Raw genomic sequence first — 72,089 nt, 5'->3', positions numbered from 1 at the left:
AACTTACTTTTGATATTCAAATAAAGATATTACATTCGTATAAGTATATCTTTGATTATTTACTATTCATTTCAAGTATAAGTTTTCCAACTTCTACTTCAATTATTTTTATAAAGATTATTCTTCATGGAAATATTATTTAAATAATAATATCCAGATATTTCTTTTTGTTGAGACTGATTTACTTTATTAAATCAGCATTATTCCAAACACTCTTTAAAGTATTTTCGAGTCTTTAAAATGATTTTTAAAAGTTAGAACGGATCCCAAAACTCATTTTTATATTTAAGATCCTCCTTTCGAAGGGGATTTAAATACTCGCTCAAAACCTGAAGGATCCGGCTCTGTGCTGTGTTTTATATTCGCAACAAGGTTGATGTCTTGATAAAAGAGTTTTTGATTACTTACCCAATATTCGGGAAGTAAAATTCTTGGAACAAGTTAATCCATTAACAGGCATCGCCTGGGAAATATCGGTGAGTTTTCCTTTCCAACTAGATACGACTTCTTGGTGGAGCCGTATCAACAAGTTTCTACTTGGGGAAAGGGAGAACGAGCTTTACGTTTCAGAGTCATGGATTTCATCTGAACTAGGAGTGGCGTAAGTGGTCGAGTGGCGCCGGCCCAGCCTTATTATATTGGCCCAAATGGCCTGGAAGTTCCGCTAAGGCGGTCCATTCCTTAGGAGTTCAGTGTTCGGTTGACAAGTAAATCCGACATGTTCTCCTCTACATGTAGAAAATGGTGGGGTTGTACTACTACGACTGATCATCGTAAGTGGTCTTCCTGGCGCGGCAAACTCCCGTAATGAGTTCATCATCCATTTGGATAATTCTGCAACACTACCCGTAGCATTTCGATCGAAAGGCTACTAATGGGTGGTTGCCGAAGCATTGACAAGGTCAAACAGTTTTATTGGTGTATCCATTGAATGAAGTATCTCGTAACTTCATTTCTTTTCAAAATATTTCAAAGATCAAATATTTTCAAGTTTTATTTGTGGTCTCATCTATGGGATGACCTCGTGAATCTTATTATACTTTGAACAGTAGTAGTTCAAGTAGATTTCTAAAAATGGTATAAGTATAGTGAAGTAATTGGTAACTTCATCTTCTTTTAAAACTTATACCCAGTAAGTAATTACCTTACTCATGATAAAGAATTCTAGTACGTATCCATTTAGATACTTGTATTATTGTTATCACTATATATTATCTTGCGATCTGTAAGGCTCACTCTTGCTTTATTTCTTCATCACACAACAACAGTTAGGAAAGATGGCCAGACTCCAGCAGACCCAGCGCAAGCGCGTGGGAAGCGTCCCGCGTCTTTCCGTTAATGTTGTAGCTGCTATAGCTGCAGAGGTAGATCTATTGGTAGATCAGGCATTCTACTTTTGAGAATCAAATTATGTATAATTATAACTTGTGGCAGATAATGGCAATTAACTGTAAATTTATCAAGTAATCATTTTGGGTTGTAATAACTTTTAATTGTGGATTCAAGGATTTGTACTTATTTCAATTTCATCTCTGAGACTATAACGGGTTGTGGTGTGTGTTAGTGTGGGGTCACAGCATAGGGTTATTTATTATTAATTAAGTGAAGTGATATTGTGGAAAGAAAGACCGTGACGACCCGGATCCCTGACCCCGGATCTGGGGTTGTTACAGTTTTTGATGAGGATGACTCTCCCTTGATCCAAGGCCATGAGTGCATAGTTTCCAAACTTTTCATCTTCGTCATTATCAGAATCATCCCAACTCTTTCGTTCTGCAATGTATGCTTTTTCAGACTATTTCTTCAAGAGAGCTTTATACTTAGCCTCCAACTCTAAATATACCTTGTCCTTTTTCACTTTCTTTGGCTTTCTATATTCTGTGGCAAAGTGGCCCAATTTATCATAATTAAAGCATCTTATTTTTGATTTGTCAATAGATCCAGTTTTGTTGCCACTTTTCCCACCAGAGTTGTACTGAGCTTTTTCTTTCCAGCTGCTATCCTTGTTGAATGTTTGTCCTTTGTTCTTGAAGAACATTGGTTTCTTTACTCTAATATTAGATAATTTCCGTACTAGGTAAGCCATGGATTGATCCAACTCATCCAGTTCATCCAAGGTATAGAACTCATCTTCTTCAAGTTCCAGAATAACTTGCTTAGGTGGCTCCTTGTTCTTTTGCTCAACACTTGAGACGATTGGAGTCTGGATTTCTTGTTCATCATCACATGAATTGCAATCATTAACAACTAGTGCACTTGGACCATCAATAATGTGCCCTTGATCAGCTCCTAAAGATTTTCTTTGAATCATTTCTAGTTCATAGGTTTTTAAAATACCATATAAAACTTCCAATATCATCCTGCTCAAGTCTCTCCCTTCTTTTATAGATGAAATTTTCTGTTCTAGATGTTCTGGAAGGGTGAGCAAAAAATTTAACCTCCTCAGCTTCATAGTATTTGTCATGAAGCTGCAAGTCATTTATCAGCTTATTGAATCTTTCAAAGACATCAGTTATACTCTCTTTTGGTTTAGCCATGAAACCCTCATACTGAGACACCAGTATTCTTCTTTGGTTGGATCCAACTTTCTCTATAACTTCACACAAGATTTTTATTTTCTCCCAGATCTGTTTAATTGTGTCACAATTGACATTATTGTTGTACATGACATTGTCAGGTGACTCTATCAGAATTAATTGTAGATCATTGTCAAAAGAGAGTTTTTCTTCTCAGTTTCTGTTTATTTTGAAGGATCTTTATGTTGAGTGGCATTTATGACACTTTATAACGCTCCATAAAGTTTTGAATTGATGATTTTTACTCAAGTTCTTAGTGTTTTTAACGTGTTTTTGTAGTGTTTTGCATTTCAGACATTTATCAGGAATTCAGGTGAATTGGCATTGTTTTGATTCTAATATGGTGCTAGGAATGTGTCGGGAAGATTGCTCGTGAAAAGACAAGCTCAAACCAACAAGAAAAGAAGAAGTCAAAAATTTCTCCAGTAAGAGGGCGCGCCCGCGCTGTAGTAGCGCGCGACAGTGCCAAATAGCAGAATGTCAGCGCGGCCGCGCTAGGTCGGGAAAATTAAATCATGTTTCTTCTGGAATTTTGATCCGTATGACTTCTAATCTGCATGGGCGGCTATATATACATAACTTAAGGTCGTTTTTCATAACAAGACGTACCAGAGCTTAAGGAGGAGGCGTAAGAAGACCGTAGAGCACAATTTAACCAAGGCGAAGAGGATCTAGTTTATACTTATGATTCTTTGTTTTAAGTTGTAACTTTGGATGCTAGTTTTCTTATTCGTGAACCTATACTCTTGTTTCGTACTTGGTTTATTATTTATTCAGTATAAAGACTACAATTATTATACCATGCTTTCATTAGAACCCACATTGATGATGAGTCCGATTATAGGCTAATCATTATTGTGGGGTTATAACGGATTTATTTATGGATTTCTTTAGTTAATTTGTTTCGATGCCTTAGTGTGTGGTGATCGTATGATAACCTAGTATTGGTTGTGCTTATTCATCTTATGAGCGTCGTGAATTTATATGATAGTGTGTTAATCTTTAATGAAGCGAAAGTGAATTTAAGGATTTAGAACTTGCCATGCTAGCATAGGTTCATGTATAATTGTTATGCATGATTCGTAGGTAATTTTAACCATCTTACTTCCACTATGTAATCACGATAGATAACTTGTGTATTAAACCGTTATGTTGTCAAAATCTATAAGCATATGGGGTCTCAATATAATTGGTGTCTATTCAGCTTCTATCCCTTTTGTGGATGTCTGGTAGTATGGTATTCATACAACGAAAGTTGATATTTATTAGTTTCGTGTTATCTGATTAGTGTCATCACCATTACGATAAGGTTAAGAACGAAAAGGCTATTGAATGAAGTATTTAATGAAGTTACAATCCCATGTTTGTGTCATATAGTATTCAACTCTCTTTACTCTCTTAGTTAATGTTCTTTAGTATAATCTCTTAGTTAATTGTAGTTATAAACAACCTCAATTTTTATTCGTCTTAGCAATAGATAATAACCATACCAATGTTGCACAGATACATTGATTGAAATTAACCTAAACCAATCCATGTGGGAACGAACTAGATTTTATTCTATATTACTTGTGATCGTGTATACTTGTGTGAATATTAGCGCGTGTTTCAGCCTTAACAAGTTTTTGGCGCCGTTGTCGGGGATATCGGTGTTAATTTTTATTTTATGTGTTTGTCATCATTGGTCTTTAAAATTCAGTGACTCAGATATTTTTACTTACTAAATTCCTTGTCGTGTTTCAGGTACTCTAGCGAGCGTGTATGCATACGCGTTTTCGGTCTCGTAAGAGAACACTGGTTCAAGCTGAGGAAGAAGTTGTAGTCAAGGAAAAAGTTGAAGAAGAGATCTTAGTTGAGAAAGAAAAAGAGGTTCTTATTGCAATAGGATAACTAGAGACAAATCCAAAGGCTTTGATGGACTACTCTCGACCGAAGATCAATGATATTCAGTCTAGCATTGTTCGACCAGCCATCTCGGCTAATACCTTTGAGATCAAGTCGAGCACGATTCAGATGATACAGAACTCAGTTCAGTTTGGGGGTTCTCCGACAGAAGACCCCAACATGCACATCATAGATTTCATCGAGATCTGCGACACTTTTAAGTTCAATGGAGTTTCTAAAGATGCTATTAAGTTGAGGCTTTTCCCATTCTCTCTGCGGGATAAAGCTAAGTGTTGGTTACATTCTCTACCACCAGGGTCTATCACTAAATGGGAGGATCTTGCTCAAAAATTCTTAACTAAATCCTTTCCTAAGGCGAAGACTACTGTAATCAGAAATGCACTTACTCAATTTGCTCAGCAATCTGGACAATCTTTATGTGAGGCTTGAGATCGCTATAAGGAGATGCTTGGGAAGTTCCCTCATCATGGGATGCCTGAATGAATGATCATTAACTATTTATATAATGGATTGGGTGCTACTTCTAGACCTATGCTTGATGCAACATCAGGAGGAGCATTGTGGGCTAAAAGTTATGATGAAGCTTATGAATTGATTGAACTGATGGCTGCTAATGAATACCAGAAACCTACTCAGAGACTATCTCAAGGCAATGTAGCAGGAATTCTGGAGTTAGATACAGCTGCTGCTATAGCTTCTCAGCTTAAGGCTTTGATGATGAAGCTGGATTCTTTGGCTAATTATGGAGTTAATCAGATCACTAGTGTATGTGAGCTTTGTGCTGGTACCCATGAGACGGAGCAGTGTGCTATTTCTAGTGAATCAGCTCAGTTTGTGAGCAACTTTTAGAGGTCGCAGCAACCTGTGCCAGCCACCTATCATCCTAACAACCGCAACCATCCTAACTTTAGCTGGAGAAATACTCAGAATATGGTTCAGCAGCCTTATCAGCAGTATCCAGTAAAGCATTACAACCCTCCTGGTTTTTAGCAACCGCAATATGCACCAAGACAACAACTCCAGCTGCAACAGTCTAATGAAAACTCTGAATTTGAGGAGTTGAGGCTCATGTGCAAGAGCCAAGCGGTTTCTATCAAGACCTTGGAAAATCAAATTGGGCAAATTTCCAATGCCTTGCTAAATCGTCAACCTGGTACACTCCCTAGTGATACTGAAGTGCCAGTAAAGAGGGAAGCTAAGGAGCAGATATGGGCAATTACATTGAGGTGTGGGAAGGTTGCAAATCACGAACATTCTCAAGTTTTGGATGAAGAAGTTGTGGCTGAAGAAGAAGTGCAGAAGGAAGCTGAAGTGGAACCAAGGAAGACTATTGTTGAACACACTCCTCCTGAGGGTAATACAGGGGAGAAACAGATCTACCATGCACCTCCCTTTCCTAAAAGGCTGTAGAAGAAAAAGCTGGATAAGAAGTTTGAAAAGTTTCTGGAGGTGTTCAAGAAACTTCATATCAGCATACCTTTCGCTGAAGCTCTTGAACAAATTCCTAGTTATGCGAAGTTTATGAAAGGTATACTTTCTCAGAAAGTGAAGCTTGAAGACTTAGAGACAGTTGCTCTCACGGAGGAATGCAGTGTTGTGCTGCAATAGAAGTTGCCTCCGAAGCTTAAAGATCCTGGAAGCTTCACTATTCCTTGCACCATTGGAAAAGTGTCATTTGACAAATGCTTATGTGACTTGGGAGCCAGCATCAATTTGATGCCTTTGTCAATCTTCAAGAAGTTGGACTTATCAGATCCAAAGCCTACTTATATGACTTTGCAGTTGGTTGATCGTTCTATTACATATCCACGAGGCATTATTGAGGATGTTTTGGTCAAGGTGGATAAACTCATCTTTCCAGCTGATTTTGTAATTCTTGATTTCGAGGAGGATAAGAAGATTCCCATAATCTTGGGAAGACCGTTCTTGGCTATTGGTTTAACCTTGATAGACGTGTAGAAGTGTGAGCTCACCATATGAGTGCTAGATCAGGATGTAACTTTTAATGTGTTCAATGCCACAAAATTCCCTATAGAAAATGAGGAGTGCTTAAAGGTAGAGTTGGTCGAATCTGTGGTTACTTCAAAACTTGATCAATTGCTAAGGTCTAATACATTAGAAAAAGCCTTGTTGGGGAATTCTGATAGTGAAGATGATGAAGGTGATGAGCAGTTGCAATATCTGAATACTTATCTCTGGAAGAGGAAGATGGATATGCCTTTTGAATCTCTTGGAATGGAGGAGCTGAACAAATCTCCAAAGCGCCGCAAGCCATCTATTGAGGAAGCTCCTACACTTAAGCTTAAACCATTGCCTGAACACTTAAGGTATGTTTTTTTGAGGTGATTCATCTACTTTGCTTGTGATTATTGCATCTGACCTTTCAGGTAGTGATGAGGAAAAAATCTTAAGAATTCTGAGAGAGTTCAAATCAGCAATTGGATGGACGATAGCAGATATTAAGGGAATCAACCCTTCTTATTGCATGCATAAAATTCTGCTAGAGGAAGGTAGCAAGCCTACTGTTGAGCAACAAAGAAGGCTTAATCTAATCATGAAAGAAGTTGTGAAGAAGGAAATTCTCAAGTGGCTAGATGCAGGGATCATATATCCCATTTCTGACAGTTCTTGGGTGAGTCTAGTTCTGTATATACTGAAGAAAGGAGGTATCACTGTTGTTGCTAATGAGAAGAATGAGCTCATTCCTACTCGAACAATCACGGGGTGGAGAGTTTGTATGGTCTACAGGAAGCTGAACAAGGCCACGAGAAAGGATCACTTCCCTCTGTCTTTTATTGATAAGATACTTGACAGATTGGCTGGGCATGAGTACTACTGTCTTCTGGATGGCTATTCGGGCTATAATCAGATCTGCATTGCTCCGGAAGATCAGAAAAAGACTACCTTCACTTGTCCATTTGGTACTTTCACCTTTAGAAGAGTTTCTTTTGGTCTGTGTGGAGCACCGACCACATTTCAGAGATGCATGATGGATATCTTCTTTGACATGATTGGTCAGAATGTGGAGGTGTTCATGGAAGACTTCTCTGTATTTGGAGATTCATTTGATGAGTGCCTACAGAATCTTGGCGACGTTCTTAAAAGGTGTGTTGAGACCAATCTGGTTCTCAACTGGGAGAAATATCACTTTATGGTGCGACATGGCATTATTCTTGGTCACAAGGTCTCTAGTAAAGGTCTTGAGGTGGACAAAGCCAAGGTAGGTATAACGACTCGTACATTCCTGTATTATTTAAATGTGTAAATACTAAATAATTAAATAAATAAACTATGTGTAAGGGTTCTGTCAGCTGGATATTATTCTTGTTAATATTTTAATTAATTATGTGTGATTATTGGTGTTCGAGGATCAGTTGTGTAATTAGTTGTGACGCTGTGTTATTTTGTTTTTATAGTTAAAGATGATTTTATTCAAGATTTATTTCCATAAATATTTGGATTGTCTCTAAAATTATTTTTATCGCTTTACCATTTTATTTATTATTTTTAGGAGTTTATAAAATTTAGAAATCAATATTTTATTATTTATTTATCTTTAAATAATTTTCCGATTGCATTTAATTGTAAAATCAGTATTTAATTCTAGAATTCTTCAAAAATTACGAAATTTATATTTTATTAAGTTTGGAATATTTTGGGATTTTTAAAATTATTTTGGAGATTTTTAGGATTTATTTCACCTACGTATCGGTTCGTTTAATACATGAAAGCGGGAATAAATTATGTTTTAGAAATTATTTTGAAACTTACGAAAATTTTATTTGGCTAGTTTTATTTAATTCGAAAATTTTGAAATCTAGTTAGGATTTATTTCAGTTTACATTAATCGTGTATTGTATCGTTAAACTAAAATACGGGTCGGATAATACTTTCGTTGCGGGGTGTATAAAAGAAAAAAAGGGGCAGGGGGTGTTAATCGGGTATAACCCATTTCTTTCTCTCCATTTGCAGTCTCTCTCTCGTCTCTATTCTCTCCCTCTCTCGCCTCACCTCTCTTCCTCCTCTTCTCCGGTATCCTCTCGCCTCCCTCTCTGTTCCCCTCTCTATTTCTTCTCCCTCTCTTCTTCTTCCCTCTCTCTCTATTCCCTTCTTCTCCCCTGTGTTGTTGTGGTTGTTGTGCAAGTGTGCGAGTGTGTGTGTATTTACCGTATGTGTGTGTGTTTCATCTGTGTATGTATAGCTTATGTGTATATAATTAAGGGCGTTTTAGGCCGCCTTATCTCCGGTTGCCGCCTGTTTTTCCGGGATGGCGGCCGGCTGTTCTTTGTGCAGATTTTTGGTCTCGGTTCTCTGTTCCTCTGTTTTTTCTAACTTGTTGCCTGGTTTCTTCTCTGTTGGTGCGTGTTTACACGCGTTGGATTTTGTGAATTTCCGTTATTAATTTAATTATTCTACTTTTTGCTGGATAATGATTTAAGTGAATTTATGAAATAAAATTTATCTTACGGAAGCAATTATAATTAATCGATGGAATTTACATAGGATACTCGATATAAACGGGAACCTGTAAATTTTATCGCCGTCGGCGATGAGCTTCGGCGAGCCGACGGTGGACTATGATGATACGATCCGAGTCCTACAATTTAAAACACAAAATATAATTAAAATTATAAAATATGAGTTAAAACATTAAAGTACGGATAATAATGATTAATAAGTGTAGTTAATTGGTGTTTGTGAAATTGCGAATTGACATTGTTGGTTGAATCGGTGGATGGGACTTGGACAATTGGATTTTTAGTGATTGTGTTGTGATTGATTTGATGTCAGGATGTTCGACGGGTTAGCCGATAATCAAAGAAGGTGTTGTCCGATTTCTGAAAAATTAAACTACGGAAATACGAGGCCGTACCCAATGACTATTGGAACGTCGATTAGGGATGGCAAAATAATCCGATCCGACGGATACCCGATCCGAAACCCGAAATTTTGGATTTACCGAATCCGATTTTTTGGATTTTGATTTGGATATGGATTTAATTTTTAAACCCGAAAATTTTAGGATTTGGATTTGGATATTAGGTATACCGATCCGAAACCCGATCCGAAATCTGAAACTCTATCCGAACCCGAAATCCGAAAAAACCCAAATTATTATATATATATATATATATATATTTATATTTATTATATATATAATATTAGAATTTTATATATTACACATTATAATATTATAATATATATATATATTAATAATATACATTATACATATTATTATATAATTTTTAGAACATATATTTTTATATAAATGTTAAAAATTAACTAATTATAAAGTTTAATTAAATATAATTATTCAATCATTTAAACCGGTGATAAGATTTATAAGGTTAACAAAACATCCTTTAGTAATAATCTAAAAAATCGGGTATCAATTGAGTTGATTTTTTGAATATTAGTTATACATATAATAACACAATTAATAATGATGTGGTGTAGTGGTTGAAGATGACACGTTAAAACTCTTTCTCTACAAGTCGCGTGTTTGATTCCAAGCACTTACAATATCAATAATTATATAAATTTTCAGATTTCGGATTCGGGTTCGGGTTTCGGGTTCGGGTATGAATATCCAATTCAAAAGAATTCGAGTTTCGGGTATACCCGAATCTGATCTGAAATCCGATGGATCGGGTTCGGGTATTCATTTTCGGGTATTTTTCGGGTTCGGGTATGGATAAAATTTTCGGGTTTGGATATGGATTATGCAATACCCGATCCGACCCGACCCGATTGCCATCCCTAACGTCGATCGGTTATATGTAACTACTTTATACGAAACTTGATTATGTATTGTGATGAAATACTTTGCGAAAATCGATAACCCTAATTTCGTAAAAGGGCAAATATACCTATTTTATGAAAACGAACACTGAACTGACTTTCAAGGACATGAACCTTAATTGATACGTGTATGATTATATTGAGAATATTACGAGTCAGGTTTATTGACGTACGGGTAGATTGTTACCGAGGAAAGTCAAGCGTATTCGGACATCTAATTTAGGGTATTTCGGTTCCTGTAGGTTCCAGTCGAAATCCTTAGCATCCCGGTCGGTGCAACGCCAGTTAGAAATAGTTGTTAAAGCGTATTGAGGCAAGTACCCCTGACCATATCTTTATGGTTCAGCATATATGAATATACTGTTTTATTCTCGTAGTGGAACAGAACGTTTTAAGTTACGTGTCCCCTGTGTTCAAATTATTTTGTTAACTTGTGTTTTGGGGGAAAAGTAACTTCTGAAAATGCCTATCTCTAAATTTTGAATAAAATGAAAATGTTTTGGAAAGTGTTTCATGATATAATTGTTTTGACAAGAGATAGGTAAGTGATTTGGAAAACTGGATAAAAATGATCAGATAATTGGATGAGTGTGCGCAGGGGCCCATAACGGCCAGGAAGATAGCGTAAGAGGCGAAGTGGTTGCGCACCCTATTATAACCACCAGCCCAGCGTGACAGAGATCTAGCTATTCTCTGAGTTCCGGAACAAATTTCATAGGATAGCCAAGATAGAGTTGTCCTATGGAGATAGCCTGATCAGCTGTCTCACCAGGGATCATCCAATTCTTTTATATATGAATGTGGTTTTATGGTTCCCGTAACGGAACAAGTGATTTTGGGTCCCCGTAATTGGACAAATGGTTTTATGGGTCCTATGATGGGACGGAAGATTTGAAAATGAAAGTAGCATGCTAAAATTTAACTCTGGTATTTACACAGCACAGTTAATGAGATGTTTTATAGAGCATGCTAGCTATTGAGATCCAGTTTTCAACAGTTCATCAGTTTTCATCTGTTTACACTTATTTTACTTGTTTTCTACTAACAAGTTGTGATTTCTGTTCCTACAATTGTTTATTATAGACTGTTTTAATTAATATTCATATAGTGGTATTGCTGAGCGATTGACCACTCACTCTTGCAAATATGTTGGTATATTTTCGCATTGCAGATGCCTAGGATATGTTTCCGTCTTGGTGAGGGCCAGTTTCCAGTTCCTCTGGTGTTGAGCTCCTCTGAGTGTGTTGTGTCAGACCAAGTGCGGTCTATGAGTTGTTGTAGAATAATAGTTATGTCAGGTTGTTTTCGATAAGTTGGGTTGTAATAAGTGTGTAACCTAAATTATACTTGAACCTGGAAAAGATCTTGTGGAAGGTTTGTTTATATTGAAATAAAAGTGAGTTGATTGTATTATAATTTTAGTTTAATATTGTTAGTGACGTCAACTCCTGACCCGGGGTTAAGGTCGTCACAGTAGGGGTCATTGAAAATCTGCCTCCACCAATTTCTGTTAAGGGAGTTCACAGCTTTCTTGGTCATGCGGGTTTCTACAGGCGTTTCATCAAGGACTTCTCAAAAATCTCTAAACCTTTGTGCAATATTTTGGAGAAGGATGTCCCGTTCAAGTTTGATGACGAGTGCCTAGCTGCTTTTGAGTTCTTGAAGAAGAGTTTAATCACGGTACCTGTCATAACTGCACCTAATTGGAATGAACCTTTTGAGATGATGTGCGATGCAAGTGACTATGCAGTTGGAGCAGTTTTTGGGCAGAGAAAGAACAACATATTTCATGTGGTCTACTATAATAGTAAGACTCTAAATGGTGCTTAACTGAATTATACTACTACTGAGAAAGAACTTTTGGCCATTATCTACAATTTTGAGAAGTTTCGATCTTATTTTCTTGGGATGAAGGTGACAGTTTTTACTGATCACGCTGCAATTCGATATATCATCTCGAAGAAGGACTCGAAGCCTAGATTGATTAGATGGGTTCTTTTGCTTCAGGAGCTTGAATCAGAGATCAAGGATAGGAAATGTACTGAGAATCAAGTCGTTGATCATCTCTCTCGTTTGGAAGATCCATGTGCGACTTCACAGGATAAGACATTGATAAATGAGTCTTTTCCCGATGAGCAGCTATTTGGAGTGCAAGAGGAAGAACCGTGGTTTGCATACATTGTGAACTACCTTGTGAGTAATATCATGCCTCCAGGATTGTCGTACGCTCAAAGAAAGAAGTTTCTTCATGAGGTGAAGTGGTACATGTGGGATGAACCATATCTGTTTAGGCAAGGAGCTGACCAAATCATCAGGAGATGTATTCCGTACAGCGAAATGGGGGGATCTTGCGAGACTGTCATTCGACTTTTTATGGAGGCCACTATGGTGGAGAGAAGACAGCAGCTCGTGTCTTTCAAGCGGGATTCTTCTGGAAAATATTGTTTAAGGATGCGCATCACTTTGTTTTGAAGTGTAATCGATGCCAGTGTGTGGGTAATATGTCCAAGAGGGATGGGATGCCTCTTAATGTGCTTCTCGAGGTTGATGTCTTCGATGTTTGGAGAATCGACTTCATGGGGCCGTTTGTCTCATCTTGCAATAATCAGTATATCTTGTTGGCGGTCGATTATGTGTCAAAATGGGTTGAAGTCAAGGCTTTTCCGACAAATGATGTGAAGTTAGTGCTTAATTTTCTTCATAAGCAGATATTCACACGATTTGGGACTCCAAGAGTCATAATCAGTGATGAGGGATCGCATTTTTGCAATCGCAAGTTCACTGCCATGATGCAAAGGTATAATGTGAATCATCGCATTGCTACAGCCTACCATCCTCAGAATAATGGTCAAGATGATGTGTCTAATAGAGAGATTATGCGTATTCTAGAGAAAGTTGTGTGTCCATCAAGGAAAGACTGGTCTTTGAAGCTTGATGAAGCAGTTTGGGCATATAGAACAGCGTACAAGACTCCGTTGGGAATGTCATCATTTCAGTTGGTTTATGGTAAGGGGTGTCATTTGCTTGTGGAGCTCGAACATAAAGGGTATTGGGCTTTGAATAAGTTGAAACTTGATTTGGATGCAGCTAGTAAGAAAAGAATGCTTCAAATAAATGAACTCGACGAATTTCAGCTTCAAGCGTATGAAAAAAACAAAATATACAAGGAGAAAGTCAAGAGGTGGCACGATAGGGGTCTAGTGCTCAAGTCATTTGTGCCGGGACAACAAGTTCTGTTATTTAACTCTCGTCTCCGTCTTTTTCCTGGAAAATTGAAGTCGAGATGGTCCAGGCCTTTTATAATCAAAACTGAGTTTCCGCGTGGAGCTGTGGAGATTTTTAAGAATGATCCAGGCCAAGCATTTAAGATAAATGGTTAGAGGTTGAAGCACTACTATGGGGATACAGAAAACTCTGAGGTGGTTAGTGTCATTTTATTGTCTACTTGATCTCGAGATTCTACGTCAAGCTAAAGACGTAAACCAAGCGCTTCTTAGGAGGCAACCCAAGTTTATTGTACATTAGTAGGTAGAGGAAGCAGAAAGAAAAGAGAAAAATACAGAAAAAATCAAAAAATAGAAAATTTCAAGGCAAACTACAGTAGCACGGCGCGCCCGTGCTATACAGCGGGGCAGCCGCGCTCAAATTCTAGAAACTGCGCGCGCGCTACCTAGCGGGGTGGCCGCGCTGAAATGTCAGAAGCACGGCGTGCCCGTGCTAAGGTTGCGCGCGATCGCGCTGGGTCCCTGTGTTCAAAAAAAATATAAGTCAGAATGAGTGCAAATTCGGGAATTTTAATAAAAAATTAATTCCCACCTGAAATTTACTCTTCCACATCCCAAATTTCCCTCTCCAAATCAAACCCATTATTCCCATTATTCTCATAATCAATTCCTACTCCTTTTCCATAACTAATTCTCTCCCAATCTCCTATATATACATACACTTATACAAAAACTTCTCCATCACTTCTCAAAACTCTCAAACACACAAATCTCTCTTATAAACTTCTATTCTCTCAAACTTATTCAATCTCAATGGCACCAAAAAGACAAAGAACTCAAGTAAGCAGCAACACCACTGATTCTTCGAGTGCAGGTGGTGTGAGGCCTAAACTTTCAACTCCCGAAGCTGAGGCGGAATATGTGAGGCTGTTATCAAAGCCTATTGCCAAGGAGCGTGGTTTTCTGCCATCGAGAAAAGATGGTAAGTTGTTGGAGATGATCATGGAGATGGGCTGGGTTGTTTTTTACGAGACACCTGCTGTTGTGCCCATGAGTGTAGTGCGTGAGTTCTATACAAACGCTAAGGCGGAGAAGAACTGTTTTACGGTGGTTAGGGGGATGACGGTGGAGTACAGTGCTGAGGCTATTCGTAGGGCGATTGAGCAGCCCGAGAGGAGGCCTAATCGGGAGAACTGGAATGAGAAGACTCTGGAGGAGTTTAACTTGGATTTGATTGTTGCTAATCTCTATGTGCCTGAGACTCATCGGAAGTTCAAGAAGGGCACGAATGAGTATGCCACGTTCCCTGCTTCATGCATGAAAAGGTTTGCACGTGCATGGAATTCTTTTATTTGTGTTAACATCATGCCATCTTCTCACGTGCATAAGATTACTGTGGAGCGTGGGCGTTTATTGTGGGGGATTCTTCAGGGAGACTATGTGGATCTTGGGATGGTTATCTATCAGGGTATTCTGAGGTTCTTGCGAGGGAGTACTACGGGTTCGATACCCTATGCGTCCATTGTGATGAAGTTGTGTGCGGTGGTTGGCATTCATTGGCCCGCACATGAGTAGCTGCAGCTCCCTATTGCTCCGATTGATAGTTCAACGTTGTTGAATATGACTAAGTGGTATGGTGGGAGCCCGATCCTAAGGGGCTTGGATATTCTTATGACCATCTGCCAGGTGGAAGGCCAGCAGATCAGACTTATATTGGTGGGACTTCGCAGGCTCGTCGAGCAGCATGGAGAGCTTAGTTGGGAGAGGAGGCTGGTCCTTCGGGATCGCAGCAACAGCAGGAGGAAGCACAGGGCAGTGCTGGTGAGTACGACGCAGTATAGGCGTTTAGCTAAGAGGATGGATGCGATGCATGACATCAATAGCAGGTTTACACATGACCTCACCCAGGAGTTGGGGACTATATTCAGAGCCACAGGAGCTGACATCCATTGGCCAGTATTCGGTGAGGATTCTGTGTATCCGCCTCCAGACACTCTTGACATTCCACCCCTTGAGGGTGATGACCCTGGTTCTGATTAGGTATGCCTGATTCCTTGTTATTACCTTCATTGAGGACAGTGAATATTATAAGTTTGGGGGTAGTAGTTAAGGATTATGTATTTTTTGTGAGTCACCTATAGTTACATATTCATGCTAGTTTAGTTCATATAGTTGCATATTTTCCATGTAGTAGTTTTTTTTAGTTTTTATGATAGTTTGTTCATATAGTTTCATGCATGTGCATAATAATATGATCCCTTAGATGATTTTTCCAATTGATTTGTGATATTGATGCTAGTGTAGTGATGTCGTGTTTAGTGATGTTAAGTCTTGTCAAGTTGATTTGCATGCTAGAGACAATTGTATTTCACTAAGTCTTACAGGTTGCTTGAGTGCTAGATCATGGTCATGGTTTATTTGTTTGTCGAAGTTTAATCGTTTGTTTATATTTAGAATTTAGGATATTCTCTTAATGATAAAATAACATGGATATTTAAAAAAATTGGAGAAAATTGGATTTCATTGCTAGTTGTGGCTAGGTGTCAAATGGCTAGTAGCCGGCTCATTGTATATGAGTAGTCTAGGGTTAAACGAGATGGAGCGAAACACACTCGTTCAGAAATTTTTGAAAAACAAAAGAAAAAAATATGTGTTTATGCATAATTGATCACGAGTGGGCTCTTTAATACTCGAGTTATTAAGTTCTTAGGGGACTTTGTGCCTAGTGACCTAAGACTTTTTATAGTCTGGGAACCGCTAACCTAATGCTCGCTTCATGGGTATTATTATATAAGTCTTTTGTGGACCTCACTCATTGCATGGTCAATTAAGCATATTTGTGTTGTTTTGTGTTGTGAATAAAAGCTTGAATCCATGTAAAACTCCGATATAAAAATTGAACTGTTATAAGTTATTTTGAGTTTAGCTTTTATTCTATTTGTAACCTTGCGACTGCCTTGATGCGTAGTGAGTCATGATTATTGATCTACTTGTGATAGTATATCTGTAAGCATTTGCACACACACACACATTTTTGGGCTTGTAAACTGATTTATAGGGCTTGATTGATCTTTGTACGAATAACTGCATTTGTTGAGATGTTGCTTGTTGGTTGGTTTAGTTATTCTATGGGGATCGTTGCATTCATATAGTTGCATTCATGCATTTTTATTTCTTGTTCTTTTAGTTTGTTTATGCTTGAGGACAAGCATCGATTCAAGTTTGGGGGTATATTGAGTGGCATTTATGACACTTTATAATGCCCCGTAAAGCTTTGAATTGATGATTTGTACTCAAGTTGTTAGTTTTTTAACGTGTTTTGCATTTCAGGCATTTAACAGGAATCCAGGTGAATTGGAATTGTTTTGATGCTAATATGGTGCTAGGAATGTGTCGGGAAGATTGCTCCTGAAAAGACAAGCTCAAACCAACAAGAAAAGAAGAAGTCAAAAATTTCTCCAAAGAGACGGCGCGCCCACGCTGTAGTAGCGCGCGGCCGCGCCCAAAGAGCAGAATGTCAGCGCACCCGCGCTGGTGAAGCGCGCGGCCGCGCTAGGTCGGGAAAATTAAATCTTGTTTCTTCTGGAATTTTGATCCGTTGGACTTCTAATCTGCATGGGCTGCTATATATACAAAACTTAAGGTCGATTTTTATAACAAGATGTACCAGAGCTTAAGGAGAAGGCGTAAGAAGACCGTAGATCACAATTCAACCAAGGCGAAGAGGATCTAGTTTATACTTGTGATTCTTTGTTTTAAGTTGTAACTTTGGATGCTAGTTTTCTTATTCGTGAACCTATACTCTTGTTTCGTACTTGGTTTATTATTTATTCAGTATAAAGACTATGTTTATTATACCATGCTTTCATCGGAACCCACGTTGATGATGAGTCCGATTATGGGCTAATCGTTATTGTGGGGTTCTAACGGATTTATTTATGGATAATCGTTATTGTGGGGTTCTAACGGATTTATTTATGGATTTCTTTAGTTAATTTGTTTTGATGCCTTAGTGTGTGGTGATTGTATGATAACCTAGTATTGGTTGTGCTTATTCATCTTATGAGTGTCGCGATCTTATAAGATAGTGTGTTAATCTTTAATAAAGCGAAAGTCAATTTAAGGATTTAGAACTTGCCATGCTAGCATAGGTTCATGTATAATTGTTATGCATGATTCGTAGGTAATTCTAACCATCTTACCTGCCCTATGTAATGACGATAGATAACTCGTGCATTAAACTGTTATGTTGTTAAATTCTATAGACATATAGGGTCTCAATATAATTGGTATCTATTCAGCTTCTATCTCTTTTATGGATGTCTGGTAGTATGGTATTCGTACAATAAAAGTTGGCGTTTATCATTTTCGTGTTATCTGATTAGTATCATCACCATTACATGTTAAGGTTAAGAACAAAAAGTCTATTGAATGAAGTATTTAATGAAGTTAGAATCCAATGTTTGTGTCATATAGTATTCAACTCTCTTTACTCTCTTAGTTAATGTTCTTTAGTATAATCTCTTAGTTAATTATAGTTATAAACAACCTCAATTTGTTATTCATCTTAGCATTGGATAATAGCCATACCAGTGTTGCATAGATATATTGAGTGAAATTAACATAAACCAATCCTTGTGGGAACGAACTAAACTTTATTTTATATTACTTGCGATCGCGTATACTTGCGTGAATATTAGCGCGTGTTTCAACCTTAACATTCTAGGACCATAGTAAGCTGGGATGACCAGCCTTAAAAATATTTCGAATGCTGAACAAATCTGTCTAATTTGTAGAGATATTGTGTTTAACAGAATAAACAAAACATGCACAATAAACACAGTATTTTTGAAATTCACTTAACTTTGTATTAAAATTAAGTATGTCTTGCTACAATCCTGGATTCTTTGTAAGTAAAGAAATCAGCTTCTTTCTTGAGAGAGTTATTAGAAAATCTAGATCTTTTTTCACAACTAAAATACAGGACCAGTGTTTACTTTATAGATTAATAAACACAAGATTACACAGCATGCAATAAGATGTACTAAACCTTACTTTAAGTTATCTCGAAAGCTTTTTATTTCTGGCTTAGTGTATCTTTGCAAATCGTGTAATTATGTGACTTTCCTTTGTCAGTTAATCTTGGTCGTCGATCTTGTACTCTTCAAGCTACTTTTGTAGACTTTTCAATCTAAGTGATTAAATCGTTTGTTGATTGATAATCTTGAATATTTAACTTGTCTGCATTCTGTACTTGAGGTTCATATCGAGATCTCCAGTTTGACTGTATAGAGAACTGACATATCGATAAGTATAATGGTTTATCGAGATCCTTAGTTCTCTATAAGTGTCTTTGACTTGTCGAAGTCTCTTAGTTCTCTATAAGTGAACTTGGCTTGTCGAGGTCTCCAAAACTCTGCATGTAGAAATGACTTGTCGATATCTCTGAGATCTCAATAAGCATTTTGACTTGTCGATATCTCTAAGATCTCTAATGAGAAAATTGGCTTGTCGATATCTCCAATCTTCATATCTTCATTTTGACTTGTCGATATCTCTGAATTCTCTATATATAAAATAACTTGTCGATATCTCAGAGATCTCTATATAAATTTTGACTTGTAGATATCTCTGAGATCTCTAATGAGAAATTGACTTGTCGATATCTCCAATCTTCATATCTTCATTTGAATTGTCTATATCTCTGGGACTTCTCTATAAGCCAATTTGGACTTCTCGATAAGTCATTCCATAAGTCATTCTGGAGTTCTCGAATGACTTCTTTATATGACTTGATCTATGACTTGTAGATATCATGACTTAGAACATTTTTCCTAAAATAGATTTATTCAACTCCAAGCTTCTTCACCTTTTCTTTGAGGCATGATCTTATTGATCTTCTTTCAGAGTTTATTCTTAGGCTTGAGACTGTTTACAGAAAAATACTTCAGTCTGATCTTTAACATATTTACAGACTCAAGTAATATAATACAAAAGTACAGATTTAGACAATCATACAACTAAATCTTAGGGTTGTTAATATGACTTAGTCTTGTTATAGTACATGCATGTCTTGCACAACAGTCTACTCATTGATAAAAGAAACATGGATTAAACTATAATGAGGATGACACATTACATACCTCTAATTTAATCTATAATATATGGGTAAAGAGATTATATTACATTATACATTATTCACGAAAGGTTTATTCGATCACCAATTTAATTATTATTACTTGGGTAGCAATGATGTATTACTAGATGTCGATCATTGTTTATAATTTTAATATGAGATGTTAAAATTATTGTTAACGTAATAATAACATATAGGGTCACACAATAAAAGCTTGGAGGAATATATATAGTTTAAATTCATATTTGAATTAAATAAGAAATTTGAATTATTTATTATTAACTAAGTTGGACTTAATTAATATAATAAATGAAATTCGAATTTATAATTATTAAAATCAATATTCAGTTGCTTGATGAACAAGTAAGACTTAATTAGAAAACAAGTAAGAATTTTGGATTTTAAATAACTCTAATTTAGATTAGAGTTAAAATTCATTTATATCTCTCTCATATATAATCACTTTTTGACTAATTAAGTGGGCTAAATTTTTTACTAGATAAAATATACAAAACCCTAGTAGTTGGAGAGAGAAGAAGATGAAGAAGAAGAAGAAGAAGAAGAAGAACAAGTTTAGATTTTCAGTGTTCGTACATGCCTCCTCCGCTCAAGTTTTCGTGTGGATACATATACGGCGTAGATCGCTCAGCGACAGACGTGGTGATCGATTAAAGTAAGAACCTCCATAGATAACCATAATCGTAAAGTTTCGTAAGGTAAATATCTCATCCACAAATTAAATATCAATTTTCGCATGAATTATGCGGTGGGTTTCAATTTGTTTCTATTTTTACGGTTTATATATTTTATTTCTCGCTGCATTTTATGTCACGAAACCTAACATAAATATAGGTGTGTAATATACATTAACAATGAAATTATTAATATAACAAAAGCAAACAAGCATTTCAATATGTTCATTTAAATAAATAAAAAGACCGATAATATTAAAATTTAAAACCTTGTTGTCGACCCTTATGGTTGGTAAAAACCTAATTCAACTTATATTCATGGAGCATAATTTCGTTGATTATGACTATTAACGATAGTCAAGATTGGTAATTTAGTATTTGAATAATTAAACCCTAATTTTATACGTTTTGTTCATTTTGAAAGTTCATTTAACTACCACAAATTGCCCTAAAATAATCCTTTGATCATTTTGGACCAAGAAAAATGAGAGTGAGATTAGGGATATTGAAAGATGAAGTCCTCAACTACAATGCAATATTTGAAGCTGATGTACCCAATCATGAACATGAAGATTTAGATTTTGAAACCGAATTTACACTTCTCTACCATGATTTCTAAAAAAATGATGAAATATATTGAAAAAAGACAACAATTAGGACTAAGTTCTCATTACATAAAGCCAAATTGATACATACACAACTTTTCTACCGTTAAAAAGGTTTATACTAACTTTTCCCGGCTGAAATCAACATTAACAGGAATAGATGTCGGGTCATCTCGGGGCCGAGTTCTGCTATCCTGACCCTCGGTCCCCTACTTCAAACCTGATCCCCATCCCCGACCCACTTCCCGTCTGGAACCTATATATCATTCCCATTTTCAGTCCAAATGAAGAACGGGGATCCCCACGAGGAATTGAGGATTTTTTTTTATAACCAAAACTTTTATTAAACAAAATTTTTCATGCAAGATATAGGAAAATATTAGCAAAAACATATATTATAGTACAAATTATAATAATTTTATCATGTGACCATATAAAATTTTAATACAAAATCAAAGTACATTTGTCATAGCTCACTCGCCATTTGACTTTTAAAAAATATCTTAAATAATATTGAAAATGGAATTTAACTACTAGGAAGGCAAGTTATGTAATTTATATATTTATCAAATATTCAGTTATCGAGTTTTCACTATAATTATAATAGTTGTAATGATGATTCAATCAGGAAAAAAAATAATAGTATATAAGTTGTATTTGGAATGCTCTAATAAAAAAAAATTATGCAGTGACTTTTAGAATAGCTTTACAAAATAAAATTATAGTTTAGTAATTAATTTTATTTAAGTAGAATTTTTGTTTTAATATTAAATAAAACAATAATATTATTAATGAGCTATTAAAAGAAAGAATGCCCAAAATATACTATTTTACAACTCCAATCGCCCAAAATGCCTACTGACGGTACGTTCCGCCCAAAATACCCACTGAATACGCATTCATGACATGTTTTTAAAAATTAACAAAGAATACGCAGCACACACATGCGTGTTTTAAATTTTTTTTAAAGAGATTCGCATTCCAAGAATGCGTATTCACTTAAAGACAAAAGTGAATACGCATTCCTGTAATGCGTATCCTTTGTTTTTTTTTAAAAATTGAATACGCGTATGTAGAATGCGTGTTCAACGGGTATTTTGGGCGAACACTCCCGCCTATTGATATTTTGGACATTTGCCCCCTAAATGATGGATATTTTGGTTTTTCACCTCTATTAAAACTTAGAAGTTGTAAAATGAAAAGCTAAGATTACCTGGTCAGAGTGGTTCATCATCCTTGTGTGAATGGGATGATGATATGTGTTCGACTTCTGACACATATATACTTTGAACAAAAATAAGAATATATATAGTAAAGCAAGACAAATCGGGCCGGGGACAGAGATCGGACCAGATATAGATGAAAAATCTTACCCGACAAGCTCTATTAGGTAAAAGTCCTGAAAATAGGTATATAAAAATAATTTTTATCAAAATAAAGGTGTAAAATACAATTTTTTTTCTCCTATTCACTTTTAATTATATCCGATACGGTTCTAGGTAATAACTACGTACGAAGAGCCATGGCACGATAAATATTTTTTAATCTTTTAGGCATGCAGGTATGGTCGTTCTCAAACAAGACGCCAGAAAAAAAATGATTATGTAGACTCAAGTACATTATAAAATCAATGTGTTAAAAACCTCAATAATTACCATTTATTGTACGATTTCGAACTATAGATATTGAAGAACTTTTTAAAAGCTTTTTACCGACTTTGCATATTTAACAAACTTAAGCATCATGCAAGACTCGAGTCATGAGTGCTTCGCAGTTGAAACATGTCTCCTACCTTCTGGATTCAACTATGAATTTATGCACTAATTTTAAGATTCAATCTCATCTTACTTATTCTTTTTGCCTACCAATAATCAAAAGTTCCGCCAAACTCATTTGAAAATATCCCAATTAATTGATCGACGATTGTTTGGAACATGTAATTTGCGTACCATTTTTCACTCCCAACTCCTTGAGACCAAAAGGTCTTGATAGTAACTCCTTATATGGGAATGGGATTGAAAGAAAAATGTACTCATCTCCATTTTACCATAACTTGCGTAAAGGCTCGTAAAGGAGAAGAGGATTGTACTTTGTGCATGTGTGCGCAGTCCATCTCATCATATTTTCAAATAATTTTGATGAATCTTTAAACCGGTAATTGATTATACCGCCAATAATATAGAAAGAAATGTAATAAGAAGAAATACGGGTAATATTTTTTTCTAATTAATTACACACGCATATAGGAGGAGTCAAACTCTTGAACTTCCGCAGGGAGGACAATAGTTTAATTAGTTCTTAAATAGGATGTTTAACAAAGAAAACATAGATACTTCCTCCGTCCCTAAAAACGTTTCATGTTTGTGTTATACATGTTTGTCAATACATACTTTTGATTGTTAATATCTTTAATTTCGTATTAATATTAAATATAAAATTTCATTGTATTAAAGTACTTATAAATACGAATCCAACAAAATCACTCATGACTATATTTATTTTATAAATTAGACGTAAATTGGTAGTCAATCGTTTAACATGAACAGTACAAAATGTCAAAAGAGGCAAAACATTTTGGAACAGAGGGAGTAAAAGTTAGGAAAACAGTTTCTAAAAGAACTCATATTAATAGGAGAATATAGGCCAAAGTAAGGATCTCTCAGTTTGATAATTGTTCCAACTAGGCACGTAAGTTTGAATACTAATCTGTCAACCTACTGCAAGTTATTTTAACTGAAATAAGTCCATCTTACAAAATCCCCAGATCAAGAAACTTATAACAAGAACAGATATAAAAATAAAGATCTGAATTTACAAGATTCCATCATTCATGTGATCACAAAAAATTACAAAGAAAATCTATCTCGAAAGATTATGATAAAGATATGCAGATCCCACAACCTGGTAAATATCAAAATATAGATATTATTAAAAAAGAGAGAGGGGCAATTATACAAATGTTTCTAGAAACTAATGAAGTTGGCATGTCCCAACATTCTTTGATAAGCATAAGCAAAAACACAAGTACGCAAAAAGCAATAAAGAAACACAGAGATCAACTCAAATATTAAATTATTCCAGTACTTTCTTATCTTAATCTACATGACATGAAATTTAAGTTTAAAAAACTCCAGCTAAAAAGTTGCAGTAAAAAAGCAAGCACTTGATATTTGATGTGGAGGGTAAAGATATCTTCTTGTAATGCCTTTGATATGCTAATTTGATGACTATTCCAACCCACTAAATCAAGCATGCTAGCTAGCTCACTTGAACAAGCTTTATACATTTATGTTAAGGATTTTCTCTTTTCTCCTTTTTAAGATTTCATTCCACTCTATCAGTACATCATGATGGAGAGTACTTGCTGTGTGTTTACTGTTTCCAAAAAGAATTATTATTAACTCACTTGTAGGAATCTTAACACGATCGTGTGACGATCCCGTATCATTTGCATTGCCAATGTTTATAAAATAAATTTTAAATATTTACTATGTTTGTTATAAGTTTGAGACTTTTCTATGCTATCTTAAAATTTTAAATTGAATGATTACTTCACATTCTAATTTTAAATTGAATGATTACTTCACGTGTTAGAGTTCTAATTGTGGGGTGAACGCCTTATATATTAGTTAAGCGAGAGTCTTCCTCCGTTGTCTTATGATTTGAGATGAACTATATATTAATTAGTTAAGCGAGAGTCTTATATTGAGTCTTACTCAACTCAGATGCTGTAAAGTTTGAGATTAACTATATAGTACTATATAGTAGTCCCTCCGTTTTTTTCATTTCCTTACACTTTCCTTTTTGAGATATCTCATCCATTTCTTTACATTTCAAAATTTACCAAAAATAATTAATGGGTCCCTCCATTTCCCATCTTCACACTACTTTTACCACACTATCTCCATTTTATACATTATAAATTAATGAGTCCCATCACTTTAATCACTTTTTTTCTCTTTTTCACTACTTTATACATATTTCTTAATCCCGGTGCTCAATCCTTTTGATAACGGAGGGAGTATTAGTTACTGTCTTATGCCTCTTCTTGTTACTGTTGATCTTCAAATTTTCAATTGAAAACCAGCTGTTCCCCTGACGTATATTAACATGAATGATATATAGCACTGTGCCCAAAATAGCATCCAAAATAATACACTTACGAACACTACGATGGTGATTACCAAATATACGATCTCCTTAAGAAGTAAGCAAGACAACACCTGCTTCATCTCTATTGGTTTTGCAGTAATTATCAAACTTAAATAATAGGCCACCTATGCCACCCTCTATTATATATCCTAAATATTATTAATTTGTTTATTTTTTTAGTGTCTAGATGCATAAGCCCTCTGGTGTACGTGGCCTTTGTTTAATACTCACTTTACAATCAACAGATATACTCTCTAATTGATTTTGATACACATTAGAACATGTCACCCAGACCCTTGGCAGCATTTTAACTTCTTCATAAAGCTTTTTTACACAACAATTTTTATGTCTAAAGAGCTTTTTTAGCATTCGAAACCTTCTGGTATTATCTTATTTAAATTTCGAATCAGTCTATAAAACTTTATGTTCATACAAGAATTATGCAGGATTCAGCCTAATAGATACCTCTCGTCCTATGTTACTTGCACTCTTCATGATATCTTATTTTATATTTGAGTACGACAAGAGTACATGGGTAAGCTGGTAACTTCCAGTGTTAACATTGCATTTATATGGTATTTTATGACATGTAATAGTGTGACAAGGGGAAGAGAGTGCGGATTTGATACAATGAAAATGACTGCTGAGTGAAAGTAGTAGCCTTTTGAGCAGATATAAATACGAGCAAACACGAGACAATTGATGGCATAGAATTTTGAAGACAAGCTTCTAGCAAAAAACAGTAGATTATTTTTCTAAATTGGCCGGCTACATGATGTCTTTAGGAATAATGGCAGAAAATATTGGGTGGGGAGTAATAGAAGAAGGGTGGAGAAAAGGGCCTTGGACTGCAGATGAAGATAGATTGCTGACTGAGTATGTTAAGGTGCATGGGGAAGGAAGATGGAACTCTGTTGCTCGCCTTCAAGGTTTGTAAATTAATCGATTTGTTTCCCAAATTATAACGTATCATGCTGATGCGGGAGTCTTGTACTTTGTGTACTTGCTTTAATAGTTTATAGATTTTGTAATCCAATCCTTTTTTCCGGATTGTTTAGGTTTAAAGAGGAATGGAAAAAGCTGTAGACTAAGGTGGGTTAATTACTTGAGACCGGACTTGAAGAGAGGGCAAATCACCCCACATGAAGAGAGTGTTATTCTTGAGCTCCATGCTAGATGGGGAAACAGGTAATGATAGTGTACACACACGCAGGCACAAGTATAGTATAACTTGATAACTAATTAGTATATTCAAATTTAGATGGTCTACGATTGCAAGAAACTTGCCAGGAAGAACAGACAATGAAATCAAGAACTACTGGAGAACTCATTTTAAGAAGAAGAGCAAAGTTTCAGCAGGCGATGCAGCCAAGTCCAAGGCAAGAATACTAAGACGGCAACAATTTCAACAGCAACAACTTCTACTTCAACAGCAGAAAAAGCAATATGAAGTGGACATGAAAAGGGTTATGTCCAATTTACAAGACCAAAGCCAAGAGCAAATGCCATCTCTGCCTCAACATCAACTAATGATAAAGCAGCAAGACAGCATTGGTAGTTCAAACAGTTATCCACATACAGCTGACCATGATCAAGAAAATGGATATTCGTCTATGGCAATGATTAGTTTCAATGGCTATGCATCTGTTGCTGAGTCCTCGACGGATCAGGATTGCTATTGGGATGGCAGTTTGTGGAACTTGGATGACTTTCAGGGCAATTTTAGTGCTGTTTCTGCAGCAACTAGAGCTACTCTGCAGAGTTTAGGCACTCCCCTTTTCTAATATTTAAAATGCTAATAAGGAAGGAATTAGCACAACTAGCATATCAACCAAACCCCTAGCAAAAAAAATGTTGTTTTTAAATTTTAATGAAACTCTTCTATGAAATGTAAGGCGCGGAAGACTCCCACATCAGCGCGTTACATGGAGGATCCTATTAGACTTTTCTTGTTTTTACGGTTCAAATAGTTAAAATGATGATGCGTAAATAAATCGCTTGAGACTTGACTATCACACCATGTCCGACTTTCCTTTTATGAGATGCAATAAGTATGAATTCTGGGTTTGTCAAAACTGTCAGCAACTATTCAAATCAACCATGTATACTCTCATTTCAGGACATGGAGAAAGTCTTCAGTTCTTCAATTGTACAATAATCTAAAGAAATGTAAAATAGTTAATTTTGATCTTATGCACAACACAACTCTTGAAAGTAGTATTCAATACTTCCTAGTTTCTTATTAGTATTAACCTCAATAATTGATCTTGCACCGAGTTAACTTGTTACATTATCTCAAATCCTTTGTTACTTATGACTTGCAATACATTTTAATTTAACTTCTATATAATTTCTATTTCATTCATAACCTAAAGACTCCCAGATTTAGTGTCCGTCTAGCAAATCTTAAAATATGTAACTTATAATTTAAAATTAATAAGTGACTTAAAAGTGATAAGTAGATAATACTTACAAGTTAGGTATGTTAAGGTAAGTGTTTGATTAATTTTACAAGTCAGAATTTTTTTAAACTTAAATGAATTAAAAGAAATAATTTTTAAGTATGATTATGAATGACTTTTAAATTAATTTAACATTTAAAAACATAAATTTAAAAACTAAAATTAGAACAAAAGTGAAAAATCAAAATAAATTGAGAAAAAATACGTCGTTATAAATTGTAAATTCGATTTATAATAAGTCACTTATTTAGTGGTCGTCAAACACAAATCTCCAGTTTTATTAAAAAGTTAAAAGAAAACGTTACACGTATCTTCGATAAAAAAACTTTCAACAAGATGTTATGGAAAACACAAGAAGCTATAATCATTTTCAACAAGGAATGTTCAGAAAAACTCTGCTTTCCTCTGAAAAATAATTTTTTAAAAAAAATCATTTTTTCCATATGAATTATACCAGTTATCGTAAATTTAACCAAACAGTATACATGACCCTTGGAGGCGATACTAATGAAGAAAGGTAAGAACAAGAAAAGAAGAGTGGGGGAACGGTGACAAAGGTGCCCTTAGTTGTGCAAGAGATTTAGAAGTAAATATTCACCTTCCCTCTCCTGAAATGAACTAGAAGCTTAACCAATGTAACATTTTTCTGGTCGGTCAAAAGATGTTTGGCAGTAAATTCCACTCCAAAGTTCAACAAAATTGGACTTGGATGCAAAACTTTAGTGTATGTTTCGGAAATTTTAAAATAAGTAACTTATGAATTTAAATGAATAAATAACTTATAGTTGATAAGTAAAAAAATATTTATAAATTATATAAGTATTTGGATAATTTCAGTTATAAGTCAATTTTTTATTTAAATAAATCAAAATAAATCATTTTTAAATATAATAATATTATTTCATAAATTTTAGTTAGATTAACATTTAAAAAAATATTTTTTAAAATTAAAGTTAATAGAAACGCAAAAAATCAAAATAAGTTGAGAAAAAGTAAGTCAATTATTAACATTCAACTTATATCAACAAAGTTAGAGTTAATACTAAGTAGTTATAAGTGAATAAGTGAATTATACTTCAATTACATCTACTATCTAACAGTTTCTCTCACCACTAATCTACAAACTCTTCTGATGCTTTGTGCAGATCCATGACGACTCTCCTCGTCTCTGAATTTGCTATGGAGAATTTAGGTCCAAGCTAGCAAAAATTGAGTTGCTCGACCTCGACCCCAGTACTAATAACAACTCAAATTTAAAATTTTGAGACCCTTCATTTGGGGGCGCAGGGCATGTCCGCATTAGCTGTCGACCTCATTAATTGGATGCTCCAAGAACTTCTTCCTAGTTCCAATAATCACCGGAGGTGGCAACACAAAAAAATGTAGGGTGTGTATGTGTAAAACACAAAATTTAATCTTTAAAGATTTCAAACCTACAAATTATCTGAACCATTTTTTTATGGTGGGCCAGGTACACAACAAGTACAAAATCTTATAAATTTAACTTGTTTTAATTGACTTATATTTTTTAATAATGATGAATTTCATGTATTAAAAATAATCACACTAATCAAAATTTGTCAATTTAATGTATCCGAATATGTTAAGAATTCGTATTTAATGAGTTATCAAAATTTTATTGATAAATAACTTATTAATAATGATGAACCCATACATGTACAAAAATCTCTATCAATAAAATTTTGACAACTCGTCAAGTACATATTCTTAACGTGTGGTCTTGAACACGCACCGGAAAACAGTTTATGAAGTGTGCATCGTGTTCTTGTGATAAGAACATTCATGCTATATATGATAACAAGAATGCAGGATTTCAGGAAGTGTGACAAAAGATGAAAACAAACCAAAAATTTTATGTAGAAAATTCAGACCCCCGGGTTCGGTCTTTATTATTTCCCATATCAGATGGATCTTACAAACATCTTTATTGAAAGCCGCAGAAATACTTTGTATTTCATTTCTTGATGCAGCACTCATATCAAAACTAGTGAGGAGATGATGCTATGATATTGATGATCCTTTCACATTTATTATAAACCCGTGCACTATTTGAACTAATAGTGGATGATTCTTCCTTGTTAACTGAGGTGGTAGCAGCTAATCCCACCATTCCCATGTGACAAATCTTTCCCATCTGAACTAGTTGTTTGCAGCAATAAGCTGACATGTTTTCAATTTCAAGCAAATCATTCCTTATTTCCTCACCACAATTCTTCGACAAATTTCCTACGCATTTTGCCACAAACTTCTTCAGTTCTAACAATAATTTATCAGAAGATGGCGATGGAGTAGGGGATGTTGAAAGTACTCTGTTTTCATACGAGAAGACGAGCCTGGAGGGAGCAAAGATTATGAAACTAAATGAGAAGATAATAACCATAAGTGAAATTTTTGCAGATTGTGCTGCCATATTGATAATCTGTTGTCACTTTTTAGAATGTGTTTTGATATGAACATTGTGTTGAGAGCAGGGGGTATTTCTAATGTGGCAAAGTATGCATGGTTGTTTTCGTTTCGCTTCATTTAGTGCATTTATGGTTTTGCTGTTAATGTAACAATTTAATGTTGCAAACGTAAATGTAAGAGATGAGAAAATGTAGTCTTCTCTAATAGTATATCAATGGTCAGAAATGAAGGCTAATTGGACACCTTGGCTCTTTATATGAATTATTATACAGGGGAATATGCAATACATATTACAATTTCTTTTATCAAGAATATAATAAGGTTGGATACTCTGACTCAAATTTCTTGACAAAAAATGGAACTTATAGTCACATATGAACAAGGCACAATTCCTGCCCTTTTTTACTGAGTTTCTTATTTCAGTATCAAGGATGTGGCCTTGTCATGGTGCCAAGTCAAATTTTGTCTCCAACAGTGAAATAACTTCGGCGAGAGAAGAAACTGTGTAATCTGGTTTATGCTCCACAGTTGCATATTCGGGAGCAGCATATCTTCCAGTTTCATCAAGTAAACATGTAAATGCTCCTGCTCGTTTCCCACAAGCCACCTGCAATGATGAAGTTGCTATAATGAAAAAACTTTCCGATACGAGCAATTAGTGGACTATAACCGATCCAAGTGTCTTACAAACTATGAAGATAAAACATGCTAGAATGTATTTGAAAAGGGAGTCATAACTACCATACTGATATAAGCTGCCATGCTGCCACATAAAGACAGTTAAAAAGGTAAAAAGTGTCTATCTAAACTACATATTCTCAAACTAATGCTCTGTTCATTTTAAGGGCACAAATTGAGAGGACATAAAATGAAATTCGTACCTTTACACTTACCATTCCTACCAATTTAAATCACATTTGATAATGAATGCTCCATCCTACTCATTCCTTCACAAACCTCAGAATATATTATTTTAATCTTCCCTCTTACATCCTTCTGTCCCCTTCAATTTTGTTAACAATCATTCAACTAAGATCAATCATCTTACGATAAATAATCCTTTATCCTATGCTATATACTAATCAAATTTTTGTTAGACGAATTTATTAGCTAAAGCTATTTACAAGCATACGTCATTGAACTTAGAGTCTTGGACCACATTTTGCTTTTGTGCATGTTATATCTTCTTACATCTCTCTCTCTCTCCCTATTTCTGGAGGAAGGAAAATTATAAAGGATATGAATTTATGATTGCCTTTATGGCTTTTCCTTGTATAAACTTATGGTGTACATTTATAAAGCGGCTTCAACATATAACTGGTCAAGAAAATTATGGGATTGGCTTGGTTTACATACAAAATATCGTTCGTACATTCATACCACTTTAAGTTTTTGTGTAAGTATCATTCCATTCCACACACAAGTCTGGAAGTTAATCAACCCTTCTCAATTTTTAGTATATATAACATAATGGGTCTAAATTTATACAGATAATTAATATGCATTTCACACTTTTGGCCAAGGTGTAAATGTTAAGTGAAAAAGTTTGTCGTGTAATGCTAAGCTGACCTCCTGAAAAATCAGAAGTCGGATCATTGTTGTTGATATTTACAATGCAAACCAAGTAAATTAAGAAACTAGTATTAAATTAAGGACTCACGTCATCTTTAAGGCTATCACCAATCATTATTACTTCACTAGGTTCCATCTCCCAAGCTGAGCAGATATGCAGCAGCGGACCTGGGTCCGGTTTGTATGGACGGAATTCCCTGCTCAGTGCTGGAGAGAAAAGAATCTGCATGATAACGAACAAGTTAAATTTAGACTTCAGATATTACATATTTATGACGTTGAGACAAATCTAATGTGTCATTATTTAATCAAACAAGTATACCGGATAAGATTTCATCGCAAGAATTAGACATATTACTCCAATCAAACATTATTTTGTACATAAATTTGAAATTATAGATGGTTTATTGTATAAACCTATTATATTGAGGTCTATAATAAATACTGAGGCGATATCTTATTCTTCTCTTTTTTTCCTTTCTCCTCATTTTCTTCTCTCTTAATTGTGCATCCTACGTTAATTTCACTTGGTCTTTCGTATGGTCAAAATGTAATATTCTAAAATCAAATCTGACACACAATAAGCGTTAATACAGCAGCCGAAATCAAAACCAGAGTAAGAGTAGTACCAAAATGAAAAGTGGTATTTTCTGAGGAACAACTTTTTGTACAAATAGATGCAAGTTACAGAACAAAAAGAAACAGCATGAAACAAGCATATCAATACAAAACCTACCTATGTAAGAAAAGCAGATGATAGATTGGATTAATTTTTTGAGTAATAAAACATCAAATTCTAAAATTTACCCCAAATCGTTGGTGAAACAAATCAACTGCTGATTTCACATTGCGAGTAATTAATCCCCTTCTGAGAAAAAATATAAAACATGTTAAAATTACTTGTCGATTTTACAAAAAGAAGATGATTTGTCATCTGAAATATTAATATTAAATAAGTTCAAAAACTTGAAAGATACAAGCAACAAGAGACTAATGACATAAACATATGAGACATTAATAGAAGTTCTGACAATATTAGGTATGCCAGGACTCCAACCAATAAAAAAATAATCAAATGAATCAATCACTTTAATGTGAAACTTCGCAACCACCAACCAAGAAAAACATTTCATAAGGATTCAACGTAAACAATATGAAACTAGTCACATCAGCTTATTACCCATGTTAAGTCGGTAAAGTGTAAACACTTATCATACTCAAGACATTACATCCAATCATCTTAAAATTCTTAGCACGATTCAATATAAACGGTGATCACCCTGAAAGACACTATTAACTGACAAAATTGTCTGAAAGTAGCTAGCTAGCTAGTTAAAAGATTTTCCTTATAGAGATTATATGTGAGAAATTTCAGTTACTATGGAAGAAAACCAGCCATTCAATTTTCCAAATGCCTACAAAAGGGTAAGCCAATAAAATTTCAGCAATTCAGATCAGCAATCCGAAAATAGAGAGATGGGAATTAATAAAGCAAATTATTGTGATACTTCAATAATTTTGAAGCCAGTTTAGCAGTAACTTGCCTCCAGTTTTGGAGCTCATTGTTAAGTGTTAACTACTCGCAGACAATTGGGCTCTATCACATCCATCTCCAGAGGCTTTGTCAAAGTTTATATATGTAAAAACAATAGGTGTACTGACGTTTCTTTTAATTTTAAGTCAAAATTTTATAAAACCGGATGACGAGCAACAACTTATCAGTATTATGACAAGGTATAATGAGAATCTGGGGGGTTCAACATACAGTCAACAAGGGGTTTATATAGGAGATGAGATCTAGGTGAACTATTTTATAAAACGTATGCTTGGGAACTAAGAGTTTTTGAGGATAAGTTTACCTGATTTTTCGTGAGTCAAGAAATCCACAAAGTTCTGATGCACCTGGATCCAAATCAAACTGTAAAAGAGTTAATTCTTTAATAGTCTAAAACGGCATCTAAAGAAAAACTCTGAAACTGTCTTAGTTATAGAATTAAGACATTTATTATATTTGCCATTATATAATGGCCTGTTTTAAAATTTTTGATGGACAAGTAGAGATCTCTGAAGTGCAGCTATTCTGGCTTAATCTAATCTATAGTATAGATAATCTTGATGCCTATTCATGACATCATAAGTTTAAAGAGGCATCACTTTATGTGAAATGTTACGATCTACAAATTACAAACACTTAAAATAAATCAGCTACAACCCTATGTCATTGAAATGTCACTACCTACAAATTACAACACTTAACCCTAGACAACTATATTTTCCCCTCATCCTATTTTCCTCATGTGTGAAATGTCACGACCTATAAAATTACAACACTTAACCTTAGACACCTTATGTGAATTGTCACGACCTTAAAATTACAACATGTATCATTATGTATCAGTTAGATTCTTTTATATGTTTTACATTTCCAAACAGATATATAATATAAGTATGTACAAAATAAAAGACTTTATATTTCAAAATAAGTACGGTTTTCACTTTTAATAAATGGAGAATTTTTTTATCAAAATATATTAAATATAATTGCAATTAATTGTATAAAAATTACAATAACTTTGCAAATTCTTACTTTACTAAATTTAACCATAATATTTTATATTAAAGTGTAAATTAACCTGCAAAATTTAAAAAATCAAAAAGTGAAACCCAAAAATCATTTAAAATGCTTTAATAACAAATATTCAACCTTAATTTTTAAAAATTTTGGACCTACAAAATTTAAAAATTCAAAATATAAAACTCTAAAATCATTTGAAGTATATTAATAACAAATACAGCGTAGTATTTTTTAAACTTTGTATGCCTAAAAAATGTACATTTGTGATGAATCAACTCGAATACATTTATATCTATAGATCTAATCCTCTTTTAATTATCACATCATAACCATGCCCTAATTATCACATTATAGCTCTTAAAAAGGACACAAACCAAACCATAAAAGAAAAAGTTAAATTATAGCATAAATACAAACTAAACAAATGACACAAATACAAAACTACAATGATATATTCTAAATTCATCATTTATAAAATTAAGAATAACGAATAATCTATATTTTTTAATACCATCTTGAAATCATAACTACTTTTAACGTTTTAAAAAATATGGCTAAAATTTAAATAATTTTTGGTGACTAAATACTATAATTCTCTACAAACTAGCTAAATAAATCTCAATATAATCTAATATTTTTAATATTGGTACAATTTATAATAGATCCAAATTTCAAGGACAACTCTAATATCTTTGTAATTTAAATCTTATTTCAGCCAAATTAATATAAAACTATTTTAATAAATTATTAATTTGACTCTGAATATTTTATTCTTTATTTATTTAAGATTAACAAATATATTTATTTATTTCTACTAACTGTCAATAAAATAAATAGTATAAATATTACATCAATAATTTTACTATAATCTTTTGACAATGAATTTTAAAGTGAAAGTAGTATTTTGTTCACTATAGTATATGTAATTTGTTTTGCAATATTTCAAATGAGTGGAAAATATATAGTACTCCGTAAACTAATGATTAATATATAACATTTAATTAAAATAATTGGCTAACTATAAATTATAATTTTTTTAGTATTAATTTACAATCCCGGGGAATCCGGGTCAAACAAGTACTAGTGGTAAATAAAGCCTCTTTCTATTAAGATATATAAAACCCATTAAATTGTTTTCAGCACGATCAGTGCATACTTATCTGCACATAGAATTGCTGAGAACAGAATAACAAATTACAGGTCATTCAAAAGCCATATCTTTAGCCATTAGTCAAAATTGATTCATAATGTCTGTATTAATCTATACCGATATACCCACATAGTTCCACTGCCCAATGTTGCACACACAGAAATGACACACGATTCCTAAAGTAATTTCGTTCCATTTCTAACCAAGAAAAAATCGCAGGCTACAGAAAAATTACTACAGTAAATGATAGTAATCCTTAAATCACAAACTCCTCTGTTTTTCCTAAAGAATATAGTTAGTTCATACAGTCATTCCTTGCATCAAACTAAAATTACACTATTCCACATTACGTAAATGAGCATTTAGCTCTTTATTCTGCTTCCCAAATAGCTTCCAAACACCACATTGAAGAAATATCCGGAACACAATATACAATTAAAATGCATATAAGAACTATTTCGACTTTACAAAACAACTACAATGTACAATTCCTAAATAACAATATACAACACAACTACAAGTATATAAGTTAAAAAAGAGAGGTAAATGCATACACTTATCGCAATTTATTCTAAAGCTTTTTTCCTGCCTACATTTAATTAAATCTTATAAAGTGTCAAATTACGAATTATCTTTAGTTTGACTTTATAAAAATGGCCTGTTGGTCCTCCCTTTACGAGATCTCTAGGGTTTCAAACTTTATTAAAGACGAGACGGATGTGCGAGTGTGCTTGACTATAAAAAAGAAAGAAGCTAACCAGGCATGATTTGAAGGCGTTCAAGACCCAGGCGCTCAAAATCAGCAATAATTTGATAAGCTCTCTGCTGCTTATCAGCATCCCATGTTTCAAAATGATGTAATATATCGATTCCCGAAGGACTTTTCAGTTTAATAGATTCGTACATGTCTTGTCCTAAAACTTGTTTGTACATGGCTTGGAAATCGATGACGGGAACCGTTAGGGTTCCGTCCATGTCGAACACCACGCCTCTTAGACGAGGAGTGACGGAGTTCACTACGGTGCTACCCATTTTTTGTATTGACGAAAATGACCTTGTGTGAGGAGTGCGGAAGAGAGGAGCTCTTGTGATGAAAAGAAGTGGCATTGATTTGTTGTTTGGCTGGAAGTTTGGTAGGGTATTTTCAATTTTCGTCACATGGTTATAATTTGAATCTTACCAAAATTGTAAGGAGTAAATGTGATATTCATGTTCAAAAGACTATTTTCAACTCAAAATATTAAGATTTGAAAATTTTATATTATTTTAAATAAAATTATAGTATTCATAAATAATATTATAACATTTTTAAGAGTAAAGCATCTCCAACTCTTATTCAAAAATCCAAATTTCAAACAGATTACCTCAAATCCTCCCCAACAATAATCTATACTATACTATTATAAGCAGAATACCCTCGGTTGCTCGGTACAGTTGTTTGGTACGACAAATAACAACCAGATCTAAAGTGAGAATGAGAACCGTTGGATGTAATAATAAAATATTATTATATTAATAGTTGAACTGCTCTCATGGATTAAGGGTTCGAACCCCGTCAACAACTTATTATATTTAAACTTTTATATTCTTTATTTTAACAATTTCTACAGGTTCAGGGCTCGAGTCCCGTGAACAACATATTATATTATATTATTTATTTTTAGTCAAGTCTCAAATTATTATAAAACATATCTATACTATATTATAATAGACGAAACATTAAAAGTTTGAAGTCGGTCGGTCGGTACTTGCTAAAATTACTTAATTACCCTCACTTAATTATTCTAATTCTAATTATTGGGTGGATCAATTTTAATTCTAATTGATATTGAAGTCAACTTATTATATTACATTACCAATTTCAATTCAATTTTATATCGAACTCTATATCATTATAATTTCTTATTATATTACATTACCAATTTCAATTCAATTTTATATCGAACTCTATATCATTATAATTTATATTAAATTCAACTTCTTCTACCAATTTATGCTTTAATTCATATCGACTTCTACATTATTCGAATTTATTACTTCGGGCTAAAATTACTTTAAACAAACTAAATATAATTATTAAGATTTAGTTGATATATAATGTGAATCAGGTTAAGATATGTTAGATATATTTGATAATGTCATGGCTAATATGTCTTATGTTTAGCTTTCAGATCTTGTGTGAACAGGATAGATCAGTACTTAACTGTTGATCAGTACTTATACTGGAAGTCAGGACTTAAGGGTATCAGTACTTATATTATCAGGAGATAATCATCAGAAGATAGATATCAGAACTTAAGTGCTGAAGGACAATCAGATAAGGACAGTAGCTGATTAAAGGAAAGAAGATAGAGATAAAACATAAGAAGAGATATGCATGAAGAAGGAATTCCGTGAAGAATGGAATACTTGGAATAGAAGATATCTGATTGATATATTTTAGGAAGCAGAATTATATTCCATATCAATTAGCGATTATCTTGTAACTGTGTAGTATATAAACACAGGCATAGGGTTTACACTATAAGAGTTATCATTATTGAAGTTATTATTCTTTATAACCCTAGCAACTCTCGTGATATTTGTTCATCACTGAGAGGTAACAGTTCCATATTGTAACAGAGTTTATTGTTTCAATAAAGTTTGTTTTCTGTTCGATTTGAGTGTACTATACACTGTATTCACCCCCTCTACAGTGTGTGTGTGACCTAACAATTGGTATCAGAGCCTATCTGTTAACTTACATACAGTTAAAGATCCAAACACAATCATGTCGGACACAGAAACTCCAACTAAGCCTACCACAACTGAGGAACCACCAAAGACACAAATTCAGAGTCGGTATGAGACCATCAGAGTCCCCATACTGAGACCATCTGAATATCCCATATGGAAGGTAAGGATGACCATGTTCCTGGAAGCAACAGATCCAGAATACCTGGATAGAATCAAGGAAGGTCCTCACAAACCAACCAAACTCACTGTTGCAGTTGCAGGTGAAGCAGCAACGACCGTACCAAAGGAGAAGAGTGATTATACTGCTGAGGACATAACATCAATTGCTAAGGATGCTAAGGTACGACACTTACTGCATAGTGCCATTGATAATGTAATGTCAAACAGGACAATCAACTGCAAGACTGCTAAGGAGATATGGGATGCTCTGGAAACAAGATGTCATGGAACTGACACAATTAAGAAGAACAGGAAGACAATACTCACTCAAGAGTATGAACACTTTGACTCAAAGACTAATGAGTCATTGAATGATTTATATGATAGATTTGTCAAACTTTTGAATGATTTATTATTGGTTGATAAAGAGTATGATCTTGAAGATTCAAACCTTAAGTTCCTGTTAGCTCTTCCTGAATGCTGGGATTTGAAGGCAACGACAATAAGAGACAACTACAATCTTGATGAAACAACTCTTGACGAAATCTATGGAATGCTCAAGACACACGAGCTGGAGATGGAACAAAGAAGCAAGAGGAAAGGAGGAAAGTCAAGGACAGTTGCTCTTAAGGCTGAAGAAGAATTCCCCAAAGCAGCTTCCTCAAAGAAAGATAAGGGTAAAGCTCTTTTCATAAAGTCTGATACTGAGTCATCAAGTTCTGAGAGTGATGATGACTCAGATTCTGAAAGCTTGCCTGAGACTGATGCTGATGAGGAGATGATGAAACTGTGTGCTCTTATGGTGAAAGGAATCACAAAGATTGCATACAGGAAGTTCAGGAAGGGAAAGAAGTTTCCCAGGAAAAGCATAAGTTCTGATAAGAAGAATTTCAGAAGATCTGAAGGAAGAGGAGGAAAGTCTGACAAAGGAAATTACACCAATGTTAAATGCTATAACTGTGGTGAGAAATGCCACATATCTCCTGACTGCAAGAAGGTAAATGGTGACAAAGGCAAGGCTCTTGTCACAAAGCAGAAAAGCTGGACAGACACCTCAGACTCTGAAAGTGAGGAGAACTATGCATTAATGGCAAATGCTGATAAAGAAAGTGCTGAGAGCAGTTCTGAAGCTGCTGAAACAAAGGTACCTCAGACTACTTATGCTTTTCATACTGATGATATTAATGAGTTGAGAAGATATCTTAAAACCATGTTTGTTAGCTATAGAGATCAAACTTTAACATGTGAAAGATTAACTTCTGAAAATCTTGCATATAAGAAAAGAAATGATTTCTTAGAAAAAGAGTTAGTCATATTCCATCAAACTCAGAAGGATAGAGATGATGCTTTTTATGTTAGGGATGAAGTGCTAAAAATGAATGAATCTCTAAAAACTGAGTTAGAAAAGGAAAGAGAGATAATCAGGACTTAGACTAACTCTGGCAGAACAACTCAAAATTTGCTAAGTAGTGAAAATTGGAAAGAGGGCTTAGGTTATGGAGAAAATAAGAATGATAAAGGAACTGAAGAAATTAAGCATGTTGTTAAGCAAAAGCCAAAGTTAAAACCTGTTAAGTTTGTAACTGTAAAGTCTGATAATGAGAAATCAGAAGTTAAAGAGGAATTAACTTCTGACAAACTAAAACAGGAAAAGACAGCTGAAGTAAACATAGGCTTAATGACAAAGAAGCAGCTTAAGCATAAGCTGAAAGATGTCAAGAATGCAAACAAGGTAAAATCACCTAGGAAAAATAGGAATGGAAAGGAAGGTGTGAATAAAAGCAATGATTATAAACCTGTTCCTGATGCACCTAGGAAAACATGTCATAACTGTGGAAGTTCTAACCATCTGGCTTCTTTTTGTAGGAAAAATAAGAATATTAACTCCTTACCTTCGAAATCAGGAGTTAAGAGTCAGTCAGTTAGATAAAAACCACAAAATCCTTGTTTTCATTGTGGTAGTTTATGGCATTCCATTTATACTTGTAAGGAATATCATAGTCTGTACTATGATTATTATCAAATAAAACCTTCTTTGAAGAAAGTTTCCATTGTTCCTTCTAGTATAAATTCTGATTCAAAGTCTGATAATGTAAATTCTGATAAGAAAAATGTTAACAAACTTAATAAGACCAAAGGATCCAAGCAAGTCTGGGTCCTTAAAACTAATAATTAGTGGTCTTTATGATTGTAGGGCAACAGGAAAAATATTCTAGTTCTGGACAGTGGATGTTCAGGTCATATGACTGGAAATAAGGCCCTGCTATCAGACTTTGTGGAGAAAGCTGGCCCAAGTGTTTCTTATGGAGATGGCAACATTGGAAAAACATTGGGATATGGCAATATCAATCTTGGGAATGTCATCATTAAAGAAGTAGCTCTGGTCTCAGGACTTAAACACAACCTTCTGAGTATAAGTCAAATCTGTGACAGAGGTTATCATGTTGATTTCTTTGAAGAACACTGTGAAATTGTGAGTAAATCTAAAGGCAAAGTTGTTCTGAAAGGATATAGACGTGGTAACATTTATGAAGCTAAGCTTTCAACAAGTACTGATGGCTCTGCAATCTGTCTGTTAAGTAGAGCATCAATTGAAGAAAGCTGGAATTGGCATAAGAAACTCTCTCATTTAAATTTCAACAATATAAATGAACTGGTCAAGAAAGATCTTGTGAGAGGATTGCCAAACACAGTATTTGCTCCTGATGGTCTTTGTGATTCATGTCAGAAAGCCAAACAAAGAAAATCTTCATTCAAGAGCAAGACTGAATCATCAATTCTTGAGCCTTATCATCTTATACATGTTGATCTATTTGGTCCAGTAAATGTCATGTCTATTGCAAAGAAGAAGTATGCGTTGGTCATAGTGGATGAGTTCACCAGATACACATGGGTGTATTTCTTGCACACAAAAAGTGAAACTGCATCTATCTTGATTGATCATGTCAAACAGTTGGATAAAATGGTCAAAGATTCTGTGAAAATTTTAAGGAGTGATAATGGTACTGAGTTCAAGAATTTGATAATGGAAGAGTTCTGTAAAAGCCATGGAATAAAGCAGGAATTTTCTGCTCCTGGAACTCCACAGCAAAATGGAGTTGTTGAAAGGAAGAATAGAACTCTCATTGAAGCTGCACGTACAATGCTTGAAGAAGCAAAGCTTCCAACCTATTTCTGGGCTGAAGCTGTGCAGACTGCTTGTTTTACTCAAAATGCAACACTCATTAACAAGCATGGAAAAACACCATATGAAATGGTGAAGAAAAAGAATCCAAATCTGAAATATTTTCATGTATTTGGATGCAAGTATTTTGTTCTCAAGACTCATCCTGAACAGCTATCAAAGTTTGATCTAAAAGCTGATGAAGGAATCTTTGTTGGATATCCACTTTCCACAAAAGCCTTCAGAGTCTATAATTTGAGAACAAAAGTGGTCATGGAATCTATCAATGTCTCTTTTGATGACAAGAAGATCACTGGTCTTAAAGATTTCGTTGACCATGATCAGCTGAGATTTGAAAATGAAGACTCATATTCTGATACTGAAAAACCTGACAGTCTAAGTCCTGATACTACAAACTCTGACGGATTAAACTCTGATGTTATTGAAACTGTGGTGACTACGTTAAAGGAAGATGCACCTATGTAGGGGGAGCATACTCAAGATCCTACCACATCTCAAGAAACATCAGAACATGCATCTGGCTCTTCAAGTTCTGATTCGTCAAGTTCTGATAAGCCAAGTTCTGATAGTGCTGAAAATTTAAATACTGAAGAATCCAACTCAGAGAGCATAGTTTCAGGGGGAGCATCAGAAAATGAAAATGAAGATAGCATGGATCATGGGGGAGCATCCAGTTCTAGAGAAAACATTCCATCTGCAAGGAAGTGGACAAAATCACATACACCTGATTTGATAATTGGAAATCCTGATGCAGGTGTCAGAAGTAGAACAGGTACTTCAAATGAGTGTCTATACAATTCTTTTCTCTCTCAGACTGAGCCAAAGAAAGTAGAAGAAGCTCTTCAAGATGCTGATTGGGTGCAAGCAATGCAGGAAGAGTTGAATGAATTTGAAAGAAACAAAGTCTGGACCCTAGTGCCAAGACCAAAGAATAGATCTGTTGTTGGTACAAAGTGGGTATTCAGAAACAAAAGTGACAGTGATGGCATAATTACAAGGAATAAGGCAAGGCTGGTTGCAAAAGGATATTCTCAACAGGAGGGAATTGATTATGATGAAACATTTGCACCAGTTGCTAGGTTAGAAGCCATAAGGATATTTTTGGCTTATGCTGCTCACAAAAAGTTTACTGTCTTTCAAATGGATGTGAAAAGTGTTTTTCTCAATGGAGAATTGGAGGAAGAGGTATATGTTGAACAACCTCCAGGTTTTGTAGATACCAAACATTCAGATTATGTCTACAGGCTTGATAAAGCACTTTATGGACTTAAGCAAGCTCCTAGAGCATGGTATGAGACTTTAGCTCAGTTTCTTCTGGAAAGTGGATTCAACAGAGGAACAATAGACAAAACACTGTTCTACCTCAACCATGGAAAGGACTTACTTCTGGTCCAGATTTATGTTGATGATATCATTTTTGGATCTACAAATGACAAACTTTGCAAGAAGTTTGCCAAACTAATGCAGTCAAGATATCAGATGAGTATGATGGGGGAACTTAGCTATTTTCTGGGCCTTCAAGTCAAGCAGAATGAGGAAGGCACTTTTATTTGTCAAACCAAGTACACCAGAAACTTGCTAAAGAAATTTGGAATGCAAGATTGTTCAAGTGCATCCACTCCAATGGCCACTGCAACAAAACTGGATAAGGATACCGGTAAATCAGTAGATATTACTGACTATAGAGGTATGATTGGCTCTCTACTCTATCTAACTGCTAGTAGACCTGATATCATGTATGCTACCTGTCTTTGTGCAAGATTTCAAGCAGAACCAAGAGAACCTCACTTAACAGCTGTAAAAAGAATCTTTAAGTATCTTAAAGGAACAGCTGCTCTGGGATTATGGTATCCTAGAGAAACAGATTTTAAACTAATAGGTTACTCAGATGCAGATTTTGCAGGTTGCAAAATTGACAGGAAAAGCACAAGTGGAAGCTGCCAATTTCTTGGAGGCAGATTGGTTTCTTGGTACAGCAAGAAACAAAAGTCAATTTCCACATCAACTGCAGAAGCAGAGTATATTGCTGCAGAAAGCTGCTGTGCACAGATTCTTTGGATGAAGAATCAGTTACTGGATTATGGGTTAACATATTTCAAAATCCCTATTTACTGTGATAATCAAAGTGCTATTTCTATGACAGGTAATCCAGTTCAACACTCAATGACAAAGCACATCAGCATCAGGTACCACTTCATCAGGGAACATGTGGATGAAGGTAAAGTGGAATTGCATTTTGTTCCCACAGATCAACAGTTGGCAGATATCTTCACAAAACCATTATGTGAAGCTACTTTTACAAGATTGGTAAATGAACTTGGAATGGTTTCAGGTTCTTTCTTTAAATCTGCTTAGACTTGTTCTGTGTTATCAGACTTTATGCTCAGTATTTACAGAATTAATCTCATTGTGTATTCTGTGCTTAATTGATAAATGTCTTTAAGTACTGACTGTTGTCTGATATATGTTTCTAAACTCTGATAAGTGATATGTTTGTTCTAGTACCTATTCAATCCTATGAGGATAACTGTGCTAGATACTGACCTAGTAGTCTTCAATAAACAAATGATTCCATGGAAGAAGTAATTATTTCAGTGGAAATCTTATGACACTAGCAAATTCTGATAATTGAGCTTAGTTAAGTTTACTTTGTATATCTTATTACTAAGTCACAAATTAGAATAATGCTACTCATCTGTTAAGTTCTGATACTAGTAAAACTGCTGAGTGCACTAAGTGCTGATAGACCTCTCTTATCAAAAGAAAAAGCAAAAAGATTAAAGAATAAAATCAGGTACTCCTTTGAGATCTAGAGTAAAAATGTGAAAGGGACGACCCAAGTGCATTGCTGGTATTAAGTAAATATGTATTAGAAAAGCAAAATATTTTCTTGGTGACTTTTCACACTCTATGATTACTGGAGAAATACTCTGATAATAGCATAAATTCTGATAAACAGTCGTGACTCACTTACACTGAGAAGCCACTGTAAAATAGAATTTCAAAAGATGCATAAAATTAGCACAAAACAGTTGAGGTGGCCTCAAGCATGAACTCATTCATCAGTAGGTTTCAGGATAATGACAGCTCTTTAGCAAAATTTTAGTTATGCCTTATTTCTAAGATGTACTGAAGTGAATCAGACTTTACTCTTTGTCTGTTATTTAGCTTAATGCACACACTAATCACTCCATCTGAATGATGAAAATTTCTGTGGTGGTCTATGTTATTGTAGATAAACAGTCATTGTGTCATTTTTGCACAAATTCTGAGGACAAGTTCTAGTTACACGTTCTGATGATTCAGTTCTGACGTTCATAACTAAGAACTTGTATGAGGATTTACTAAGATGAGCATTCCTTTTTTGAGTTAAGAAATTATGTTCTGATGACTGTTAAGTTCTGGTCTAGGTCTAAGTTCTGATTTCTCATTCTAATCCTTTACTTGGCTTATCTTTGAATGAAATTTAATAACAGTCTCAGTTTGTACTCGCATATGTTGAAGTGGAAAATTAATAGTCACTATGATTAGGATTAATGGTTTTGTACTTGAACAGTCCACTGTTTCTTGTGTCTTGTGCGGTCTAGACCATGATTCCTCTTTCCAATGACTGTTATTCTTTTTCAAAGTCTAGGGAGACGAGGTAGAATTAATTCTACCTGTCAGCATTAAATATCTTTGCGTCTCTTGGCATTCTTTTGCCTATATAAACAACCACTTCACATCAGTCTTTCCATCACATTCTTCTCACACACTTATCCTCCTTCTTCTGTCAAAAACACAATGGTTTGATACAACATGTTTTTGAACACACAAACCTTCACAATGGAGCTCAGTTGTGCCGACTGGCAGCAGGAGTGGCATGTAACAGCCATTCCTGAGGAGATCTGGGATTCTGTCCCACAGGAGGTGCTAACTCACCTCCTATTCTTCTATATGGACTACCATCGCCATCTGGAGCGATTGGAGGAGGAAAGGCGGGAAGCTATCCGTCAGCAAGAGCGAATCATACGACTCGCCATCTTGTTCGTCGAAGATAGAAAGAGGAAGATGACTTAATCTCGTCTTCTTCCTGTTCTTCTTCATCCTCAGCTTTGTCGGGCTTCTTAGCTAGGACTAAAGCTGTTGACGTTAGGATTAGAAGCTTAGGGAAAATCTTGTATTGATGTAATTTCTATTTCATATATGTATTGACTTGATATATTAATGAAAACTGTTTTTACTTCAAGATTTTGTCTGTGAGTTATTTTATCTTGTGTTGTTAAATCCTGCTTGATATTCTGATGACCATTTAAATTTTGTCTTCATTTAAGTTCTGATTCTCTGTCAGCACTTATTCATCGAAATTATCTCGGTCATTTTTAACATGAATCATTTTCAGAATATTAATGTTGCAGTGAAAAATAATTCAATCAGTGCTAACGGTTTAAATTTTGAATTAAAACTGTGTCTCTTGATAAATGGAACGGTTTTTCCTTGAAACAAGGCAACTGGGTAAGTAATCATTCCTGTTTTCTCGAGCCCAGTAACTATCCGTTATTACTGCATGTCTGACAGGTGTCCAACGGTAACATTTTTTTTCAGAGTATAAAAACAACAGAGAGAAGATTTCTTTAATCTTTTATTTTCTTTATACTTTATCTCTCTTCTTACTTTTACTCTATTTCTCATTCTTTCTCACGTTGGTTTTTCATACAGACATTATCTCAAACACCTAACAGGCATACTTGAATCTCAATATTTTTTCACATGGCACCAAAGGATTTAATCATTGATGGAGCAAAGTTTGTTCCAAACAACTATGCTGCAATTCTTGATCATGCTGAAGCTCCATCTGAATTGCACTTTGTGCAAGATCTTCTTGCACATAGTGAGGTTGGGTACGCCTTAACTCAGCCTGAATTATTTTCAAGTCAACAAGTTCTGCGGTTCTGGAGGACTGGAGTTTTTGATGATGGTGGTAAACGAGGAACTCCCAGTATTATCTTCCAAGTGGGTGATTCATCCTATGTAGTCACTCCTGGTACAGTACGAAGAGCATTACATCTTCCAGAAGATTGTACCTTCTCTATACCAGAGGAATCAGAACTTCGGGGGTTAATGACTGATTTGGGATATGAAAAGAGTCTGACGAAACTTGGACAGTTGAAACGGGCTAATATCAGAAGAGAATGGAGTTTCTTCTTCGATTGCATCACCAAGGCTTTTGGCAACAAGTGTTCAAATTTTGATGCCATCCCAATTCTGAGTCAGCACATCGGGTATGCTATTATCCATCAAACTCATTTTGATTTTGCAACTGGAATAATTGGTTTTATTGGGGATAGGATGACAGAGGATCGAGATGTTGTTTATTTTGCTAGATTCTGTCAACTTATTTATACGTATTGTACTGCTGAACCCCAGTTAGTCAGCACTCAAACCCCACCTTTTAAGGTTGCAAAAAGGTACTTTAATGACCTGATAAATGCTGACACAAAGAAATCAATGGTGAGATAATTACAGATTCCTCAGTCTGTGAAACAGATTCTGGTAAATGTTGATCCTGCTACTTACAAATCTGTTTACTCAAATGTTCAACCAACTCACCATAACCAAAATCCATCAACCTCAGTACCTACCTCTCATTCTACTCAACCTACCCTCAGAACTTATCTCAAATCCTATCTCTCCACTTCACAGACTGCTCAACCTTCTTCTTCAGCACCTACTGTGAAGCCTACATCCTCTAAGCCAAAGAGAACAAAGACTGTTCTTCAAACACCTCAAAAGAGGAGAAGCATTACTTTGAGAGATGAATCAGATTCTGAGGATCAGATTCCCTCTTCAGAACCTGTGGTAAATGAAGCTGAGAAGGCAACTTCTCAGAAGGATTCTGCAATTGGGGGTTCTAGGCTTCTCAAGAGGCTTAGACGTATGACGGTTCCTGAAACTCCCAAGGAATCCAAATCAACAAGGAAGTACAAGAAACAGAGGGCACAAAGGCCAGTTTCAGATGATGAGGAGGAAGCAGCTAAGGAAGGGGATCAGGAATCTCTGATCTCACAAGACAAGGAATTTGCTCCAGTCACTTCTTCTCCATCAACTCCATCTCAGGAACCTGTATCTGACAAGGCTAATTCACCTTCTGTGTCTCTTGTTGATCCAGGCACAAGTGCTGAAATTGATATTCAGAACCTGGTTGTGCCTGAAATACTTTTCTTAGAAGCTCCAACAGCAAATAATCCTTCCACAACACCTGTTACTGATGCTGTTCAAACTCCTGAGTTATCACTAACACCTTCTCTGCATCAAGATGCTGATGATCAGATTTTAGGTGAGCATCAGGATATGGCTGTTGATCAGAACTTAGTATCAGATCAGCAATTAGAGGATGCTGAAGCCTCCATTGCTACTCACACTGTTGTCTTATCAGAAGATACTGATTCTCTAAGTTCTGATGCTGCAAATGTTGGAGATACTGGTGAGGCTGCTACAACTGTAGATGCTGATGAAGCAGGTCCTTCAGGACATACTCCTCCACTGACTCTTCCTAAGTCTGAACTGGTAAAGGAGTTTGTTATCAGGGATACACCAGTACCTTGGAGTGAAACTCCTGCAGGCCAGGAGTGGACTAAGGAATGAAACTCAGTTTCATGTGTTCCAAATGCTTTACATCTTGCTGAGCACTTGACTAAAGCTGATGAAATGTTACATTCTGATGATTTTAAAACCCAGCTTAGAGTCACTGCATTGAGTACTAAACATCTACAAGGTCTTCATTCCAACACTCATGCAGAGCTACACAAGATTCAGGAGAACTTTATCAAACAGGAACAAGTTTGGAAAATTGATAAGAAAAAGTTCTTCCAACCTACCATTGACAGGGTTGCTTATATTGAGAAAACTCAAGAGAAGCAACAAGCTCAGATTGATCAAATTCTGACAAATCAAGCTTCTCAGCAATCACAACTTACTGAAATCCAGACCTCAGTGGAACTACTTATCTCTCTTTTATTACCTGCTGATGCCAAAAAGGGGGAGAAGGTAATTAAGTCCAAATGCAAAACCAACAAGACACTGCAAGGAAAGGATGATGGAAAAGATGACCAAGGAAACTCTGGAATGGGTAGTGGTCATAGTCAAGGTAGAAGGTTTACATCAAGACAAGCTAGTCACAGAACAAGTTCTGATACTGGGAAAAGAATAAGTTCTGCTGCTGGTAAAAGGATAAGTTCTGATGAACTTCTAGATCTTGATGAGGAAATGTCAAGACAGTTATTTCTTCAAGAAAATCCAGGGATGGACTTGGAAAGTTTAAAGGAAGAAGAAGCCAGACTTAAATCAGAGAAAGTCACATCTAAATCTGAAGCTTCTAGTAAAAAGTTACTTCCAAAACCTAAAGGCATTGTGATCAAAGAAAGGATACATACTGAAGAAACTTTGGCTAGATCACAACCACAGATAGATCCAAGATCCAAGGGTAAAGAAAAGGTTGGTGAACCTATCAAGCCTTATGTACCTCCTGAGGAAGAAGAAATTACTGATGGAAAAGATGATCTTGCTCTGACTTCAAGAAAAGTTCTTAAAACAACCTCTGACATGGCTCAAGTTGTTCAGAGTCAAGAAATTGTAAGTTCTGATATTCAGAAGAAGCAAGTAACCTCTGACAGTGCTCAAGTTAACTTGATATCAGAAAATAGATCTAAAACACTCCTACCAGGATTCACTAAAGCAAAACAGACTCAATCTTTGAAGACTACTCCAAGTGGTTTTGAAGCAAGAGTAGTTACTGGAAAGGAAACTAGAGATAAAACTGGATTGGGAAGTGCTGATGAAAGAAGAGTACACAACACTACCGATGATCCAACTTCCTTGAGTGAACCAGGTATTGGAGCAACTCCTGAGAGATTGAATCAACTAGAATCTGTACAGATGGTTTACCATACCTACTTGAAAGAATACATCATGTTGTATTTCATGACAGATGGTAGGGTTTATCATATAAGACAAAATGCCATTCCTTTGAAGTATTTTGAAGAATTGGAGCATGTACTTTTCTTACTTCAAGTGGATGACAGAATAACAGAGACTGCTGCAAACTACTTAAAAGAACAGATTCAGAGACAGAAAAGGCTTTATTCTGTTAAGTCTGACAGCAGATATGTTCCAAAGTACAGAGATCACAATGGGGATATTGTTGATATGAAGCCTAATACTGCACAGATCAGAACGTATCTTGGTATTAAGGGACTTGAATTCAATCTTGAATCTGACAAAGCTTATGTCATAAGACTAGACCAGGAGTTAAGGAAAGCAAAGATTAATGATCTCAGAGCTGCAATCTTTCAAACTGGTGAAGATACTGCAGAGCTTAAAGGTGTTAAAAGGAGAATGATTGATGAACTAAGATATGCTGAGAAATGTTTGTTGAAGAACTATCTCAAAACAACTCCTGACATCAGAGAGATCAGAAGATGATGAAGCCAAGTCGAAGATCTACAACTGCTTAAATTCTGATATTTATGCAGATTGAAGTTGTTATCAGAAGTTGAAATTGGTAAAACTTTAAGGACTGTAAGTTGTAGTTATCTAGTCTATTTCTCATGCATTTGTACTTAATGTTTTTGACATCATCAAATATCTGTTTAACTTGTATATTTTGTTAATTTACAAGTTGGGGGAGATTGTTAGATATATTTGATAATGTCATGGCTAATATGTCTTATGTATAGCTTTCAGATCTTGTGTGAACAGGATAGATCAGTACTTAACTGTTGATCAGTACTTATACTGGAAGTCAGGACTTAAGGATATCAGTACTTATATTATCAGGAGATAATCATCAGAAGATAGATATCAGAACTTAAGTGCTGAAGGACAATCAGATAAGGACAGTAGCTGATTAAAGGAAAGAAGATAGAGATAAAACATAAGAAGAGATATGCATGAAGAAGGAATTCCGTGAAGAATAGAATACTTGGAATAGAAGATATCTGATTGATATATTTTAGGAAGCAGAATTATATTCCATATCAATTAGCGATTATCTTGTAACTGTGTAGTATATAAATACAGGCATAGGGTTTACACTATAAGAGTTATCATTATTGAAGTTATTATTCTTTATAACCCTAGCAGCTCTCGTGATATTTGTTCATCACTGAGAGGTAACAGTTCCATATTGTAACAGAGTTTATTGTTTCAATAAAGTTTGTTTTCTGTTCGATTTGAGTGTACTATACACTGTATTCACCCCCTCTACAGTGTGTGTGTGTGACCTAACAAGATAAAATAATAAACTATCCATACTCCTAAAAAATTATACTAATGATCTTGAATAAACAAAATAATATATTTTATTTATCCTGGATAAAAAAATACATTATACAATTGATTTAGACTAACACAAAACTAAAATAAAAATACAATTCGACCAATAAAAATAAAATCATATATACTAATTATTCAGTCTAAAATAAAAATTATCCTATTGATCCGGACTTTAAACATAAATAAAATTAAACTAAAAATAATTAGTTTGATTTGGTCGGTGTATTGAGAATAGGGCTAAAATAAAATAATTCATATCCTATTGATGGGAACCAAAGAATCATATTTTAATTTAAACATAATTTTCATAAAAAAAATACACAGAGTTATCAATAAAATTATATCGTTCAATCAGTAATATTGTTTTTTTAAAATATCTTTTATAGAATTATTGTTAATCGATTAAGTAATCACCATGCTAAAATAATATTTTTACGGTCCGAACATAATGGAGACATTATATTTTTACCATGAATAAAATGATAATTTCGTTATAATAACATCTCCCCATTACCAATGCTTTCACTTTCAATAAGTTTAAATATTCTCAAAAGTTATGAACATATATGTCTACTAATATAATTATTATGAAGTCATATCATTTAAAGTTTTAAATAAACAAAATTAAGAATTGAATTCAATTTTTTTAAAAAAATTAATATAATATTAAAAAAATCTGTGTGATTCGTGAATCTAAACAAGCCGTGAGTGGAGTCCTCGTGAAGGAAGAGCAGAAGCTCTAGAAGCCTGTATACTATGTAAGCAAGGTGCTCCATGGAGCAGAGTTGAATTACTCCACCACGGAGAAGTTCACGCTTGCTCTCATCACAGCCTCGAGGAAGTGGAGACCATACTTTCAGGCTCACAAGATCGAAGTCCTGATGGACCAACCCTTGAGGAACGTTCTTCATATCCCGAAGGTCAGTGGAAGGCTCATCAAATAGAAAATTGAGTTAGGAGAATTTGATATCAAGTACAAGCCTCGAACGGCCATCAAGGCTCAGGCCTTAGCAGACTTCGTGGTCAAATGCACCATTAACGACCAAGAAGTCGGGGGCCAAGAGATAGTAACCCCAGAAGAAAAAGAGAAAGAGAAGGATAAAGAAACAACCCTGAAGGAGTATTATGTTCTCCATTTTGACGGGGCGTCAAAAACAAAATCTAGTGGTGCAGGCCTAGTCTTGCAAAGCCCTGATAGGATTATGATTAAGTATGCTTTGAAGTTGGACTTCCCAACTATGAACAACGAAGCAGAATACGATGCGTTAATAGCCGACTTAGGCTTGGCTAGAGCCGTGAGGGCCAAAAACCTGAAGGTCTGTGGAGACTCAGACTTGTAGTTGCTCAAGTCAATGGAGAGTTTGAGGCCAAAGATGATACTATGGCCAAGTACCTGAGAGTCGTAAAGGGAATATTGACTCAGTTCGATGAATGGTACGCAGAACATGTTCCGAGAGAGGAGAACACTACGACGGATGCCTTTTCTCAGTTCGCCTCGTCTGAAATTGAAAACTATCCGAGAAGTATCTACTTTCAGGTCTTGAAGACCCCTATTATTCATGTCATAAATCTGATAGCACCGATCGGTGTGACAAGCTATTGGATAGACCCGATCAAGCCCACTTAGAAACCGAGTGGCTCCCCGATGATGCCCAGAAGGCACGCAAGCTGTCGGTTAGAGCATTGAGATACTCATTGATTGAAGGCCTTCTCTACAAAAGGCCCTTTGTTTTTTCGTATATGAAGTGCTTGAGACCTATTGAAGCAGAGGAGGAACTTAAAGAAGCCCATGAAGGGATTTATGGACAACACTTTGGGGGCAAAGCCCTCGCTCACAAGATAAATCGGTTGGGATTTTACTGGCCAACTATGCTAGCTGATGCAAAGGCTTATGTGAATAAATGTGACAGATTCCATAGGCACGCTTCAATAGTAAGACATCCCCCATAAAGGCTTACATCGATTATCACACCCATCCTTTTTGCGTTATGGGGAATGGACATACTTGGACCATTTCCTTAGCATCGGGACATAGGAAGTTCATTATGGTAGCCATAGACTACTTTACGAAGTGGGTTGAGGCTAAAGCACTGGTCAAGATAACCACCAAGCAAGTTACCCAATTCTTCTGGGAAAATGTTATATGCCGATATGAAATCCCATACATCCTTGTCACGGAAAATGGGAAATAATTTGATAATGCAGAATTCAGAGAGTACTGCGATGATAATAGCATAGAACTTCGCTTCACCTCAGTTGCACACTCACAGGCAAACGGGCAAGCGGAAGTTGCTAACAGAATTATCCTTGATGGACTTAAAAAGAGGGTTGAACGTCGAGAAATACTTGGGTGGATGAGTTGCTGCCTATACTATGGGCATATCGTATCACCTGCAAAGTGACAACTGAAGCTACCCCATTCATGCTGGCTTACGAAGCCGAGGCAGTGGTGCCCCTTGAGATCACTCACGGATCCCCTAGGATCGAAGCTTACGATCCAGAGACCAACGAAGAAGGCATGAGGCTCGCTCTCAATCTCATTGACGAGGTCAGAGATAAGACTAATGCCCGTAATGTAGAGCATAAACGAAGAGCCTCCCTCTATTATAATAGAAAGGTTAAAGAAAGGTTCTTTCAACAGGGAGATTTGGTTATGAGGAAGATTGAGACATCGGGAGTAGGTGAGAGAGGTACGTTAGCCCCTAACTGGGAAGGACCTGATAAGGTTAGGAAGACATTGAAATGAGGATCCTACAAGTTAGAGACCATGAATGGTGATGAAATGCCTTGCACTTGGCATGCTTCAAAATTGAAGATTTATTATGTTTGGGACATTCACTACATGTTCCTAGTACTTAATATTAAGTTTATAAATAAGGTCGACGAAACCATCTTATATAAGGGTTGAACCCATTTATTAGAGATATTATCTATTTATACAAGTTTATTTCTATCATCTTGTCTATCAATTTATTTAAGTACGAGCATCTAAAGAATGCAAGTCTTGAAGGACCAAATGTCGAAAATAAAAGACAAGTATGAAATGGCACTAAATGAGTTGTATAGATAAGGATCCCGAAGGATTATAATGATCCCGAAGGATCATAAGTTAAAGTCCCGAAGGATCAATAGGTTACAGGCCAATAAGGTTCGAATAAATAAGTTCTGAAAATAAAAGCCACATACGGTAATCAAAGCCATGCAAGGCCACAACATTCACTCATCAGAAGAATCCTCCCCTTCGTCATCCATGCCTTCCTCAGAAGAAGAACCAATGCTCCCTGGAATCGGCTCCCTAATCTTCCCGCGAAGGGCTGCTCTGGAGTTAGGGCTACCCGAGGGGGCCTTACCCTTAGAACCGGAACTGGAACCCCCATGAGTAGAACTCGATTGAGACCTCACATGAGGAGTCGAGGGCACAGATCCGGAAGCTTCTCAGGATGGATCCATAACAGGTAGCTTCCAGGGGCAAGATAGAAGACTTGGATCAACCACATCCGGCCATACGCCTTGAGTATCTTTGATCCCCCTCTTCCAACCTATGGCCAAGTTAACAGGGCGCATCTCATTATCATGATCGTCCATGATTTTGGTGAACCTAGAGGATTTGTGATAAGCTCCTGAGGTCTTTTCATTCCTTCTTCCTCTTCTCCTCCGAACTGGCATATTTCCTCTCCATGACAGCGAGTTTACCCTCTACTTCATGAGCTTTGGACTCCCACTCCCCCGCGGAGATAGTCATTTTGTTCATGGAAGTCTGCAATGCAACATAATCGCCTCTCATCTTGACTGCCTGAGTGGAGGACGCCGGGAAGTAGGCATTGGCCTGACAAAGAAAACATGAGTATAGTTATAAAAAGTTTAAGTATAAAGGGCCGAGTCCCCAATGAGTGATTTCTATAATATTTTTCAAATTCTAAGGAAAAATGCACTTAAATGAAATTCATACATGAAGAAGTATACCTGGTACAAGGCATGAGCCCCCATCATCTCATCCTCGAGGAGCTTCTCACCAGAAGAGACAAATAGGAGGTCAGGAGGAGTAATGCAATTTTTCGACCACTCAAGGGCAAGGCCCGGACTACTGAGCACAGAGTCATTGGTGAATATACCCCATCCTGGTTCAAAGGGGGTCCTCACATTCCCATCAAAGTCTTTATTCCTCTTCTGACCAGATCCCGACGCCTCAAGAAAGGAAGGAATCTTAGGAATATGGTTGGCCTTCTTAGCTGCATCTCTGGCCATCCTGCCCATAACATCATCGCTCATTTTGGCTTTGACATTGAGATCCTCAGCTGCTTAAACAAGCTGCTTAAACAAGAAGGAAAGAAAATAGATATAAGAATAAACTTGCACAAAGTAAGGGGAAACAAAGATAAATACCCTCTATAGAGAGGCAGCTAAGGCCAGCTTCAACAAGCTTGAATTCTGTCACGAACTCCCAATAAAGGGTTCTCCCATCATCATCAATGAGGAGATCTCAGGCTAGAAGCTCGGCATTTGAAAGGTTTGAGATAAAATGAGAACTATCAACTGGGCTGCTAAAGTCACGTCTGAAGTATGCCCCCAATCTCCATCCTTCCACTCAACGACCATAAATTTCTTGTTCCGCTTGTGGTTTGAGTCATTAAGAGAAATGGTGTTCCATATGAGGAACATGAGCTATGTGATGTATCACGACCCAACCAGGTCGATTCAAAGGAGAATCCTTCATCATGAAAATACTACGGAACATCGTCACACTCAAGGGGATGCCTAAGTCATGACATCTCACTATGAACAGAATAATGAAAGACCATCCATTAGGGTAAAGCTAGCATGGATGAATCTTGAGTTCAGCTAGAAGCCTCAGAATGAAAGGGTGCAGGGGAAACCGTAGCCCGAACTTAAGGGCCACCTTGAACACAAATAGCCTTTGGTGGCAGAGGTTACAAGCCCTCTCACTTGGCTTAGCTTTACGAATCTTTAAGAAGTCGGGCCAGGAGTAAGTCGACTTAATCTCCTCGACATCCTTCTCACAGAGCATACTTCTGTGATGAAACACATCAAAATGGATGGTACTAGGGTACTCGTCCGCCCTCTCGTCTAACATACTCTTCAGGCTGTTTGAACAACGGTTAATTGAGATGGGGGGAGACAAGAGCTATACCTTGGAGGGAGCGAAGAGTGGCCCTCTTGTTTAGCGCTTCCTTCTGGGAAAAAGAGGACTTGCTAGGACCTTGTCCGCTAGACATCCTTGAAGAGCTTGAAGAAAGATAAAAGCTTGAGGGATTTTGAGAATTTGAGAAGTTGAGAAATGAAAGTGTGAATGAAAATGAGCACTTCTCATCTTCTTTTATAGGGAAAAGGTCTACTACATCAGGTTGTATGTCTGGCTGGTTCGTACTAGCAGGTACCTCACTAAAAGAACACCGAAAATGGTGAAGAAGAGCGATCAAAAGATAAAAAGGAAGACATGATAAATGAATAAAGCTGTGCAGGACATCGCTTATCGTATCAGTCCTCTGAGAAAAGCCTGGCTGAAACTAAATAAAAGTCATTAGTCTTAACTAAAGGATGATTATGTTAATCACCATGATTAGTAAAACTAGTAAAGATTAAGACAAGATTAGCTTTTCAGCCGAACTCACGAATACGAGAACAAAACGTTCTCCTCTGACGGATCAGAATACCCTACAGGAGACTCCCAAGGTCCATTAAGACCACTCCTGGCCGACCTGCCCAGAAATGAGGGGCATATGGCCGACCAGGAGCCTCTATAGTAGAGCCTTGACAACCACAACTTGCTTTCGCAGTAGCCCTGGCCGACCAACTCATAAATGGAGGGCATATGGCCAAACAGGAGCCTCTGTAGTAGAGCCTTGACGGCTAAAACTTGCTTCCGTAGTAGCCCTGGCCGACCAACTCACAAATGGATGGCATATGGCCGACCAGGAGCCTCTGCAGTAGAGCCTTGACGACCACAATTTGCTTCCGTAGCACTCTCGACCGATTAGCACACAAATGAGGGGCATATGGCCGACCAGGAGCCTCTGTAGTAGAGCCTTGACGGCCACAACTTGCTTCCGTAGTAGCCTTGGCCGACCAGCTCATAAATTGAGGCCTTTTGGCCGACCAGGATTCTCCGTAGCAGAGCCATGACGACCACAATTTGCTTCTGTCGCACTCCAGGCTGACCAGCCCATAAATTGAGGCCTTTTAGCCGACCAGGAGTCTCCATAACAGAGCCATGACGGTAACAATTTGATTCTGTAGCACTCCTGACCGACCAACCCACAAATTGAGGCCTTTTGGCCGATCAGGAATCTCCGTAGCAAAGCCATGACGACCATAATTTGCCTCCCTAGTGGCCCTGGCCTACTAGCCAATAAATTGAGGCCTTTTGGCCTACTAGAAACTCTTGTAGGAGAGCCTTGAGGCCTTCAAAAGTTGCTCCGGAGGCCCTCTTGAGAGGCCCTTTGGAAATTTATCGAAAAGGATAACTCTCAGCAGAACCAAGTTTCGTGAAGACTAGAACGTCCATGAGAACGAGTTTGTTGAAGTGCTTAACATCTTACAAAGGAGGTTTGGATAAGTTCAATGAAGTATAAGACTTCCTATAAGAACAAGTTCAATAGAACACAGAACGTTTAACAAGAACAAGTATAGAACGTCCACTAGGATGAGTACAGAACATTTACTGAAACAGTCGTAGCAGAGCCATGAGGAACTCAAAGGAAACTATGAGATTAATTCCATGGACAAACAAGAGAAATAAGGGAATGAAAAGGTATGTAGAAGACTTGAACTCTGAGTGAGAGATTAAAAGAAAATTGGGGCAGGCACCCCTCGACAACACGGAACAGGAAGACCTGGTTCAGGCCGACCAGGAGGTGGCCGACCAGGAGGCTCTCCTCCAAGTGGCCGAGTAGCCCACAATTGAAGTCATGAGGCTGAGTAGAGCCTCCTGCAGCAGGAGGTTCTGCTCGACCCTGGTGACCCCCTTCGAAAATTTTCAAATATTTTGGAAAAAATAGAAAAAAATCAGAAAATTTTTGAATTTTTTCAAATTTTCAGGATTTTAAGATTAAGCCCAGATTAGGGCCGATTAGTGAAATTAAGCCCAGATTAGGGCCAATTAGTGGATATTAAGCGTAATTAACCCAAATTAGGGGAATTTATGATTTGTATGATGAAATTAGCCCAAATTAGAGTCGTTTAACCCATTCACTCTTATAATTAGTGTGAATTAGGGATACTTAGTGTCTTATGCATACTGATTAGTCTTGATTAGCCCCGATTAAGGCAGATCATCCTCGATTAATGCCAATTAGTGCATTCTAGCTTAAAATTAGGCTCTTTTAAGCCTAATTAGCAGCTTGTACATGGAAACTAGCCCCGACTAGGGCCAATTAGGCCCGATTAGGGCCAGTTAACAGCTTTCACCCTATAATTAATCTTGCCGAAGGTTAAAGGGTGATAAACGCTCCCTTTTTAGTCCCAGTTGGGACCGTTTAGTGTTAAACACTATCCAAATGACCTGTACACAGGCCTTAAGTGTGTATACACGTACTAGCAAGTCGTTATAAATGTTTAGGTCGCTCCACACTTTACGATAAAATGACGATACCTATAAAGGGCCGACACCCATGAAGGGCCGATACCCAAGAAGGGCCGAAAGTACCCTGAGTCGCGATTAGACCGTTATAACTTCCACAAAAACTCAAGCAGTATTCACGGAAGTTAGGGGTAAATGATATGGATATAAAATACATCCTGAAGACCCATATAGACAAGGCCCACCATCTGAGGTCGTCAAGGTCCACGAACACAAGTTGTTCACGGACTAGGCCCAATACGGATGTAAGAGCAGAGGTATGTGTCCTAAATGAACTCAAAGTCCTACACAGAAGGTTCTGGAGTTACTCCCCTTATAGGACTCTTAATTGCCATCTAAGTTGGAGGCATGTCCACCAAGTCTCCCAACACAAGTTTAACCCTAGACTCTTCTCTATATAAAGGGCTTTACCCCTCAACCTAGAGGCTATAACTACATTTTTGGCTTGATTCTCTACAACACAGAGATACGTAGGCATCTTGCAAGGATCGGTAGTCCCGAGCGTAAGAGCAGCCATTAAAGCTCGAAGCTCACCAACCCTAGCATTAAATACTAACACACTCAGGTGTTTATTCCACAATAGTAAACATGCCCCGAAATTTATCAAATCAACAGGACATGATCTTCTTGCTACCAGTAACTTATCTGCAAAATCAAAATAATCAAACAACCTATGAATCGAACGGAAAATTCATCTGAAAATTCCGCCGTCGCTAGGTTCGATTTTCCGGCGAAGCCCTTCCCGTTATCGTTTGTTCATCACATATACATCATTCGATTCATTTTTCCACAATCTACACAGTGGTGTAATTAATTTACATCAATAACCCTTAACAAATAAACACCTAAAATTCAATTGAAAACATTCAAAGCTATAACCCTAATTTAATCAATTCGAAGATAAAACCCTTTTTTTACATGTTATTGAACTCCAAATTCAATATATAATATACCAAAATGATCAGGACAAAATTATCTACAAGATACAATCATCAAATCACACAAACAACATTAAAATCCAAATTTCATATTTTAATCATAAATTAATTCGAATTAAAATAAATAAATTGGAAAATAACCTTGATTTCTGCACTGAAACTGATGATTGATTCTGAAAGAACTTTTCGAGAGCTTCGATTTGGTATATCGCACGCTTGATTCTGAGTTTGGTAACACCTTCATTTTTAGGTTCGATTCTCAAGAACGTGATGGGTTTTCAAGTTTTTCTCTGTAAATTATCGGTTTTAACTGTTTGTTTATGATTATACGAATAAAATAAAATAAGAAAAATGCTATTTATACTTATGGAATATTAATACTCTTTGGATCATATTAGATCGGAAAATAGGTTTGTTAGATATGTTTGAGATGTCATGTCTAATATGTTTCATGTTTAGTTTTCAGATCTTAATAAACAGGAAATATCAGTACTTACTGGAATCAGTACTTAATGGAAGTCATAACTTAAGGATATCAGAAATTAGATTATCAGAAGATAAATATCAGAAGATAGATACCAGAACTTAAGTACGAGAGGACTTACAGTTAAGGAAGGAAGCTGATTTATAGGAAAGAAGATCGAGACTAATACAAAAGAAGATATGCATGGAAAGAGTTAGAAGATAAGAAGACTTGTATAAGATATCTGATTGATATATTTTAGGAGACAGAATTATATTCCATATCAATTAGAAGTTATCTTGTAACTGTGTACTATATAAACACGGACATAGGTTTACACTATATGTGTTATCATTATCGAGAAGATCATACATTGTGACCTAGCAGCTCTCGTGATATTTGTTCATCACTGAGAGAGAACAGTTCCATTATAACAGAGTTTATTATATTGAATATATCTGTTTACTGTTACTTGTGTTCGAAATCGATTTGATTGTATTAAACACTGTATTCAACCCCCTTCTACAGTGTTGTGTGACCTAATAATTGGTATCAGAGCTTATCTGTTAACACATATATAGTAAAATCTAAAACAATCATGTCTGAAGAAGCAGAAAATCCAACCAAGCCCACTAAAACTGAAGAAACTCAAAAGACTCAAACCCACAGTCGATATGAGACTATTTGGGTTCCATACTGAGACCTTCTGAGTATCCCATATGGAAAGCGAAGATGGCTATGTTTCTGGAAGCTACAGATCCAGAATACCTTGACAGAATTAATGAAGGACCACATAAGCCAACCAAGCTCTCTGTTGTAGTTGCAGATCATCCAGCAAAGACCATATCAAAGGAGAAAAGTGAGTATACATCTGAAGATATCTCATCTATTGCCAAAGATGCAAAGGTAAGGCATTTGTTGCATAGCACCATTGATAATGTCATGTCAAACAGGGTAATTCATTGCAAGACTGCAAAGGAGATATGGGATGCTTTGGAGACAAGATGCCAGGGAACTGATGCAATCAAGAAGAACAGGAGGACTATACTCACTCAAGAGTATGAACACTTTGACTCAAAAGGTGATGAGTCATTAACTGACTTATATGATAGGTTTGTCAAACTCTTGAATGATCTGTCACTGGTGGACAAGGAATATGATCTTGAAGATTCAAATCTAAAATTCCTTTTAGCTCTTCCTGAAAGTTGGGATTTGAAGTCTACTACTATAAGAGACAACTATGCTCTTGATGAAACTACTTTTGATGAAATTTATTGTATGCTCAAGACTTATGAACTTGAGATGGATCAAAAAAGCAAGAGGCATGGGAGAAAGTCAAGAATAGTTGCTCTTAAGGCTGAGGAGGAATTCCCCAAAGTGGTTGTCTCAAAGAAAAGAAAAGGAAAGGCTCTCATTATAAAGTTTGGTTCAGAATCATCAAGTTCTGATGATGATAATTCAGAAACTGAAAGTTTACCTGAAATAGATGCTGATGAAGAGATGATGAAATTGTGTGCTCTTATGGTGAAGGGTATCATAAAGATGGCCTACAGGAAATTCAGAAGGGGAAAAAAGTTTTCCAAGAAAGGTGGAAGTACTGATAAGAAAGGGTTCAGAAAGTATGAAGGCAAAAGTGCAAAGTCTGACAGAGGAGACAACTTAAATGTCAAATGCTACAATTATGGTGAAAGAGGCCACATATCTCCTGACTGCAAGAAAGGAAAGAGTGAGAAAGGCAAGGCACTTGTCACAAAGAAGAAAAGCTGGACAGACTCTTCAGATTCTGAAGATGAGGTGAATTATGCTTTAATGGCAAATGCTGATGGCAGCCCTGAAACTGTTGAATTGAAGGTACCTCAAACAACTTATGCCTTTCATACTGATGATATTACTGAGTTGAGATTATATCTTAAAACCATGTTTATTAGCTACAGAGACTTCTGAAAATCTTGCTTTTAAGAAAAGGAATGATTATTTAGAAAAAGAGTTAGTTATGTTCCATCAAACTCGAAAAGAGGAGATGATGCTTTTTATGTTAGAGATGAATTGCTAAAATTGAATAAATCTCTAAAAACTGAGTTAGAAAAAGAAAAAGAGATTATCAGGACTTGGACTAACTCTAGCAGAACAACTCAGAATTTATTAAGTAGTGAAAACTGGAAATAGGGCTTAGGTTATGGAGATGATAAAAGTGAAAAAGGAACTGAACAAATTGAGCCAATTGTTGTTAAACAAACTGCTAATCCAATGGTAAATCATGTTAAGTTTGTAGCTAAAACTGTAAAATCTGATTCTGAAAAGATGAAAGAGTCTGTGACAGAAGTTAAGGAGAAGTCAACTTCTGACAAATTAGAACATGATAAACCAGCTGAAGTTAACATAGGCTTAATGACAAAGAAGCAGCTTAAGCATAAGCTGAAAGAAATAAGGAATGTCAACAAGGTAAAGACAGCTAGGAAAAATAGGAATGAAAAGGAAGGTGTGAATAAAAGTAATAATTATATGCCTGTTCCTAATGCTCCTAGAAAGAAATGTTATAACTGTGGAAACTCTAACCATCTTTCTTCTTTTTGTAGGAAGAATAAGAATATAAACTCTTTACCTCCTAAGTCAGGAGTTAAGAGTCAGCCTGTTAGATTTAAGCCACAAAATCCTTGTTTTCATTGTGGTAGTTTATGGCATTCCATTTATACTTGTAAGGAATATCATATTTTGTACTATAATTATTATCAAATAAAACCTTCTTTGAAGAAAGTTGCTTTAATTCCTTCTAGTGTAAAGTCTGATGCAAAGTCTGATATAAGTTCTGATAAACAGCATGTTAGCATAAACTCTGATATTAAATCCGCTGCAAATGCTAACAAACTTTAAAAGGCCAAAGGATCCAAGCAAGTCTGGGTCCTTAAAACTAACCATTAGTGGTCTTTGTGATTGCAGGGCAACAGGAAAAGCATCCTAGTACTGGACAGTGGATGTTTAGGACATATGACTGGAAATAAAGCCCTGCTCTCGGACTTTGTGGAGAAAGCTGGCCCAGGAGTTTCTCATGGAGATGGCAACATTGGAAAAACTCTGGGATATGGAAATATTAATATTGGGAATATTGATAAGTGGCATTTTATACCACTTAGAACGTCTTAAAATGGCTTAAATTGGTGTCTTGAAATCAAGTATTTTGTGTATTTGATGCATTTTTCTAGTGTTTATGCATTTCAGGGTATTAGTTGCATTTCGGAGGAGGAATCATCAAGAATAAGCCTTGGCATGTGTTCACCATTGCGAGAGGAAAAGAACGGGCAGATTACGGTGAAGAAACGGAGCAAACCGGGAATTTTTCCAGTAGGGTCCTGCGCGCCCGCGCAGCAATGCTGAGCGGCCGCGCAGCAGCCTTGCGCGCCCGCGCAGAAATGCTGAGCGGCCGCGCAGGGTCGGGGAAAAAGGATAAATTACTTTAGACTTCTACTTCTGTTTGGCTTCCAACTTCTATGTAATCTGAGTTTTATGGGACTATTATATAAGTAGATTTGAGACGTTTTCATAGAGAATAAGAAGGAGATTATGTTTTAGATTGTGTTTTGCGCAAGAAGCGAAGGAGATAAGGAAGAAGACCGATTTAGCACACTGCAGCGAAGAGGAAGCATATATTCTTGTGATTCTTGTTTCGTTGTAACGTTGGATGCTAGTTTTCTTACTTTGACTTATTTACTCTTGTGACGTACTCTGTTTTAATATAATTAGTTTAGTTATTATTTTCTTGTGTTGTTTATCATGATTTCATATGAACCCATGATGGCGATAAGTTCTATTATGGGCTAATCGTGATCATGGGGTTGCAACGGATTTATTATGGAATTCTTTAGTTAATTGTTTAATACTTTAGTGTGTGATGATTGCATGATATCTAGTATTGGTTGTGCGTATTCATCTTATGTGCGTCGCGAACATATAAGATAGGGTGTTAATCTCTTGTGAAGCGACGGTGGATCTTGAGATTTAGAACTTGCCATGCTAGCATAGGTTCATGTACGTTGTGCATGATTAGTGGGTAATTCTAACAGTTTTATTTGCCCTATGTAATCAAAAGGAATAACTTGTGCTTAAATTGTTGTGTTGTCAATTTCTGTAGACATATAGGAACTCAACATGATTGATGACTATTCAACTTCTATCTTAATTGTGGATGCTTGGTAGAATGGTATTAGTACAATGAAAGTTGGCTTTTATCAGTTTCGTGTTATTCGATTAATATCATCACTGTCACATGCTAAAGGTAATAACAATGGCTATAGAAGGAATTAATAATGAAGTTATGATCTCATGAGTGTTTTATTATTGATAAATTGAAGTGTTAGTTAAGTGGTTAATTAAGTAGTTAATTATAGTTAATATTTAATCAACAATTTTAAGTGTTATTATCTTAACATTGAGAAGTAATCATACATTGGTGAGTGAGTTTAATTAGACAATAACTTAGTCTGAGTCTCTGAGGGAACGAACTAGAAAGTATTCTATATTACTTGCGAACGCGTATACTTGCGTGAATATTAGTGCGTGATTACGCCCTAACAAGTTTTTGGCGCCGCTGCCGGGGACTCGGCGTATTTGTTTAGTTTATGTACTTACCATCATTGGTCATTAGGACTCAGTGATTAGGACGTAGTAGTTAATTACTCTTTTCGGTTGTGTTTCAGGTACTTTAGCAAGCGTTTATGCAAACTCGTTCTCGTGCTCGCAAGAGGACCTTAGATACAGCTGAGGAGAAAGACGAAGTTCTTGATACTCCGGAGAAGTTAGATTTTGAGGATTCGGATTCAGGAACTGAGCAGAAAGAACCAGTAAATATGGGAGATCGTATTGTTCAAGCTGATCCAGCTCTTATGGATTTTTCTCGGCCTAAAATTGATGACATTCAGTCAAGCATCCTTCATCCGGCTATTCAAGCTAACACCTTTGAAATCAAGCCGGGCACTATTCAGATGGTGCAGAATTTTGTTTCTTTTGGAGGAGCGGCAACTGAAGACCCCAACATGCACATAAGGAATTTTGTCGAGATCTGCAGCACTTTTAAGTATAATGGCGTGACTGATGAGGCTATCAAGTTGAGGCTTTTCCCATTCTCACTGAGGGATAAGGATAAAGACTGGTTACATTCTGAACCAGTTGGGTCCATCACTACATGGGAAGATCTTGCGCAAAAGTTTCTGGTGAAGTTTTATCCAATGGCAAAGACTGCTGCTATGAGGAGTGCTCTTACTCAGTTTGCGCAGCAACCTACAGAATCTATGTGCGAGGCTTGGAAACGCTACAAGGAAATGTTTAGAAAATGTCCACATCATGGAATGCCGGATTGGATGGTAATCACTGGTTTTTATAATGGTTTGGGGGCCCAATCTCGGCCCATGCTCGATGCAGCAGCTGGAGGCGCCTTATGGGCTAAAAGCTATACTGAGGCGTATAATCTTATCGAGACGATGGCTGCAAATGAGCATCAAAACCCAACTCAGAAGATGACGTCAGGCAAGGTAGCAGGTATTCTGGAAGTTGATGCAGCCACCGCTATTGCAGCCCAGCTCCAAGCGCTATCAATGAAGGTTGATTCTTTGGCTACGTATGGAGTTAATCAAATAGCTATGGTTTGTGAGCTTTGTGCAGGTTCTCATGCTACGGATCAGTGTTCTCTTGTCAACGAATCTGTTCAGTATGTGAATAATTATCAGCGACAACAGCAGCCTGTGCCAATGACCTATCATCCTAACAACAGAAATCATCCAAATTTCAGCTGGGGAAATAATCAGAATGCTATTCAGCCACCATATCAGCAAGGAGTAAGTAAACAGTTTAACCCACCTGGATTCTAGCAACCACAGCAGTATGCTACAAGGAAATCATATCCTCAACAGGGAAGTGCAGCTGCACCTACTAGTGCTGATTTTGAGGAACTTAAGCTATTGTGCAAGAGTCAGGCGGTTTCTATCAAGACCTTGGAAAATTAAATCGGTCAATTAGCCAATGCAGTGCTCAATCGTCAACCTGGCACTCTTCCCAGTGACACGGAAGTACCAGGCAGGAAGGAAGCTAAAGAGCAAGTCAAGGCTATTACCTTAAGGTCTGGAAAAGTAGCTGATGCTGAAAAGGCAAAAGAAGTCGAAGCTGAAGTTAGAGATGAAGAATCTAAGCAAAAGGAGAAAGCGGCGGAACCAAGGAAGACTACTGTTGAACACACTCTGCCTGAGGCTAATACAGGGGATAAACAGCTCTATCCTCCACCACCTTTTCCTAAGAGATTGCAGCAACAAAAGCTGGATAGACAGTTCGGGAAGTTTCTGGAGGTGTTCAAGAAACTTCACATCAATATACCTTTCGCTGAGGCGCTGGAACAAATGCCTAGTTATGCGAAGTTTATGAAGACTATTCTTTCAAGAAAGGTGAAACTGGATGACCTTGAAACCGTTGCTCTCACGGAAGAATACAGCGCGGTTCTGCAATAAAAGTTACCACCAAAACTGAAAGATCCAGGAAGCTTCACCATTCCTTGCACCATTGGCAATCTAACTTTTGACAAGTGCCTTTGTGATCTGGGAGCAAGCATTAATCTGATGCCGTTGTCGATCTTTAAAAAGCTGGATCTACCTGATCCAAAACCCACATACATGTCGCTACAATTGGCGGACCATTCCATTACTTACCCAAGGGGAATAGTTGAGGATGTGCTCGTCAATGTGGATAAGCTCTTCTTTCCTGCTGATTTTGTTATTCTGGATTTTGAGGAAGATAAGAAGATTCCCATAATCTTGGGGAGGCCTTTCTTGGCTATTGGCCGTACCTTGATAGATGTGCAAAAAGGGGAACTTACTATGCGGGTCCAAGATCAGGATGTGACCTTCAACGTATTCAAGGCAATGAAATTCCCTACAGAAGATGAGGAGTGTTTAAAAGTGGATGTGATTGATTCCGCAGTTACTTCGGAACTCGATCACATGCTAATGTCTGATGCATTGGAAAAGGCCTTAGTGGGGGATTTTGACAGCGATGATGAAGATAGCAACGAGCAATTACAATATCTGAACGCTTCTCCATGGAAGCGAAAGCTCGACATACCATTTGAATCTCTTGGTACTTCTGACCTTAAGAATGCTGAAGGGAAGCTCAAACCATCAATAGAGGAAGCACCTACCTTAGAGCTCAAACCATTACCTGAACACTTGAGGTATGCTTTTTTAGGTGATTCATCTACGTTACCTGTTATTATTTCAGCTGACCTTTCAGGTAGTGAGAAAGACAAGCTCTTAAGGATTTTGAGAGAATTCAAATCGGCTATAGGATGGACCATAGCAGACATCAAGGGGATAAGTCCTTCATATTGTATGCATAAAATTCTGTTAGAGGAAGGTAGTAAGCCAACTGTGGAACAGCAGCGAAGACTGAACCCGATCATGAAGGAGGTGGTGAAGAAAGAAATTCTGAAATGGCTAGAGGCAGACATCATTTATCCTATTTCTGACAGCTCGTGGGTGAGCCCCGTGCAATGTGTACCTAAGAAAGGAGGTATCACTGTGGTCGCAAATGAAAAGAATGAGCTCATCCATACTCGAACAGTTACAGGATGGAGAGTATGCATGGATTATAGAAAATTGAACAAAGCCACAAGGAAGGATCACTTCCCTCTCCCATTCATTGATCAAATGCTTGACAGATTAGCGGGACATGAGTATTTTTGTCTTCTGGATGGTTATTCCGGGTATAATCAGATTTGTATTGCACCAGAGGATCAGGAAAAGACTACCTTCACTTGTCCATTTGGCACATTTGCTTTTCGTAGAGTTTTGTTTGGGTTATGTGGCGCCCCGGCCACCTTTCAGAGATGTATGATGGCTATATTCTCTGACATGATTGGAAATAACGTCGAAGTGTTCATGGATGATTTCTCCGTCTTTGGACACTCATATGATGAATGTTTGAATAATCTGCGCGCCGTACTCAAAAGATGCGTGGAAACTAATTTGGTGCTTAATTGGGAGAAATGTCATTTTATGGTGCGTGAAGGCATTATCCTTGGGCATAAGGTCTCTAGCAAAGGTCTGGAGGTGGACAAAGCCAAGGTGGGAGTCATTGAAAATCTTCCCCCACCTAATTCGGTGAAAGGAATCCGTAGTTTTCTCGGTCATGCGGGTTTTTATCGGCGATTCATCAAGGACTTTTCAAAGATATCTAAGCCGTTGTGCAATTTACTTGAGAAAGATGTGCCTTTTAAATTTGATGATGAATGTTTGGCAGCATTCGAGACTCTCAAGGAGAGTTTGATCACGACACCAGTTATTACAGCATCAGATTGGACAGAACCATTTGAGATGATGTGTAATGCGAGTGACTATGCGGTAGGTGCAGTTCTGGGACAGCGCAAGAAAAATCTCTTCCATGTGGTCTACTATGCGAGTAAGACTTTAAATGGGGCCCAATTGAACTACACCACTACTGAGAAGGAGCTTTTGGCTATAGTCTTCGGCTTTGAGAAATTTCAATCTTATCTGCTTGGTACGAAAGTGACAGTATTCACTGATCATGCAGCTATTCGCTATCTGGTTTCTAAGAAGGATTCGAAGCCGAGACTCATTCGTTGGGTGCTTTTACTTCAGGAATTTGAGTTAGAGATCAAAGATAGAAAAGATACCGAGAATCAAGTAGCTGACCATCTCTCTAGGTTGGAGAATCCCGATTCTACTTCACAAGATAGGACATTAATCAATGAATCTTTTCCGGATGAGCAGTTGTTTGTAATTCAGGAGGAAGAACCATGGTTTGCAGATATTGTAAACTATCTTGTCAGCAATATAATGCCGCTTAATTTGACATCCGCTCAAAAGAAGAAGTTTCTGCATGAGGTGAAGTGGTATATGTGGGATGAACCATATTTGTTTAGACAGGGAGCTGATCAGATCATCAGGAGATATATCCCGTTCTGTGAGACGGAGGGGATATTACGAGACTGCCATTCCACGGTTTATGGTGGACACTATGGAGGTGAGAAGACGGCAGCTCGTATTCTGCAAGCAGGTTTTTTCTGGCCTACTTTGTTCAAGGATGCTCATTAGTTTGTTTTAAGGTGTGATCGTTGCCAAAGAGTGGGAAATTTGTCAAGGAAGGATGAGATGCCATTAAATGTGATGCTTGAAGTCGAGGTCTTTGATGTATGGGGAATCGATTTCATGGGGCCTTTTATCTCGTCTTGCAATAATCAGTACATCTTGCTGGCAGTCGATTATGTCTTAAAATGGGTCGAAGTTAAAGCTTTACCGACAAATGATGCAAAGGTAGTACTAAATTTTCTTCATAAGCAAATTTTCACAAGGTTTGGAGCGCCTCGGGTAATCATAAGTGATGAAGGATCGCATTTTTGCAACCGTAAGTTCACTTCTATGATGCAGCGTTATAATGTGAATCATCGAGTAGCTACTGCCTATCATCCGCAAACAAATGGTCAAGCGGAAGTGTCTAACAGAGAGATAAAGCGCATTCTAGAGAATGTTGTTTGTCCGTCAAGGAAGGATTGGTCTTTAAAGCTCGATGAAGCTGTTTGGGCTTACAGAACAGCATACAAAACTCCACTTGGGATATCACCGTTTCAGTTGGTGTACGGTAAGGGATGTCATCTACCGGCGGAGCTTGAGCGTAAGGCCTACTGGGCATTGAAGAAATTGAACCTGGATTTAGATGCAGCTGGTAAGAAAAGAATGCTTCAGCTTAATGAACTTGATGAATTTCGACTTCAAGCGTACGAGAATAACAAAATGTATAAGGAAAAGGTGAAGAGGTGGCACGATAGGAAGCTACATCCTAAGTTATTTGTGCCAGGGCAATAATTCTGTTATTCAACTCTCGGCTCCGACTTTTTCCTGGGAAGTTGAAATCAAGGTGGTCTGGACCTTTTATTGTCAAAACTGTGTTTCCACATGGAGCGGTGGAAATTTTTGAGAATGATTCGGACCAAGCATTCAAGGTTAACGGTCAGCGGTTGAAGCACTACTATGGGGACATGGCAAACTGAGAGGTGGTTAGTGCCATTTTGTTGACTACTTGAGAAAGGTACGGAACGTCAAGCTAATGACGAAAAAGAAGCGCTGCGTGGGAGGCAACCCATGAATTGTTGTTACAGGAACCCTTAGAAGTTAATAACCTATCCAAAAACATAAAAAAATCAGAAAACAGGGGCTGAATTTTTTTTTTCCAGAGACCCTCTGCGCGCCCGCGCAGCTTGCTGCGCGTCCGCGCAGAAATGCTGAGCGGCCGCGCAGGGGTCGAGTTCCAGAAAATTTTTTACAGTTCAGAAAAAAAAAACAAACAAAAACACAAAAACCCATCACAGCCCATAAACCCACGAATTCTTTTCCCATTACCCCATGATTTTATCCCACATATCTCCCACAAACTTCCTACACTTAAACCCTCTCATAAACATCAAAAATTAGTTCTTACACACTTTTATTCACAAATCAATGGCACCCAAGAGAGCACGCACTATTGACAGCAGCAGCACAGTTCCTACTGCTGATTCATCAAGGGGTACTGCTGCAAGGCCTCAGTTAACTGACAGAGCTGCGGAGGAGGAGTACACTAGGCTGTTGGGGAAGCCGATTCTGAAGGAGAGGGGGTTTTTACCATCAGGGAGGGATGGTGAGTTGTTGCCCATGATTGCAGAGAAGGGGTGGATAGCTTTTTGTGAGTCACCCGAAGCAGTACCGATGAGTGTTGTTCGCGAGTTCTACGCGAACGCGAAGGCTGAAAAGAATGGGTTTTCTGTAGTTCGTGGGCTGACGGTTGATTATCATCCTGCGGTGATTCGCCGTGTGATTGGACAGCGAGAGAGGAAGCCCGAGGAGGAGAACTGGAATGAAAAGACTGCTGAGGATTTTGACTTGGATTTGATTTGTGCGACTCTCTGTCGACCGGGCACAGTTTGGAACCGCAGTCCAGCCAATAATGAGTATCGTCACTTTCCGGCGATCGCCATGAACAGGTATGCCCGTGCATGGAATGCATTTATATGTGCTAATATTTTGCCTTCTTCACATGCACACGAGGTCACAGTTGAGAGAGCACAGTTGTTGTGGGGAATTCTGAATGAGGAATACTATGTGGACCTTGGTGAGTTTATCTACCAAGGAATTCTGAAGTTTTTGAGGGGAGCAAAGCATATGAACATCCCTTATGCATCCACGGTTACGAAGCTATGCTGTAACACCCCCAGATCCGGGGTCGGGGATCCGGGTTGTCACGGTCTTTCTTTCCACAATATCACTTCACTTAATTAATAATAAATAACCTCATGCTGTGACCCCACCCTAACACACACCACAACCCGTTATAGTCTCAGAGATGAAATTGAAATAAGTACAAGTCTTTGAATCCACAATTTAAAATTTTTACAACCCAAAATGATTACTTGATAATTTACAGTTAATTGCCATTATCTGCCACAAGTTATAATTATACATAATTTGATTCTCAAAAGTAGATGGTCTGAACTACAATGGATCTACCTCTGCAGCTATAGCAGCTACAACATCATCGGGAAGACGCGGGACGCTTCCCACGCGCTTGCGCTGGGTCTGCTGGAGTCTGGCCATCTCTCCTAACTGTTGTTGTGTGATGAAGAAATAAAGCAAGAGTGAGCCTTACAGCTCGCAAGATAATATATATAGTGATAACAATAATATAAGTATCTAAATGGATACTTAATAGCATCTCTATCATATGCAAGATAATTACTTACTAGATATAAGTAAAAACAAGGAATGAAGTTACCAATACTTCACCACACTTATATCATATATAAAGTTACTTGAACTGCCACCGTTCAAAGTATTATAAGTTTTAAGAAAAACACCCCATAGATGAGACCACAAGTTAAGACTTGAATAGATTCAATCTTTGAAATATTATTGAATGAAAAAGTTATGAGATACTTTATTTAGTCCCGGTATATATATAACCACATATATATACCCCTTTAAACATTTCCTGGAACCTCTGTTATGTAAAGTATGAACAGAGTTTGAAACATCCAATGAATTTTGGAAAGGAAAAGAATTTTGGCATAAACCCGATATCTCACTGATTAGGCAAAGATACCAATAAGTAACCTTTTCTACTGTAGATGGATGAATTCCTCACCGGTCATCACCCTGGCCGTATTAGGACCTCGCGCTAGACCGTACCCCGGCCCCTCACGCGTTGATGGACTGCCACCCAGCCACTTACACAATAATAGACCGTACCCCGGCCTGTCGCTTATGCCGACTCAATGAGATGGGCTTACTTCCCGAACGTTGGGCAAGTAATCAATTCATTTACCAAATCTGCAACCTCGTTGCGAATATAAAATACATCACAGAGCCGGATTCCCCAGGTTTTTGAGCGAGTATTTA

The 72,089-nt window shown here is 36.6% G+C and overlaps 3 protein-coding genes and 2 non-coding genes across 5 annotated transcripts; 1 reads left to right on the top strand and 4 right to left on the bottom strand.

Moving 5' to 3' along the window:
* Positions 1-4,847: 4,847 nt before the first annotated feature.
* LOC141687733 (small nucleolar RNA R71) lies at positions 4,848-4,954 on the bottom strand. Its single transcript, XR_012561218.1, has one exon. It is a non-coding gene; the product is annotated as a small nucleolar RNA R71 (small nucleolar RNA).
* A 20,871-nt stretch (positions 4,955-25,825) lies between these two features.
* On the top strand, positions 25,826-27,107 carry LOC141686709 (uncharacterized). The gene is made up of 3 exons (XM_074491760.1): positions 25,826-26,021; positions 26,151-26,280; positions 26,354-27,107. The coding sequence occupies exons 1-3, from the start codon at positions 25,865-25,867 to the stop codon at positions 26,874-26,876; spliced, it is 810 nt and encodes a 269-aa protein (XP_074347861.1). The 5' UTR covers positions 25,826-25,864; the 3' UTR covers positions 26,877-27,107.
* A 2,452-nt stretch (positions 27,108-29,559) lies between these two features.
* On the bottom strand, positions 29,560-29,985 carry LOC141685952 (protein DOWN-REGULATED IN DIF1 11-like). Its single transcript, XM_074491025.1, has one exon. It carries the CDS (start codon positions 29,983-29,985, stop codon positions 29,560-29,562), a length of 426 nt encoding a protein of 141 aa, XP_074347126.1.
* Positions 29,986-30,206: 221 nt separating this feature from the next.
* Positions 30,207-36,440, bottom strand: LOC141686710 (haloacid dehalogenase-like hydrolase domain-containing protein At2g33255). Its single transcript, XM_074491761.1, has 5 exons — positions 36,037-36,440; positions 33,413-33,455; positions 32,361-32,421; positions 31,642-31,776; positions 30,207-30,588 (listed from the first exon to the last, which is right to left on the bottom strand). The coding sequence occupies exons 1-5, from the start codon at positions 36,383-36,385 to the stop codon at positions 30,424-30,426; spliced, it is 753 nt and encodes a 250-aa protein (XP_074347862.1). The 5' UTR covers positions 36,386-36,440; the 3' UTR covers positions 30,207-30,423.
* A 28,461-nt stretch (positions 36,441-64,901) lies between these two features.
* Positions 64,902-65,008, bottom strand: LOC141688081 (small nucleolar RNA R71). The gene has a single exon (XR_012561548.1). It is a non-coding gene; the product is annotated as a small nucleolar RNA R71 (small nucleolar RNA).
* Between the last annotated feature and the right edge of the window lie 7,081 nt (positions 65,009-72,089).

Source organism: Apium graveolens, chromosome 9 (genome assembly GCF_009905375.1).
Source record: "Apium graveolens cultivar Ventura chromosome 9, ASM990537v1, whole genome shotgun sequence".
Lineage (NCBI taxonomy): Eukaryota > Viridiplantae > Streptophyta > Magnoliopsida > Apiales > Apiaceae > Apium > Apium graveolens.
This window is presented reverse-complemented; position numbering and strand designations above follow the sequence as displayed.

What these genes read in the sequence shown, in the direction of transcription:
- LOC141685952 (XM_074491025.1), bottom strand. Translation starts at nt 29,985, where the DNA reads ATGGCAGCACAATCTGCAAAAATTTCACTTATGGTTATTATCTTCTCA.
- LOC141686709 (XM_074491760.1), top strand. Translation starts at nt 25,865, where the DNA reads ATGATGTCTTTAGGAATAATGGCAGAAAATATTGGGTGGGGAGTAATA. An exon ending in CTCTGTTGCTCGCCTTCAAG is followed by an intron (nt 26,022 to 26,150) that starts GTTTGTAAATTA and finishes CGGATTGTTTAG; the next exon opens with GTTTAAAGAGGAATGGAAAA. An exon ending in CATGCTAGATGGGGAAACAG is followed by an intron (nt 26,281 to 26,353) that starts GTAATGATAGTG and finishes ATTCAAATTTAG; the next exon opens with ATGGTCTACGATTGCAAGAA.
- LOC141686710 (XM_074491761.1), bottom strand. Translation starts at nt 36,385, where the DNA reads ATGCCACTTCTTTTCATCACAAGAGCTCCTCTCTTCCGCACTCCTCAC. An exon ending in ACGCCTTCAAATCATGCCTG is followed by an intron (nt 33,456 to 36,036) that starts GTTAGCTTCTTT and finishes ATTTGGATCCAG; the next exon opens with GTGCATCAGAACTTTGTGGA. An exon ending in TGTTTCACCAACGATTTGGG is followed by an intron (nt 31,777 to 32,360) that starts GTAAATTTTAGA and finishes GTTATCATGCAG; the next exon opens with ATTCTTTTCTCTCCAGCACT.